The sequence below is a fragment of the Pristiophorus japonicus genome, chromosome 4, assembly GCF_044704955.1.
Source record: "Pristiophorus japonicus isolate sPriJap1 chromosome 4, sPriJap1.hap1, whole genome shotgun sequence".
NCBI lineage: Eukaryota > Metazoa > Chordata > Chondrichthyes > Pristiophoridae > Pristiophorus > Pristiophorus japonicus.
The window spans coordinates 82,470,737-82,531,684 of NC_091980.1; the positions used below are offsets into that span (position 1 = coordinate 82,470,737).

Here is a 60,948-nt window from a genome sequence, read left to right on the forward strand (position 1 = left end):
ACAACTGGCTGTTCACCCTCCCTTTTCAGAATGTCCTGCACCCGCTCCGAGACATCCTTGACCCTTGCACCAGGGAGGCAACATACCATCCTGGAGTCTCGGTTGCGGCCGCAGAAACGCCTATCTATTCCCCTTACAATTGAATCCCCTATAACTATCGCTCTCCCACTCTTTTTTCTGCCCTCCTGTGCAGCAGAACCAGCCACGGTGCCATGTACTTGGCTGCTGCTGCCTTCCCCTGATGAGTCATCCCCCTCAACAGTACTCAAAGCGGTGTATCTGTTTTGTAGGGGGATGACTGCAGGGGACCCCAGCACTACCTTCCTTGCATTGCTCTTTCTGTTGGTCTTCCATTCCATATCTGGCTGTGGACCCTTTTCCTACGGTAAGACCAACTCGCTACACGTGCTAATCACGTCATTCTCAGCATCGTGGATGCTCCAAAGTGAATCCACCTTCAGCTCCAATTCTGCAACGCTGGAGGTGAATACACTTCCCGCAGATGTAGTCGTCAGGGACACCGGAAGTGTCCCTGAGTTCCCGCATAGTACAGGAGGAGCATATCACGTAACCGAGCTCTCCTGCCATGACTTAACCCTTAGTTACACTTAATTTGACGACAACAATGTTAACAGGTTACTTACTGATATAAAAAGAAAAAGAAAAGCTACTCACCAATCACCAGCCAATCACTTACCCCTTTGGCTGTGACATCACCTTTTGATTTCTTTCTACTTCTTTTGTGTGGCTGTACAAGCTGGGCCTATTGTAGGCCTGGGACACTGCCGCTCCGCCTCTCGACCTCCCGCTGGGCCTCCCCGACTCACGCTGGCCTATTGTAGGCCTGGGACACTGCCGCTCATTATTCAACTATTAATTAACTTTACAGAAACTCTGATATATCTAATTCAAGTTATTAATATAATATAGTCTTAACAATTACTAATTTAATATAGGGGCCGGAATTGCCCCTTTTTTTAAGAGCAGTTACCGCTTCAAAGAGACAGTAACAGGGCACAAATGAGTTTCCGCACCGTTGGGATAGACTCTTTGATGATCGGGACATTGCCCTTTTGATTTTTTGAGGCAGACAAAGTATCCAACCCGCTCCTGTGCAAACGACGTTAGTGACGTCATTACAGCGCGCACCGCCTGGTCGTCACCCGGAAGAGAGATTGCCCTAATCGATTGACCGCTTGTCGGTGCCCCCAACAGCTTCACACGACGTGAAGTTGCCAGAGGCTGGGCGGTGTTTCCACCCTTAAAAGGGAGGGCGCACCGCCACAGCCGCCATTTTATTTTAATTGTCGGCCAACTCTGCAATCGACGCGACAATGGTGGCCACAGGTTCGACTCCACCCCTCTGCCGCCCCAAACACCACCTCAAGAAAGGAAAGATAGATTACGAAAGTAAACTTGCGCAAAACATAAAAACAGATAGGAAAAGCTTTTACCGATATATAAAATGGAAAAGAGTGACTAAAGTAAATGTTGGTCCCTTAGAAGATGAGAAGGGGGATTTAAAAATGGGAAATGTGGAAATGGCTGAGACCTTAAACAATTATTTTGCTTCGGTCTTCACAGTGGAAGACACAAAAACCATGCCACAAATTGCTGATCACGGGAATGTGGGAAGGGAGGACCTTGAGACAATCACTATCACTAGGCAGGTAGTGCTGGACAGGCTAATGGGACTCAAGGTAGACAAGTCCTCTGGTCCTGATGAAATGCATCCCAGGGTATTAAAAGAGATGGCGGAAGTTATAGCAGATGCATTCGTTATAATCGACCAAAATTCTCTGGACTCTGGGGAGGTACCATCGGATTGGAAAGCAGCTAATGTAACACCTCTGTTTAAAAAAGGGGGCAGACAAAAGGCAGGTAACTAAATGCCGGTGAGTTTAACATCTGTAGTGGGGAAAATGCTTGAAGCTATCATTAAGGAAGAAATAGCGGGACATCTAGATAGGAATAGTGCAATCAAGCAGACGCAACATGGATTCATGAAGGGGAAATCATGTTTAACTAATTTACTGGGATTCTTTGAGGATATCACGCGCATGGTGGATGGAGGTGTACCGATGGATGTGGTGTATTTAGATTTCCAAAAGGCATTCGATAAGGTGCCACACAAAAGGTTACAGCAGAAGATAAAGGTACGCGGAGTCAGAGGAAATTTATTAGCATGGATAGAAAATTGGCTGGCTAACAGAAAGCAGAGAGTCGGGATAAATGGGTCCTTTTCGGTTTGGAAATCGGTGGTTAGTGGTGTGCCACAGGGATCGGTGCTGGGACCACAACTGTTTACAATATACATAGATGACCTGGAAGAGGGGACAGAGTGTAGTGTAACAAAATTTGCAGATGACACAAAGATTAGTAGGAAAGCGAGTTGTGTAGAGGACACAGAGAGGTTCCAAAGAGATTTAGATAGGTTTAGCGAATGGGCTAAGGTTTGGCAGATGGAATACAATGTTGGAAAATGTGAGGTCATCCACCTTGGAAAAAAAAACAGTAAAAGGAAATATTATTTGAATGGGGAGAAATTACAACATGCTGCAGTGCAGAGGGACCTGGGGGTCCTTGTGCATGAAACTCTTTTAGAGTCTACCTGCAAAAACATAAAACATTAAACCGTGCCACCCGACCTGGGTGACACACCAGACATTTACAAGGCCCTTTTTTCCTTTTTTTGTTTTTTTTTTTGTGTTTTTCATTTTTTTGGGGTTTTTTTTTGGGCGCTAAAATCACATTTTTCCAGTGCCCCCTATAAAAGGGAAGGGGACACTAAAAGCACCGGCAATTAAAACAAATTAAACTTTAAAACGTAAAATCAAATTAAAATTTGGTTGCCGGGCGTGATGATGCACTCCAGTCTCTCCGGTGCCCACCTCTCGCGGAAGGCCGCGAGCGTATCGGTGGACACCGCATGCTCCATCTCCAAGGACACCCTGGACCGGATGTAAGAGCGGAAGAGAGGCAGGCAGTCAGGTTGAACGATACCCTCGACCGCCCGCTGCCTGGACCGGCTGATGGCACCCTTGGCCGTGCCCAGGAGCAGTCCTACGAGGAGGCCCTCGGACCTACCCGCTCCCCTCCGCACAGGGTGCCCAAAGATCAGGAGAGTGGGACTGAAGTGCAGCCAGAATTTCAGGAGCAGCCCCTTCAAATAATGGAACAGGGGCTGCAACCTTGTGCACTCAATAAAAACATGGAACATGGACTCCTCCAGACCGCAGAAATTGCAGGCGGCCTGGGAGTCCGTGAACCGGCTTAAAAATTTGTTGCACGGCACTGCTCCGTGCACCACCCTCCAGGCTAAGTCCCCGATGAATAGTGTGAGGACCCCTGCGTAGAGTGCCCTCCATCGGGGACCCCCGCCTCCTCCGGACGGCAAGATGGTACGCCATGGCGTGTCCGGACGGCAGGCGAGGATGGCAAAGTTGAGAGTGTGCAGGAGCAGCCCGTACAGGAAACCCCTCCGCGCGGAACTGAAAGGCACGGAGGGGATTTCCCCGAGGCGGCTCAAGTTGTGAGGCGCCGGCCCCCGAGGGAGGTTCCGGGGTTTGGCGCCGATGAGGAATTCCGTCCGGACGGGGGTCAGTTTGGACGGGATCTCCCCACGTGCTTGAGCCTCCTCGATGCACCTAACGGAGTCAGGGCCCAGAGCTGTTTTTAGCGACTCGATGGCATCGGCCGCGTGGCAGACGTTGGCAGAATTTAGGCGCCACGCCAGCGTGTCTGGCGCCATCCAACCCACTCCTCCGCCATCGAGCAGGTCCCTGACCCTGGTCACCTCACCAGCCACAGCCCTCTCTTCCGACCGCCACATAAAACCTCGGTCGTGGAGGTACGGATTCCCGAGCAGCGGCTCCTGCAGGACAGCCGCCACTCCAGCCGGCGGAGAGCTGCGCTTGGTGGAGACTTTGTTCCAGACCCTGATGAGGTCCCTGTAAAAGACAGGCAGCTCCCGGAGGGCGGTCCTGACACCCCCTAAGTTCACAAACAGGAGCTGCGTGTCGTAGTTGAGGTCGCGCTGCTAGCGGAAGAAATATGTCGCCAGAGCGCACCACCTAGGAGGGGGCTCGATGTAAAGATATCTCTGCAGGGTCTGAAGACGGAAAGTCGCGAGCTGGGCGCTGACGCACACCAACGACTGACCGCCCTCCTCAAGCGGGAGACTCAAGACCGCGGCAGAGACCCAGTGCTTCCTGTTGTTCCAGAAGAAGTCCACCAGCTTCTTCTGTATCTTGGCGACAAACGCAGGGGGAGGGGTCAAAGTGACCAGCCGGTACCACAACATTGCGGCCACCAGCTGGTTTATGACTAGCGCTCGACCCCTGTAGGACAGCACTCGGAGCAGTCCTGTCCAGCGCCCTAGGCGAGCGGCGAACTTGGCCTCCAGCTCCTGCCAGTTCGCCGGCCAGGCTCCCTCGTCGGGGCTAAGGTAGACTCCCAGATAGAGGAGATGGGTCGTGCTCCAGGCAAAAGGCCTGAGCTCCTCCGGCAGGGAGTCCACCCGCCACTGACCCACCAGGAGTCCGGAACATTTCTCCCAGTTGATCCTGGCGGAGGACGCGGCCGAGTAAATCTCCTGGCACTCTCGCATCCTCCGCAGGTCAGTGGGATCCTCTACCGCGAGGAGCACGTCATCGGCGTAAGCCGAGAGGACGACCTCCATGCCCGGCCCTTGCAGAGCCAGTCCCGTCAACCTCGTCCGCAAGAGGCGCAGGAAAGGCTCCACGCAAACGGCGTATAACTGGCCGGACATGGGGCATCCCTGGCGCACCCCTCTCCTAAAGCGAAGGGGCGCCGTCAAGGACCCGTTAACCTTAATCAGACACTCCGCGGCGGCGTACAAAAGTCGGATCCGGGCGACGAAATGCGTCCCGAACCCGAAAGCGCGCAGAGTTCCGAGCAGATAGTCGTGGTCCACCCTGTCGAACGCCTTCTCTTGGTCGAGGGATAGGAAGGCGACTGACAGACCAGTCTCCTGGGAACAATGGATGAGGTCCCGGACCAGATGGATGTTATCGTGGATTGTCCGGCCCGGGACCGTTTAGGACTGGTCGGGGTGGATCATGTGGTCCAGCACGGCACCAAGGCGAGCAGACATCGCCCTGGCGAAGATTTTGTAGTCCGTGCTGAGGAGGGAGACCGGGCGCCAGTTCTTAAGGAGGCGGAGATCGCCCTTCTTAGGCAGCAGGACGATGACTGCCCTGCACCAAGAGAGGGGCATCTCCCCGGTCACCAGACTTTCCCCCAGGACCCGCACGTAGTCGCTCCCCAGGACATCCCAGAACGCCCTGTGGAACTCCACGGTCAGCCCGTCCAGCCCCGGGGATTTTCCCCTCGAGAGCCGGTCGAGGGCACCGGTCAGCTCCGCCAGGCTTAGCGGAGCTTCCAGATTTTCGGCGCCCTCCGGGCTGACCTTCGGCAGGTCCTCCCACAAAACTCTACGCGCTTCCTCGCTGGACGGATCCGGAGAGAACAGAGCCCCGTAACATTCACGGGCCCTGTTGTTGACGCTCTCCGGATCCGAGACGAGAGAGCCGTCGTCGGCCAGCAGCGTCAAGAGCTGCTTACGGACACTCTGCCTTTTTTCCAGCGAGTAGAAGAAGGGGGAGCCGCGGTCCAGATCCCGCAGGAACCGGATCCGCGACCTCACGAACGCGCCTCGGGACCCGATGAGCTGCAGGTCCTTCAGTGCGGCCTTCTTCGCTTCGTACACCGTCCGCAGGGCCGGGTCCTGGACGACTTGACCGAGACGGGCTTCCAGGTCGAGCACCTCTTTTTCTCGGCGCCCGACTCTGGCCGCCCGCCTCTTGGTCGACCCCCTCGCGTACTCTTGACAGAAGACGCGGACGTGAGCCTTGCCCACGTCCCACCATAGCCTCAAGGAGGGGAAGCCCCCCTGCTTCCTTCTCCAGTCGGACCAGAATCGACGGAACGAGTCCTGGAACCGCACGTCCTCCAGCAGCCGGTTGTTAAAGTGCCAGTACGCGGACCCCGTCCTCGCGCGGAGCGAAGCGAGCTCCGCCCACACCAGGTGGTGGTCCGAACACGGCACTGGCCGCATGGAGGCCGCCGGGACGCAGGAAACGTACGCCCGAGACACGTAAAGGCGGTCGACTCTGGACCATCCAACTCCAGGCCTCACCCAAGTAAAGGCGCTGGAGTCGGGGTGGAGATTTCGCCAGACGTCCACCAAGTCGAAGGACCCAACCAGGTCCCTCAACTTCTCCATCGCCGTCATGCACTGCGGGGCACCGGAGCGGTCCCTCGCCTCGAGGGTGCAGTTAAAATCCCCCCCGAGGACAATGCAGTCGCCGACGTCGACGGAGCCAAGAAGAGCGGACACCTCATCAAAGAAGCGCGTTTGCTGCGGGCCGGGCTGAGGGGCGTACACGTTCACGAGATGGAGCGGCACGTCCCCCAGGCGAACCGTTACGTGTAGCAAGCGGCCTGGCACGGGCTCCTCGACCCCCAAGATCTCCGGCTGAAAATGCGGGCCCAGCAAGATGGCCACCCCACTAGAAATGGCGGTGAGGTGGCTCATGTGGAGCTCTCCTTGCCATTCCAGGAGCCACGTGGCTTCGTCTCCCGGAACGGTGTGGGTTTCTTGCAGGAAGCACACAGAATATTTCCCCTCCCGCAGGAGCGAAAAATTGTCAAATCTACGGCGTGCCCCTCTGCCGCCGTTGATGTTGAGGCTGGCTATGGTTATCTTCATGGCAAAAGCATAGTGCAACCTCTACCTTAACCTATTGTGGGGGAGGGAGCGGAGTCTTTTGTTGAACTCAGCTCCCGCCGCAGCCCAGCGAGGAGTCCCTCGAGCTCGCGCAGCTCAAGGTGTTGCTCCTTTGTCAAGGGCCCGCCCGCGGCCAAGGTTTTAGCGGCGGCGCGGACGGACCCCTTGATCAGCTCTGGCTCGGACCATTTTTCCAGGGCCAGTCGGGCTTGGTCGCAGCGACCCCGGCTCTGGGCCAAAAAGTCCCGGAGTTCCTTTGCAGGAATGAGGAGGGCCTCAGCGGCGGCCGCGAGCAGATCCACCGCCTCCCTGGCGGTGGTCTCTAGTTCTTCTCCCGCGTCCCCCACCGAGTCCCCGTCCTCCTCCAGGAGGTGGCCGCCAGCAGCCGGCCAATCGACCGCACAAGGTACGGCAAATGACCCGGCTGCTCCAACCGGCCCTGGCTCTGCCCCGATCCCACCCCCAGGATCGTCGGCAGAGGAGTCCCCACTGGGCTCTTTTAAAAATGGTGCTGGGTCGGGAAACGACAGCGGAAGGGGTTCCCCCTCCGCCCCAGGAACCGGGGAACAAGGAGAGACCCGGCCATAGGAAATCCCCAGGCTCCCCAAGTGCTCCAGCTCCAAAGTAAGGGGCGAGGGTGGGTGTTCCTCCCCCTCCCCGCTGCCACCTCCCGGCCCAGCATTAAATTTCTTAATAGTTTGTGTTTCTGCCGGGTCGAGCAAATCCCGGGGGAAGTTGGATAATAGCTGGGCGGGCTCAGGTTCGGGCTTTTCGGCCCCGCCCGCCTCAGTCCCCGGGACGCCCGGCCCGGCGGCAATGCATTCCTCCGCGGTCCCCACGCCCCCCACGACAGGCAAATCTTCCACGCCATCCCCGGGAGGCAGAGGCTGGGCAGCCTCGACTGTCTCACCCTCCCCGGGGACAGACTCCTCCCGCCTACGGCGCTGCTTGGGGGCGCTGTTGGGGGACGCGGGACACGCGGCGGGCACCGACTCCTCCGCGGAGGGATGTTGCTCCCCCTCCGCCTCGACGGAGCGGCGCCTCCTTTTGTTGCTGGAGGTGCGCTGAGGCAGGGAGACCTCCATGTCTGCCGAGACCTCCCGCTCCGCCCCCCCCTTTTCCTTTTCTTGCCCGCGCCCGGGCCCCTCTGCGGTGTTGTTCAAGGGCTCGGGCACGGGCTCAGGGCACCCCGCGCTCGCCGGTGACTGGGTTGGGCCGAGCGCGGTGGTCAAACTTTCCGGCGCACTGAGGGGACCCGCCTCTAGATGTCTCGTCTTCTTCCGCGCCTTCTTTTCGATCGGACGCTCTCCCTCCCCCCCGCCGGAGGCCGTGAAAAAAAGGCCCCCGACGATGCCCGCGCACCTACGGCTCCCGGCACGCGAACGCAACTAGGGGGAGGGGTGGCGGCGGCGCCAGCCTTGGCCGCCCTCGGTGGTTTGACGGCCTTGGAGGCGGGGCAGTTCTTACGAACATGCCCCACCTCCCTACAGGCATGGCACCGCACGCCGTCCGACGTCCAGAAGACGCGGTAGGCAGTCCCCTCGTGCACCACATTGAAATTTCCCTCCGTCGTCTCCTCCCGCGCCAGCCGGACAAAGAGCTGGCGGCGGAAGGAGAACACGTGGCGCAGGCTGTTCTCCCTGAGGCCGAGCGGTATGGGGTTGATCCCCGACCTTACCTCACCCAGTTGTTGTAGGTGAGGGAGGAGGAGCCCAGCGGGAACAAAGGGCGGGACGTTTGAAACGATGACCCTCTGCACGGTGGCCTCGAGAGGGTCCACCGGCAGGAACGTCCCGCCCACCGTGAGTCCCTTTTCGAGGGCCAGGGACACCGCCCGCTCCGACCCCAGGAAGAACACGGCCTTTCCAGACATCTTGGAGGCTGCGACAATGGCCGAGGGGCCGACTACCCCAGCCATCGCCCGCACGCACTCCTCGATGGTCATTGTGGGGTGAGTGTAGCTCTTGACCCCGTGTTTTTTTTGTAATAAGTCGAAAAGGTGGCAGGGCAGCGGGTGGCGCAGGAGGTGCCGTGGAAGCGGTTGCCACCTGCGCATATGTCCTTGCTGGCCCTGCCACCGGCGTGGATGGGGTCGCCATCACGGGGTCCCTTTAAGGGCTACACCCACCCCAAAGTCACAGGCCTTAATGGTTTTAATTGGCCTCTTGTCTAAAGACTGAGCAGAGGAGCCCTTAACGAGGCACACCTCTCCCCTAGTTGGCAATTGGGGAGGGGCCTTGCTCCCTCTGCTCAGTTGTCTCAATTGTTTTTTTTTTAAATTAATTTGGGAGAAAGGGGTCTCAGAGAGGGGAGAAACAGAGTAACAGAGAAAGAGAGAGGGGGTGGGAAGGGGGGGGAACTGCGAGGGCAGGTCTCCCCTTGCAGCTGTGGGTGGGTGCAATCCCCAGATGGCAAAACACAAATAGTCTTTGGGGTGGTCTTCAGGTGAGGGGAGAAGATGTCTTCACCTGGGGCAGCTAGAGCCAACCAGGCATACACTCCCAACGATGTTCAATGGGTGATTAAAGAAATCTTCAGCCTGGTAGCTCCAGCTATCCCAGGCTAGGCAATTCGGGGGGGGGGGGGGTTCAGTTGTGTGTGGGGCCTAGTTGTAAGCAAGGCCCCCACACACACTTTCCACACACACACACCCCCCGCGATGTTCCGGCCCTCAGTGGTCTTCTTTCCTCCCCCCACCGATATAACAAAGTCTTTTTGGGAAATGCACCCACACCCACCTGTAGAAATGGTAGAGTCTCCCTCCTTCCACACTGGATGTTTGTTGTTGGTCTTTCCCCCTCTCTCCAACTCCTTGTAGAATGGTGGTAAAGTGTTCAAAGTTTTCTGCCTTTTCCTCCTCTCCCTTTGGGTGAAAGTTGGTGGTGAAGCCCCTTCCTTCCTTCTCTTCCTGGGCTGGTCTCTGGGCTCACTCCAGGCCTTCCAGGCAGGAGCAAAAGTTGGTAGCTCCTCTCCTCACTGCAGCTCAGCTCCTACTGTGCAGGACACGCCTCCACTGCTCCACAAATCCCAAAATGTTAGTTTGCAGGTGCAGCAGGTAATCAGGAAGGCGAATGGAATGTTGGCCTTCATTGCGAGAGGGATGGAGTACAAAAGCAGGGAGGTCCTGCTGCAACTGTACAGGGTATTGGTGAGACTGCACCTGGAGTACTGCATGCAGTTTTGGTCACCTTACTTAAGGAAGGATATTCTAGCCTTGGAGGGGGTACAGAGACGATTCACTAGGCTGATTCCGGAGATGAGGGGGTTACCTTATGATGATAGATTGAGTAGACTGGGTCTTTACTCGTTGGAGTTCAGAAGGATGAGGGGTGATCTTATAGAAACATTTAAAATAATGAAAGGGATAGATAGGGTAGAGGCAGAGAGGTTGTTTTCACTGGTCAGGGAGACTAGAACTAGGGGACACAGCCTCAAAATACGGTGCAGCCAATTTAAAACCGAGTTGAGAAGGAATTTCTTCTCCCAGAGGGTTGTGAATTTGTGGAATTTTCTGCCCAAGGAAGCAGTTGAGGGTAGCTCATTGAATGTATTCAAATCACAGATAGATAGATTTTTAACCAATAAGGGAATTAAGGGTTATGGGGAGTGGGCGGGTAAGTGGAGCTGAGTCCACGGCCAGATCAGCCATGATCTATTTGAATGGAGGAGCAGGCTCGAGGGGCTAGATGGCCTACTCTTGTTCCTAATTATTATGTTCTTATGTTCAATGATTTTTCAGAAGAAGAGGGCAATTTCCCTCGATATCCGCCCATCGATTGGGGCGTTAATTCACCAGATAATTCTCATTATCCGTCCCAAACCGGGCGGAGGGCAATTCTGGCCACATAGTCTTAACAGTTACTGATCTCGAAGCTACTGCTTTATTACTAAACAGCTATTTAACCCCGGCCCCTAACTTGAAGAGAATAAAAAGCGTTGTGACCTTTACTAACCAATCAGTTGTCAGCTATCCTGTGACATCATTGTTTGTGGGTTTTTTTCAAATCGCTGCTCATCTTCCTTTTTGCTGTTGCCGCTGCTTCTGCTACCAGTGCTCCTGCTCAGGTCCACGCTCTGTCCTGGGCCTTCTCTGCCTCTCCCTTTATGCTGCTCCGACCTCCGCTGCTGGTGCTCCCACTCAGGTCCGCACTTGTTTGGAATCTATCTAAAGCTGTGTTATTTTCTGTTCTGCATGGTCCATACAGTTGTGCTCGGCTATTTGTCCAATGGAGACAAAGGAGTGTAACTCAGTTTTTTTTTCAGCTTAGATTAGCTGTGGAACTGGGAGGTTGGCCAGGTGATCTTGTAACACATATATGGTACTGCCATGGTAACCAGTTCTTTAGCAAAGCAGATAATACTGATGTCGTATAATCCAAGTAGAAATGTAATGTCAGTAAGTAATCCCAAAATAACAGAAGTTATTTTTCTCCTACCAATAGGTTCAGTCCTTTGTATTTTGTGGATTTCTTATGTTAATGAATTTACTTCCACGCTAGGTGTAGTAGAGCCAATTGCACAGGAAAGCTCACTCCATCTTGTCCCAACAATGGGGGCAAATTGCGGTCGGAGGCTTCCTTCGGATGAATGCCTCCGACCCGAATGTTGTGACAATACCTGGTGGTCGGCAGCCTTCATTCGATGCGCAGCGTACGAGGAGATCACTTCACTGTATGTAGGGAATGCTGGAGTCACGTGGGCCTGGACCACCAATCACGGTACAATATTCTCATTGATAAAAATGGGATCTCCATTTGTGCGAGATCCCATTACTATCAATGAGAAAACCCTCCTAAAACCAGAAACACAGCATAACAAATTAAAAAAAAACACCTCACCTATTTAAAATTAATTGAAATTAAATGCAATTAAATGTTTTAGAAAAAATATATATTTTTTGGAATTTTTTTAATGTGTTTTAATAGGGTTAAAATAAACTTACCTTAATGAACAGGGTTTTTAACATAAAAATGTATGATTAAATTTAATTTTTATATGTTTCAAAACTCTTAAGCGGACAAAAGAAAGCTATACACCTGCTTTTACCTGGCATAACAGTTGGAAAGACATTTGCTGGGCATGAGTTGGGTAAATAACCCAATCTCTCCCGCGCGGATGTCCTTCTCCCAGGGATGGGAGAATCTGTCAAGAGAAAGCTGAGAGATTGGAGAAGCTGGTTTTCGGCGCATGCGCATCTCTCCCCGAAAATCGGCTTTTGCGAGACCTCGCTGGGTCCGTGCGTCTGTTGTACAGACTCGGCGAGGCTGGAATTTTTGCACAATGTGTCTTAACCCTGACCTCAGCAGAACCAACCCTCCTGCACTGGTGCAGAATTTTGTACTTCCTGCGCCAATTATTCAAATGAGTTTTCTAATTTAGTGCAAAGTTGCGGGTAGATTCTGTGCTGTGGAAAGTGAGGAGAGACTGTCCAAACACATTCCATGTAGGACTCTACTGCTGGCAGAAAGAGGTTCAGTGTAATTGCTGTTAGAATGGCTATTGGTAGATTTTAGATACACTGAAATAGAAGTGTTTACACCCAATTTTCCTCTCTCAGCTGATGAGCATAACGTTAAGTGCAAGTTTGGATGGATCGAAAAAGCAGACAAGGGGATGAAAAGCATTATCGCATGCATGTCCAATCTGAAGAGATGGGAACAATTAAGAGTCACAATTCAGAAAGACTTTGGAGAGTCTCAGAAGACATCTTAACCCCAATAGCAGTCTTTGCCAAGGCAGAAGGCAAAGGAGACTAACAAGAAACAAACAAAAATGGAAAAAGGGAATCCTCAATGCAGGCATGAGTCTGCAGATGAGTGATGGAGCAACCCAACACCCCCAGTCCCCTGTTTGATGATTGTTCAAGTAATGAATTGTTCTGCATAAGCTACTCGAGAAAAGTGTTACCTTCTGTGCCAGCCTCATGCAGAGGATGCAGCCAAGTTTCAAACCATAGCTGACCAATTCTCTCACTACATATGCCAGCCCTATGCTACCTAATGTCCTTGCAGCAGAGTGCACAACTCTGCACAGCCTCTCAGACACTGAGAAGACAGGTCCCCAAATCATTGCCAGGTAAGTGTGTCAGAGCCTGCAGAAATGGTTGCTGGCATCTTGGTAGGTGAGACCAAACAGGCAATATGAACTGTTGAATGCCCTGGCATGCCTTCTATCATGTCTTGAATAAAGAGTTAGACCAGATACTGTAAGCTCAAAGTAAGGTGTGCCAGTAGTACTTTATTACAGATCTCAGAGGCCTCCTTATATATAGGTGCTCCCAAGGGATTGTGGGATCCCTTGGGACTCCAAGGGATCAGCCCTCTGGTGGTTAGAGATGGTATTTACAGGTTTACATAACAACACTACCCCGCCCCCCTCAATGTCAATATTTACAATGTGGGTCGATCTGGGGCCTTCCTTTCCCTGGTTGATCGTCTGGTTGCAAATGCTGGTTTTGGTGAGTCATTTGTTGGGCCTTCACTGGGCTGCTGTGCAGCTGGCCTTGCTGGGCTGCTGGGGGTGGTGAGTCCTGCTGGGCTGCTGCGGGTGATGGGTTCTGCTTCGTGGTCAACCGTTGGGTTGGTTGCCACTTGTGTGATTGTAGGAGGGTCGAAAAAGGTGGAGTCTATTGTGGGTTGTTCTGGATAGTCCGTAAATCTGAGTTTGGTTTGGTCCAAGTGTTTCCTGCAGGTGAGTCTATTTGAGAGTTTGACCACAAACACCCTACTCCCCTCTTTGGCCAAAACAGAAGCAGGTAGCCACTTGGGACCTTGTCCATAGTTCAACACAATACAGGATCATTTATCTCAATTTCGCATGACACATTTGCACAATCGTGATATGTATTCTGTTGAAGCCGCCTGCTCTCTACCTGTTTGTGTAGATCAGGATGTACTAACGAGAGCCTTGTCTTAAGTGCCCTTCTCATGAGCAGTTCAGTGGGAGGGACCTTAGTGAGTGAGTGGGGTCTTGTGTGGTAACTATGGAGGACTCAGGATAAGCGAGTCTGCAGTGAGCCTTCAGTTACCCATTTCAAGCTCTGCTTGATTGTTTGAACTGCTTGTTCTGCCTGACCATTGGACGCTGGTTTAAACGGGGTGGATGTGACATGTTGAACTCCTTGAGCTTGGCACTGGTAAAGCACAGCCCATTGTCACTTACAAGGACATCAGGCAGGCCGTGCGTGGCAAACATGGCCCGTAGGCTTTCAATGGTGGCAGCGGACGTGCTTGCCAACATTATCACACATTCAATCCATTGGGAGTACGCATCTGCAACCACTAAGAACATTTTTCCCAAGAATGGGCCTGCACGGTTTGGAAGGTCAGGACCATAAACTTAGTGGTGCCTCCCTGGGTGCAGTGCTTAACTGTGAACATGTATTACATTTGTGCACACAGGACTCTAAGTCTGCATTGATACCGGGCCACCACACGTGGGATCTGGCTATCGCTTTCATCATTTCAATGCCTGGGTGGGTGCTATGGAGATCACTGATGAAAGTGTCCCTGCCCTTTTTTGGCAGCACTACCCGATTACCCTGTATAGACATTTCATCTTTGCGCCGCTGGTACGACTTTATTTCCTCCTGTATCTCGAATGGAACACGAGACCAACTCCCATGGAGCACACAGTTTTTTTATTAAGGACAGTAAGAGGTCTTGGCTCGTCCAGGTTCTAATCTGTTGGGTGGTAACAGGTGATTGCTCACTCTTGAATGCTTCCATTACTATGACTAAATCTGCGGGCTGTGTCATCTCCACCCTTGTGGTGGGCAATGGCAGCCTACTGAGAGCATCGGCACAGTTTTCTGTGCCTGGCCTGTGGCGGATGGCGTAGTTGTATGCAGACAACGTGAGCGCCCATCTCTGATTGCGGGCCGATGCATTCGTATTTATCCGCTTGCTTTCAGAAAAGCGGGATATAAGCGGCTTATGGTCGGTTTCCAATTCAAATTTGAGACTGAACAGATATTAATGCATTTTCTTTATCCCATAAACACATGCTAACGGTTCTTTTCCAATCATATGTAGGCCGTCTTGGCCTTAGACAGACTTCTGGATGCATAAGCAACCAGTTGCATTTTCCCAAATTCATTAGCTTGTTGCAATACACACCCGACCCCATATGACAACGCATCACATGCTAGTACCAAACGTTTACATGGATCGTACAACACAATAATTTGTTTGAACATAACAGCTTCCTAGCTTTCTCATAGGCATTTTCTTGGCTTTTACCCCATACCAATTCATCTTTATGCAGTAAAGAGTGCAGGGGTTCTAACAATGTGCTAAGACCCAGTAAGAAGTTACCAAAATAGTTCAGGAATCCTAGAAAAGACCACAGCTCCGTCACGTTCTGTGGTCTCGGTGCGTTCTTGATTGCCTTCATCTTCGAATCGGTGGTCCTGATGCCATCCGCCATGATTCTTCTCCCCAGGAACTCCATTTCAGGCATCAGGAAAACGTACTTCGAGCATTTTAGCCTGAGCCCCACATGATTAAGCCGACTAAGAACCTCCTCCAGGTTCTGCAGGTGCTCGACGGTGTCCCAACCTGTAACCAAGATGTCGTCCTGGAAGACCACGGTGCACGGGACTGATTTCAGCAAGCTTTCCATGTTCCTCTGGAATATCGCCGCAGCTGATCAAATCCCATTCAGGCATCTGTTGTAAATGAAGAGACCTTTGTGCGTGTTGATACAGTTGAGGCTTTCGATGATTCCTCCAGCTCCTACGTCATGCAAGCCGAGGTCAAGTCCTGCTTCATGAAGGTTTTCACTCCCGCCAGCGTCGCACATAAGTCGTCTGCCTTCGGTAGCTGGTATTGATCCTGCAGTGAGAAACGATTGATAGTTATTTTATAATCACCACAGATTCTGACGGTGCCGTCTCCCTTAAGGACTGGAACAATTGGACTGGCCTGCTCATTGAATTCGATTGGTGAAATTATGCCCTTTCGTTGCAGCCTGCTCAGTTCGATCTCCACCCTCTCTCTCATCATGTAAGGTACTGCTCTCGCCTTGTGATGGATGGGTCGCAATCTGGAATCAAATAGATCTGCACTTTTGCTCCTTGGAACTTCTCGATGCATGGTTCGAACAGCGAGGGGAACTTGTTTAGGACCTGGGCACATGAGGTGTCGTCGACGGACGTCGTCCCAGTTCCAGCGTATTTTTCCTAGCCAGCTCCTGCTGAACAGCGTGGGGCCATTGCCCGGTACCACCCAGAGTGGTAACTCGTGCACCGCTCCATCGTCGGAGACCTTTACGGCAGCATTGCTGATTATGGGAATCAGTTCCTTTGTGTATGTTCTCAGTTTAGTATGAATGGGAGTCAGGACTGGCCTTGAGGCTTTGCTGCACCACAATTTATCGAAAGTCTTTTTGCTCATTATGCACTGGCTTACGCCCGTGTCCAGCTCCATGGACACTGGGAGACCATTTAATTCAACCTTCAGCATTATCGGGGTAAACTTTGTGGTAAATGTGTGCACCCAATATACCGCTGCCTTCTCTGTCTGAGGCTCTGGTTCATCGTGATCCAGCGTGGGTCTGTCCTCTGCAATATGGTGGTTTGCAGGGTTTGCAGCTCGCCTGCACATACGATGGCGGTGTCCCATTGTTCCACAGCCGTTGCAAACGTATCCTTTGAAGCGGCATGAATGGAAACAATGATCACCCCCGCAACGCCAACAAGGTATTAAAGGCCTTGTATTCATCACCCTTGATGGTGGACTCTGAGTCATCTGCGGACGTGCAGCTGCAGGCGTGTAAGTCCTGCCCTGTACATTTCGATTTGAAAACAACATTAATTTGTTCACAGTATGTGCAGCAGCAATTGTGTGCTGAGAAATTTGTTTGGCATTGTCACTGGTGGTGATAAACGCCTGGGCTATTGCTATGGCTTTACTCAAGGTTGGGGTCTCTACAGTCAAAAATTTGCAAAGTATTACTTCATGGCCAATGCCAAGTACAAAGAAGTCTCTGAGCATATGCTCCAAGTGTCCTTCAAATTCACAATGTCCTGCAAGGTGCCTTAGCTCGGTTTTTCAGCTCGCCACTTCCTGGCCTTCGGACTTCTTGTACGTGTAGAACCGATACCTCGCCATCAGAACGTTTTCCTTTGGGTTTAGATGCTACCGAACCAGTGTGCACAACTCATCGTATGATTTGTCTGTGGGTTTCGCTGGAGCGAGCAGATTTTTCATGAGGCCATATGTTGGTGCTCCGTAAACGGTGAGGAGGATCGCCCTTCATTTGACAGCGTTCACTTCTCCTTCCAGCTCGTTGGCCACGAAGTATTGGTTGAGTCGCTCCACGAAGGTTTCCCAATCATCTCTCTCCGAAAATTTCTCCAGGTGCCCATGGTTCTCTGCATTGTTGCGGTGGGGTTCGTCATTTGTATCTCGTCGCCAGTTGTTATGTCTTGAATAAAGAGTTAGACCAGATTCTGCAAGCTCAAAGTAAGGTGTGACGATAGTCCTTTTATTACAGATCTCAGAGTGCTCCCAAGGGATTGTGGGATCCCTTGGGACTCCAGGGGATAAGCCCTCTGGTAGTTAGACATGGTATTTACAGGTTTACATACATAACATCTTCTCTCATGCAATGCCACTGAGAGCATGGCATGCTGTGACTGGGAGGCTTCCTGGAAGCCGTCAATATTACAGTTCGTCAGGCATTTTTTTTTAAGTGATGCTATCTTCTTCATCTTCTTAAGCAGTCCCCCGGAGTTGAGGATGACTTGCTTCCATACTAAAATGAGTTTTAAGGTGACCGGTGAGACCAATGCGGGATCTACAGTCTGTCACAGGTGGGGCAGATGGTGGTTGCAGGGACGGGTGCGTGGGGTGCTTGATTTGTTGTACACTCCTTCCGCTGTTTGTACTTGGCTTCCACGTGCTCCCGGTGAAGAGACTCAAAGTGCTCAGCGCCATCTCGGATGCTTCTCCATTTTGAGCGGTCTTGGGCCAGGGATTTCCAAGAGTCGGTGAAGAAGTTACATTTTTTCAAGGAGGCTTTGAGGGTGTCCTTGAAGCATTTTCTCTGCCTTCCTGGGGCTCGCCTGCCATGACGTAGTTTGGAATAGAGTGCTTGTTTCAGGAGTCTAGTATCAGGTATGAGGACAATGTGATCCATCCATTGAAGCTGATTGAGCGTGGTCAATGCCTCGATGCTGGGGATGTTGGCCTGCGAGAGAATACTATTCTGCCAATGAATTTGCAGTACTTTGCAGAGGCAGCTGTTATATATGTGGACTTGTATTTACTCTGTATAGCCACCAGAGGATTCATCCCGTGGAGTCCCAAGGGGTCCCATAATCCCTTGGGAGCACAGGTATTTAAGGAGGCTTCACAGGTTGAGAGGCACTCTGGAGACCTGCAATAAAAGACTACGGTCGCACTTTACTTTGAGCTCACAGCGTTCAGTCTGACTCTTTCTCCATACATTACAGCAGCATTGCTAGTACTTCTCCAGTGCTTTGAGGTGCCTACTGTACATAGTCATTTCTCTGAAGCATATAAGAGGCTGGGTATCACTACTGCTATGTAGACTATGAGCTTGATGCCGGGTTTGAGATCCTGGTCTTCAAAAACTCTTTCCCTCAGGCGGACAAATCCAGAGGTCTGCTGGCACATCTCCCTTGGAAAAGTAGCCTCCACCAACACTACATTTGCCAAAACAACAACAACTTGCATTTATATAGCATCTTTAATGTAGCAAAATGTCCCAAGGCACAAAGTCATTTCAACTGTCTCTGCAGGTCCAGGATTGGCAACACAGACAGCATAGAGCATCTCGCATACAGCTTGACATGTCAGGCAAGGAAGTCCCCATTGAGAAACAAGTAGCAATACTCATGAAAAGTCTAAAACATTTACATCAATTGATACAAAGGCACATGAGAACTTAAACATCAAGAATGAAAATAAAGTTAATAAAATTGATTAAGCAATGCTAAAATTACATTTACTTTTACGTTGCTGTTTTTTCCATGACCTCCTAATTGTGCACTGCCATTTTACAATCATAAATGCCTATTTGCAGTGAGCAGTCTTTACATGCCAGAATTGCAGAGACTGATGTGTAGGCCGGACATCTCCCCAAATTATTAAAATGAAGCGATATCCGATTGAGTCGGGAGCTTCTAACGCTGCTGGTCCAACCTATTGGAAAATTGATTGGGGCGCTAACCAGGAGCGGGGGAATTTGGCGAGTTTCCTGCATCCGGCCATACCAATACTACCTGAAGATTAGGATGGTAACAGAGAAAAATCTTCCACCTAAATCCCAGATGTGAAGAGACTTGTGTGCAAATTCATTACATGCAGAGCAGGCAGATTATGACGTCAATCAGTGTGCAGTGCTGATTTGATGCCAGCGCAGCCTTTTTCAAATGTCACGCTCCAGCCTACGGCCTGTTTTAACCTCGCCCAAGGTTATTACGTTAAATGGCATGAAGGACCCCCCCCCCCCCCCGGACCACCAGCAATATTCAAAGGGATCATGAATTACTTACAAGTTAGTTGTTGGATTATTTCTTCTGGCTGCTGGTGCAATTGTTTATATTTTTGGAGCTTTCCTATACTTGTTTAAAGTGTCAATTGTCTACAGGGAGTGGTGTGGCTGATGCTGAAATACTTTTTTGTTGATTTAAAAACTTGAACTGAAATAAGTTGCTTCCTGACATTGCCTGGTAGGCCTTCCTCTTGGAATTGAGTATGATTGAGAGAATGAAGAGAGTCCTCGCAGAGCAGGACAAGCTGCTGGAAGAGGGAAGAGGAGGAGGGGAGAGGGCTCTCAGCAGGAGACCATACCCACCGAGGGTTTTTAGGGAGCAATTCTCTTGCCTTAACTTCAGCGAGGGCCAAGGTCTGAGACGACTTTGCTTCATTAAAGATGTCTTAGCTGAAATCTGCTAACTACTGCGACCACAACTGCAACGTCAAAGCAGGGGACGGACCCCATTGTCTGTGGCTGTCAAGGTGACTCCCTCCAGGCTGCTGCTGGAGATATAAGCAAAAACTCGCATCTGCATAAGGGAGGTCTCTGAGGCTCTCTATATGCTTAGAGACATCTTCATCTCATTATCTCTTGCCAGAGACAAGCAGGCGAGTGAGCACGAGAGTTTGCACGGATTTCAGGCTTCCCCATGGTGCCATTGACTGCATGCACATTGCTTTGCATGCACCTCATGTCAATTCTACCATTTTCCTGAACTGAAAGGGATTCTACTCCCTCACTGTGTAGTTGGTTTCCAACCACTGGCAGCTCATCATGCAGGTGAATGCTCGTTATCCTGGCAGTAGTCACGATTCCTTCATTCAGCGGCAGTCCTCTGTGCCACCTGTATCTGAACCACCATGGCAAGTCAAAGGCTGGCTACTGGGCAACAAGGCTTATCCACATGACATGGCTCATGACTCCAGTCTGGAACTCACACACACATACACAGCAGGCATACAATGAGAGTTATGCTGCCACTAGAAACATTATAGAGCACCCCATTGGCGTCCTCAAGCACTGTTTCTGTTGTCTGGAGCTCTGAGAGGAGCCCTGCAGTACTCAGTTGAGCAGGTATCAAGATTTGTGGTAGAATGCTGCATGCTGCACAACCTGGCCTTTGTGAGGGAACAGGCCGTGCCACCACCTATCAGCCGAGAAACTGAAGAGGAAAAGGAAGAGGAAAAGTAGGAGGAAGAGAAGGAGGAAAAGTGAGATGGGGAGGAGGAAGAGGAAGAGGAGGAGGAGGAAGAACAGGAAAATGAAGAGAAGAGGAAAAGGAGGAGGAGGAGGAGGAAGAGGAGGAGTAAGAGGAAAAGGGAGAAGAGGAGGAGGAGTAAGAGTAAGACGACGATGACAATGACGGAGACCCCTTCGTGCCCGGGCTCTACATGATGAAATAATTAATGAGTGATACCAGCAACTTCAACTACACCTCCCCATTCACCAACAGTCCTACGCTCCTTCCTCTTCCTCCATCATTGACTGTCATATCTTCTGCTTTCTGACAACAAAAAATAAAAACCAGCAGAAAATGCACATTGTAATTCAATTTATAAATTGAATTATGATATAATGCCTGTGATCTTGTAATGTTTGTAGTTCGACACTGTGGCTGTGGACGTATTGTGTACTGCAACTAGTTAATAATTAAACAGAACCAGGCATGTTCTGGAGGTTTCCGACATGTTAGAAAGCTGTGTGCTGTCCACAGCCACAGTGTCGAACTACAAACATTACAAGATCACAGGCATTATATCATCATTCAATTTATAAATTGAATTACAATTTGCATTTTCTGCTGGTTTTTATTTTTTGTTGTCAGAAAGCAGAAGATATGACAGTCAATGATGGAGGAAGAGGAAGGAGCGTAGGACTGTTGGTGAATGGGGAGGTGTAGTTGAAGTTGCTGGTATCACTCATTAATTATTTCATCATGTGAATATATCACATTTGGCGATGAGATGGGATTTTTCAGATGATTTAAAGCTGAAATTTTGTTGATGAGGGATTCAGCCAGCCGACAGAGACTTTAGAAGCTTCTGTCTTTGGAAAAAGCTACAAAATCCGAGGTAAAATACAGCACACTGTGTGAACAGCTAGAAATTAAAATGGCAGCACCCGCAGGTGTAATGGGACACTTGGGTGAATATAGACACGACCGGGAACGTTTTAAAGCATATGTGGATTGGCTAGAAGTGTATTTCACTGCAAATAACATAATCGAAGTTCCAGACAATGCAGTCCAGAATCAGGTGATATTGGAACGTAAGAGAGCAATCTTCTTATCAGAGGTAGGTCCGGCATTGTATGAAACGCTGATAAATCTGCTTGTGCCTGACGAGCCAAAGGACACAACACTTAAAGAGATTTTAATGAAGCTGGAGCAGCACGATAACCCCAAGCCATTAGAAATTGCTGAAAGCTATCGTTTCGGTATATGAAATCAAAAGACTGATTAAAGTATTAGTGATTACAGTATCAGTGATTACATTGTAGCATTAAAAAAAAAGCTATCTGTTCACTGCAATTTCAGAAACTTTGAAAACAGAGCATTGCGGGATCGTTTTGTCTGTGGGTGAAAAATGTTGCGATCAAAAGGAAGTTATTGACGACGGATGACTTGACTTTTGAGCTTGCTTGTCAGACAACGAGGTCAATGGGCATGGCCGAACAATATTCCTGAGAATTTCATAATAATTATGGTCGTCAATCAACCGAGGTAAATCACTTCAGGTTCAAAGTAAAAGGCGGTGGGGGCCGAAAGTCTCAGAAACTGGAAATTCTAACAGAGCGTCGAAGTCATGCTATTGGTGCCTGGGACAACACATTGTTCAAGTTGTCCATATGTGAAAGCAGAGTGTTTCTTCTGCAGAAAGACTGGGCATTTTGCGAAGGCATGCGAAATGAAGGGTAAACCAGCTTTCAAAACTGTGAGTCCAGCGTTCAAAGCTATGAGTAGAAATCCCCAGAGACGACATAGCATGGAAGGACAACAACAGGTTGAGGAGATGTTAGAGTTAGATGTAATCAGGAGCACTAGGTTAACGGACGGCGATTCAGAGAGTATCAAAATCCCCATAGATGTTGCGGGATTCAAGATACCAATGGAAATCGACAGGGGTGCATCCACGAGTGTAGTACCGGAGTCGCTATACCTTGACAAATTGCATGATTTCCAATTAGAGAAATCCACGATGGAGCTGCGAGGATACTCACGAGAGAAAATTCCTGTGGTAGATCGTATCACCGTACAGGTGAAATATAAGGATCAATTTCAGAACTTGCCTCTAATCGTAGTGAAAGGAGACAAGCCTGCTTTACTAGGAAGAAATTGGTTGAGATCACTGAAGCTGGATTGGAGTGAGATTTTCCTTGTGGAAGCGAGATTTGCATCAACGGATGATACCAAAAAGTATCCGAAGGCGTTCTGCGAAACGAGCAGTCCGATCCAAGGCTTCGAGGCGAGTGTCAGGGAACAGAAGGAAGCTAGATCAGTTTAATACAAGCCACGTTCCGTACCATATGCACTGAAGGAGAAAGTTGAGCAAGCACTCAAAAGACTCGAGACTGAGAACATTATTTGTAAGATAGATCGATGTATTTGGGCTACACCCATTGTTGTTGGACCTAAGTCTGATGGTAAGGTAAGATTGTGTGGTGATTATAAAGTAACCGTAAACCAGGTTCTAGAGGATAATGTCTCCAATATATTGCCGAATATAGAAGATTTGTTCACAACACTGACAGGTGGTCAGATTTTCTCAAAACTGGATCTTACGAATGCCTACTTACAGCTTGAACTAGATGAGGAGTCCAAGTCATGTTTGACTATAAATACTCATCTAGGCCTATATCAATTTAATAGGCTACCGTTTGGAGAGTCTTCTGCCCCGGCCATATTCCAAGGGGTGATGAACCAGATTTTGCAAGGTATTGAAGGGATAGTATATTATTTAGATGACATACTAATTTCAGCACCAAATAAGCAAATTCATAATAACATATTGAATGAAGTCCTCAAACGGCTAGAGAAGCACAGAGTATGAGTATCTGCTCGTAAGTGTGAGTTATTTAAAACTCAGTGGAGTACTTAGGGTACAGAGTAGACAAAGATGGTTTACATCCAACCATGGGAAAGCTGGATGCAATCAAAAATGCGCCCACTCCCAGGAATGTCACTGAACTTCATTCATTCTTGGGTCTTTTGAACTATTATGGGAAGTTCCTATCAAATTTGGCTACAGTATTACATCCACTGAATGAACTTTTGAAAAAACAGATCCATTGGAAGTGGTCAAAAGAATGCGATACAGCATTCAAGGAGTGTAAAAGCAAATTGGTAGAGAGCACCATGTTAGTTCACTATGACTTATCTAAGGAGATTAAGCTAGCATGTGATGCCTCTGCATATGAAGTTGGGGCAGTGATCTCTCATGTATCACGTAGTGGGGAGGAGCGACCAATTGCTTTTGCTTCACGCATTCTCAGTGCCAGTGAAAGTAATTGTGCGCAAATTGACAGAGAAGCTTTGGCATTGATTTTTGGGGTCAAGAAGTTCCATAAATACTTGTATGGTCGTAAGTTTACCATCGTTACGGACCATAAGCCCTTAAAAGCAATCCTCGATCCAAAGTCCCCAGTTCCAACATTAGCTGCAGCCCGAATGCAGAGATGGGCTTTGATTTTGTCAGCAAATACATATGATATAGAATACAGACGATCAGCTGATCAGAGTAATGCTGATGCAATGTCTAGATTGCCTTCCTCATCACAAGTTACACCCGATAGGGAAGAAGTGTTTTTTTTTCATACATTGATGAACTGCCAGTCACAGCTGAAGAGATTGGTAGAGCAATCAAACATGACCCAGTGATGCCAAAGGTGTATGATTATATTGCAAATGGATGGCCAAACCAGGTATCAGACAAACATATTCATCCATTCCTCATTCGTAGGAATGAATTATCAGTTGATAAAGATTGTATCATGTGGGGTGCAAGAGTGGTTATACCAAATAAATTCAGGTTCAAATTATTAGGAGGCCTCCATGACCAGCACCTGGGAATGTGTTTGACCAAGAGTTTTGCATGAAGTTAGTTATGGTGGCCAGGTCTTGATAAAGATATAGAGTACATCGTGAGTCAATGTACGACGTGTCATTCGGTAAGCAAGCAACCACCACCAGTACCATTACAGCCATGGAAATGGCCTCCCAGGGTGTGGCAAAGGCTACATATTGATTTTGCTGAGTTAGAAGGACAACAATTGCTCATTGTGATTGATAGCCATTCGAAATGGGTTGAGGTGTTTCCAATGTGGAAAATAACAAGTAAAAATTGGACATTTTGCAAAGTTTATTTTCGTCATTTGGCCTCCCAGAAGAAATTGTTTTGGATAATGGACCACAATTTTGTTCCGAAGAATTTGCACAATTCACGAGCAAAAATGGTGTGGAACACACCAAGGTTTTACCATACCATCCTGCTTCAAATGGTGCAGCAGAGTGCAATGTAGAAATTGTAAAACGTGCCCTCATAAAACAAATGTTAGATCCAAATCCAAGGAAACGACAGCTGTCATTGGATCACAAATTGGCTAATTTTTTTGATTACATATCGTAATACTCCTCACACAACTACTGGTAAAACACCAGCAGAATTGTTTCTCAAACGACAGCCACGAACCAGATTCTCGTTGTTCAAACCAAATTTGGCACAGTCCGTAGAAGAGACACAATTATGACAGAAAGAGAATCATGATAGAGGTAGAGTAAAAGAGAGAAGTGTGAAATTAAACCAGAAGGTGAGAGTGAAGAACCATCACCATAAATGGGTAAAGTGGTTACTAGGAAGAGTGGTGAAGATATGTGGTCCTCGCACATATTTGATCAAGGTGTTTGATAATGGACAGGTTAGGTTTGTTCATATTGATCATATTTTACCTACAGACATGGAAGGAGTTGAAGGTGAGAATGATTCAATTATGTCTGACTCATCAGATAGTTTTGATACACCAGTAGCATATCCTACATCTAATGTACTGGAAACAAATTCAAGAAAAAATCAGAATGTAAGTCTGAGTCCAAGTCAGGAAAACAAACAGCCTGAAGTTAGAGTGAGTTCAAATGAAAATCAAGGAAATTCCATGCAGGAAAACGTTCCTCAGGATGAGCTTCGAATGAGTTTAGATTCAATGCAATGTTTGGAAGGTTCTGTTCAAAAGCGAAGGTATCCTCTTTGAAACAGAAAACAAGTGGTTAAGTTAAATTTGTAAATATGGAAAAAAAAATAAGTCTATATCCTGTGTTATGTATAAACATGCAAGTTATGTATGATATAATAACTTCTTCATTAAGGAGGGAGAAGTGTAATGTCTGTGAGCTTGTAATGTCTGTAGCTCCACACTGTGGATGTGGACGTATTGTGTACTGCAACTACAGAGTTAATAATTAAACAGAACCAGGCATGTTCTGGAGGCTTCCGACAAAGCTGCCTGCCATGTTAGAAAGCTGTGTGTGCTGTGCTCTGTGAATGTATCACACATGACAATGCATACAAAAATAAACTAATCACCCTTGTGCCTTTCCTAGTGCTCCTGTGGCTGGAGCATGAGTTGTGGAGGGCTGCTGACAATGAATCGAGGAGACTGGAATGTCTTGGAGGGTGACCTCGAACAGCTCTGGGCCTAGAAGGCTCAGCTCCAGACTGCACCATTTTGGCCTGGGCTGCAGCAGTCTGGGGTGGCTGACTGACAGACAACAGCAAGGGCACTGGTGGAGCAGCAGGAATACTGTCATCCTGAGAGAGTACAGCAGGTTCCTGTATGATGGAGTCACTGCCACTCTCCCAGGGCAGCACCTCAGCAATCCTACTGATCTGCTGGATAGATGGCCTGCTGTAATGCCCTGGAAGCCTCTTTGAACAGGGGTATCCAGAGCTATGGTGGCAGCAGTCTGAGCTTCCACTGCAGCACTCACCCTGATGGAAGCTGTCTGTGCTACAATGCAAGCTGTGATATCGGCCATCAGACGATGCATCATGGCAGATTCCTGACCTGTGGTTCAGTTCTTGCATACCTGAAATGAAAAAGGGACAAGGGCTGGGTTGCAGTGAGGGGAGAAAGTAAGAAGTGCGTGCTTAAACCAGCTGCAGCTTCTAAATCAGAAGAGAGTGAAGGATGAGGTAGAAGTGGGATGAGAGAAGGAGAATTAGGTATGCAGATACCTTCATCATCGATCCCTCCAGTCCCACCAGTGGCCATGGCCTCAGTGATGCCCCTTCCCATGATGCCTAGCACAGTCTCCTTCATGGGGATTAAAACATTCAGGCGCGCTGGTCCTCCTCCAGTTCTTTGTTGCTGCTTGCTGTTAGGTGGATGATAGGGGTGGAGTGAATTGAGCAGTGGATGAAGATAGTGGTGAAGTTGGTAGGATATGCCATTTGAAGATGAAGTCACTGACCTTGACAACTCTGGTCAGATCATTAAACCTCTTCCTGTACTGCATCCATGTTCTTGGAGCAACACACTAGCATTAATCTCCACCGTTACTTCTTCCCACTGCCTCCTGAGCATCTGTGTGGAGGGCCTCCTGCCAACAAGATAAAGGAAGTCTCTCCTTCTCTCCTGCTGCGCCACCATCTCCTGCAAGAAACAGGGCAATGTGTAAGTGACTGTTCTGCAATATGTTTGAGTGGTGTGGCTGTCGTGGTTGAATCACTGCCAGTGTGTGTGAGCTGTGAGTTGTGGGTGTGAGGCTTGCAGCATTGCTAAGTGTGTGACATTGAAATAAAGCATATGAATTAAAGGGTTGAATACTGATTAATGGAGATTGTTGAGAGGTGGGTGATGGGAGTGTAGTGAATTGAGCAGTGGTACAATTGGTAGGATATGCCATTTAAAGATTAACTCACTGACCTTGAAAAATCGTGTCAGATCATGAAACCTTTACCTATACTGCATCCATGTTTTTGGAGCAACACTCCAAACATCCACCGCTACTTCTCCCCACTGCCTCCTGAGCATTTGTCTGGAGGGCATTCTGCCTACTCTGCAGATAAAGGAAGTCTCTCCTTCTCTCCATGTCTTCCACCAAGATCACCAGAGCAGTGACAAAGAACTTTGGTGCATGCTCTCTCATATGTTCAGCCATTGCTCAAAGTATCAGAGCAAACATTCAGTTTTCAAATGACTTCCACCACTTATTGCAGCCATAATGCACCTCCCCTTTAAGAGGTGCCGGTTGCTTTTAAGTAGTGCTAGCCACTCGCGGTACCCCTCCTGATGCATACAGCCAATGATCAGTCTGGGGCGCGCTGGCTGCACACAGCAATCATGTAATGCAGGAGGGAGCGCAATTTACCGCGCTGCCTGCAATGCAATGAACAGGCGCGGGTTATCGGCACTGCGAGCCCCGCCTGTTTTCGGAGGTTCACCAATTTCTCCTCCAGTAATTCTGAGGTACTCTAGGATTTAAGTAAACATGGTTTATTGGTACTTCTGCACTGTGTGTTTCTATGAGCTGGCTACTCGTAGAAATCAGCTTGTTATAATTCATTTGAAGCTGATCTCATTAATGCTGAGAGATTCTTCAGTGAAAATATGCTGCCAGATGAATTATGGAATGAAGACTGTGTTATTAACAATTTTCTCTCACTGCATAAGTACTGCATTAGTGATACAAAAAAGACAGACCTGCTTGAACTGAATCTACATTCTCACTAATTAAGACTGTAAGTCTCAGGGGTTGAAATTGCCCCCCTTCTTAAACTCAATTATCGCCTTTGAGAGGGCCGGGAGTGACGGGAACGGGTTTCCGCGCCATCAGTGCTGCTGCCAATTGGGCAAGCAGTGACCCCACACCGACTAGCGGCAACCCCCTTTTCCGACCACCACGGGAAATTGACTGGCAGGAGCTGTGCCACTGTCAGAGGGTGCCACTGACAGCTTTCCCAGGCAGGAATCTCTGTGTGCCTGGACGGCGCACTCGCCCTTAAAGGGGAGGGCGTGCTGCCGGCGCCTCCATTTAATTTTAATGGTCGGCCGACTCTGAAGTCAGCTTGACAATCACAGCCACAAATTCGGCTCGGTTCTTGGTTTATAACTTTGTAGGTTATGGCATTTCAAGTGTATATCCAAGTACTTTTTAAAATGTGATGAGCGTTTGGGCCTCTACCACCCATTCAGGCAGTGCAGTCCAGACCCTGATCACCATCTGGGTTAAAAAATGTCTCCTCCACTCCCGTCTAATCCTTCTATCAAGTACTTAAAATCTATGCCACCTGGTTATTAACTTCTCTGCTAAGGGCAATAGATCTTTCCTATCCACTCTAACTCGGCCCCTCATAATTTTATACACCTCAATTAAATCTCCCTTCAGCCCCCTCTGTTTCAAAGAAAACAAAATATTCAGGTCTTGTATTTCATATTTTATCTACGGATGTGGAAGGAGTGGAAAGTTGGAATGATTCGATGATTTCCGATGAGTCAGAGAGTCTTGTTACAAGTACAATACCAGTAGCAAATCCTACATCAGATGTACTAGAAACAAGTCCAAGAGAAAGTCAAAATTTAAGTCTGCGTCCAAGTCAGGCAGACAAACAGTCTGAAGTTGTAGAGAGTTCAAATGTAGATCAAGGGTTGCCCTTGAAGAAAACTTTCCTTCGGCTCAGCCTAGAATAAATCTAATTCGACACCATGTTTGGGAAGTTCTGTTCAAGAGCGAAGGCATCCTCTTTGAAACAGAAAGCAAGTGGTTAAGTTTGATATGTAAATTTTGCAAAATAAGTCCATGGTCTAGAGTTTCCTCCTTTTTTTGCATGCTTAATGCCCACTTAATGTCCATTTTCCATATATCATCCATTTAGCCACAAAATGGAAACCGACAGGCATTTTTAGGAAACTTAGCGCTGAGCGTTACTTTCCCTATGGACGTAACGCCGGGAAAAAATAATACCACCCGCCCACTTTTTTTGGGCGGAATCATCAGAATGGGTGAAATCAACACCCACAATATCGGCCAGCGTTACTTTCCGCACGGCATTAACGCCAAGATTCAATAAAACCGCCTGCCTTTTTTTTGTCATAAAGAGCACATTTGGCGAAACTAACGTCCAGGAGATCGCCCACTGTCACTTTCACCACCTCGCACACATATTGCCCACAATATCGCTCGCCCAGAGATTATTACCTTTGTAGGTCTGCTTTTTAATTTGGCCTCTAGCTGCTTATATTCCCTCAGCAGAACCTCTATATTTGGCCTACCTATGTCGTTGGTACCCACGGGGACCATGACAATTAGATCTTGCCCCTCCCACTCCAAGTTCCTCTCCAGCCCAGAGAAGATGTCCTTAACCCTGGCACCAGGCAGGCAACACAGTCTTCGGAACTCACGCTCTCGGCTGCAGAGAACAGTATCTATCCCCCTCATGATACTGTCCCCTACCACGACAACATTTCTTTTTACTCCCCCCACTTGAATGGCCCCCTATACCACGGTGCTGTGGTCAGTTTGCTCATCCGCCGTGAGGTTCCTGCTCTCGTCCATTCAAGAAGTAAGAGCCTCATGTCTGTTGGACAAGAGCAAGGGCCGAGGCTCCTCCATCACTCCATCACTCCATCCCTGAGTCCCCATACCTTCCTCACTCGTAGTTACACCCTCCTTTCCCTGACCACGGATCAACTTTTGAATTAATTGGTGTGACTAGCTCCTGGATCGTGGCATCCAGGTAACTCTCCCCCTCCCTGATGTATCATAGTGTCTGCAGCTCGGATTCCAGCTTATCAACATGGAGCCGAAGTTCCTCGAGGTGCAGATGTGGTCGCCGTGGACCTCAATGGTGTCCACCAGCTTTCACATGTTGCAGCAGTGACACATTGCCGGCCCTAACATCTATATTTAATTAATTAGATTTTGTTTTTAATTTTTAATCCCAAACCCTAATCTAAGGCGCTTAATTTAAAGCAAGAAAAGAGAGAGAAAAACTCACCAGCCAATCACTTCCCTGCTTTCCTGTGACGTCGAATATAGTCACCCTGTTTGCCTTTGCCGCTCTCTCTGTGCTGGGTGGTACGTCAATGTCCTGGGCTATCTGTGGGGCCAGCATACACGATGAGTTATAACAGTTTTCTGCTGAGCTTGAGATTGTATGCAACAGTATCTTCACAGGTCAGAAGGCTGACCTACATGCCTATCAGGTCCTGGATCAGGTCACTTGTGTTTATGATAATAAAATGATTGGAAGAGTTTATGAGAGAAATATAACCAAGGTAATAGAATTATGAGAACAGATTGAGAAGAGTTACGTGCATGCTTGTTGAGTCCATCTTGTTATTTTGTTGTTACTTGCATGTATCTTTGATGTACTATGATTTATTGGAATGTGGAGATCAAAAGGTAATATTGGTATAAAAGTGTTAATGAGTCTCTGTATAGCTCGCTCATACTGAAATTGTGAACTATGCTGTTTCATCGACCTGAACTCTCTCATGCTGGATTTGTGTATCATGATGTCTCAATTAAGACCTGCATTGATACAACTGAATGTATGTGTACTCTGGTGTTTAAAGTAACAAGAAAAAAGGAACAAGAAAGCAGTTCAACAATCACAATCCAGCAACCTCTGCTGGAAATCCAAGCTAGGCCTTCCAGTTAGGACACATCTCCACTGGTGCATGCTGTCCGTCTGCCATAGAGATGCCACCTGACCCCGGCTGATCTTCCAGGCCCAGGGTCATTTCTATAGTGGAGGCTGGCTTCTGCAATGGAATTGCACCAAACTGGGTCTGGAGACATGCTGCTGCAGGCCTTGGTCACGATCGGTGGAAGAAGGCAACCTCCACGCTACCTGAAAAATCCACAAACATTTTCTGAAAATTTTTTAATGCAACTTTTGAGGCCTATGCATGACAAAGCTTTGTGAGCAACAGCACAGATCCCTCTTTAAAACATATCTGAAGCTTAACAACTTTTAAACATGACAAACCAGGGAGTAATAGTGTTCAAACAGGGCAAATGGCAGGAAAATCAGCAGAGGTTTCAAGAGAAAATAAAATCAGCTGGGGTATAAAACCATAGTTGCATCCAATCTAGTCAGTATCTTGACAGGTGGATTAGGTTAAAATTGCCCCTAAGGCTCATGAAAGTAGTAACAAATTAACTAGCTGAGTTGAAAATAAAAGAGCAGGTGATAATAATTGGAAAGGGTATTTTCAGGGGTGGGGAGCAGTGATAATGGAGAGCTCTTTTCAGGGGTCTGAGCTTAGCGTCCTGCTGTTTACATAACTGACCTGAAGGAGGATAGTTCTAATAATTCTATTGCTAATGACACTGTTATGTATACAACACCTTATAACCAGCATTCTACCACCACCAGAGGGCGCATCTATTGGAATCCCAAGAGATCCCAGCATCCCTTGGGAGCACTGCATATAAGCAGCCCGTCCATGCTGTGCTAGCACTTGGAGTGAGAATAAAGAGACTAAGGTCACACTTACTCAAGTCTACAGTACTCAGTCATGTTGCTTTATTTGAGACATAACAACTGGCGACGAATAATAGATAACGAACCATCACGCAAAAATGCAGAAAACTGTTGGTATCCTGGAGAAATTCTCAGAAGGTGATGATTGGGGCGCCTTCGTAGAGTGACTCGGCCAATACTTCATGGCCAATGAGCTGGAAGGGAATGAGAACGCTGCCGAACGAAGGGCGAACCTTCTCACCGGCTGTGGGGCAACAACCTATGGCCTCATGAAGAATCTTCTTGCTCCAGGGAAACCAACAACCAAATCATATGAAGACCTGCGTATGCTGGTTTGGGAGCACCTAAATCCGAAGGAGAGCGTTCTGATGACAAGGTATCTATTTTAAAAATATCAACGGTCTGAAGGCCAGGAAGTGGCGAGTTACATCGCTGAACTAAGGTGCCTTGCAGGACATTGTGAATTCGTTGGATTCCTGGAGCAAATGTTAAGAGACTTTTTTGTGTTTGGCCTTGGCCATGAGGTTATCCTTCGCAAACTATTGACTGTTGAAACTCCGAACCTGAGCAAAGCCATAACGATAGCCCAGGCATGTATGGTCCACCAGCGATAACAGCAAACAAATTTCGTAGCATAAAGATGCATTGGCAAGTACTGTACACAAAGTAACATCGTTTTCAAGCAGGAATGCATATTGCAGAACGTACACGCCTGCAGCTGCATGACCTCAGATGACTCAGAATCCACCATCAAGTGTGAATGCGAGGCAATTAACACATTGTTGGCACTGTGGTGGTGATCATCGAGCCCATCAATGCTGCTTCAAACACTATGCGTGCAAAGGCTGTGAAACAATGGGACACCTTCAGTGAATGTGCAGATGAGCTGCAAACCCTGCAAACTACCACGTTGCAGAGGAAGACCGATCCATGGCAGATCAACCTGAACTAGAGACTCGAACCGAGGAGGCAGAAGTGTACAAGGTACACACCTTCACCACAAAATGTCCACCGATCATGTTAAAAGTTGAACTGAACGGAATTCCAGAATCCATGGAATTGGACATGGGTGCGAGTCAGTCTATCATGAGCAAAAAGGCCTTCGAGAGGCTGAGGTGCAACAAGGCACAAAGGCCCAAGCTGAGCCCTATTCATACCAAGCTGAGAACTTGCACTAAAGAGTTGATCCCTGTAATTGGCAGTGCAGCAGTAAAAGTCTCCTATGATAGAGCGGTGCACGAACTACCACTATGGATTGTACCAGGAGATGGCCCCACATTGTTCGGCAGAAGCTGGCTGGGAAAAATCCGCTGGAACTAGGACAACATCCGAGTGCTTTCGTCGTCGACGATGCCTCATGTGCACAGGTTTTGAGCAAGTTCCCGTCGTTGTTTGAGCCAGGCATCGGAAATTTCTCTGGGGTGAAGATGCAGATCCACTTGGTTCCCGGTACACAACCCATCCACCACAAGGCACGTGCGGTGCCACACATGATGTGAGAGAAAGTGGAGATCAAGATGGAAAGGCTGCAATGAGAGGGCATCATCGCGCCAGTTGAGTTCGATGAGTGGGCCAGTCGATTGTTCCGTTTCTCAAGGGCGATGGCACGGTCAGAATTTGTGGGGACTATAAAGTAACGATTAACCGTTTTTCGCTGCAGGACCAGTACTCGCTACCGAAAGCTGATGACCTATTTGCAATGCTGGCAGGAAGGAAGACATTCACCAAGTTGGACCTGACCTCAGCCTGCATGACACAGGAGCTGGCGGAATCTTCGAAAGGCCTCACCTGCATCAACACTCACAAAGGTCTGTTCATCTATAATAGATCGGCCGCAGCTATTTTTCAAAAGAACATGGAAAGTCAGCTAAAGTCAGTTCCGCGCACTGTGTTTTTCCAGGATGACGTATTGATCACAGGTTGGGACACCATTGAACACTTGCAGAACCTGGAAGAGGTTCTATGTCAGCTAGATCGTGTGGGACTCGGGTTGAAACGCTCGAAGTGTGTTTTCCTAACACCAGAGGTCGAGTTCTTAGGGAGAAAAATTGCAGCAGATGGCATCACCTATGCCAAGACGGAGGCCATCAAGAATGCACTGAGAGCACAAAATGTGACGGAGCTGTGGTCGTTCCTAGGACTCCTCAATTATTTTGGTAATTTCCTACCCGGGTTAAGCACCTTGCTAGAACCTCTACATGTGTTGCTATGCAAGGGAGATGACTGGGTATGGGGGAGATCACAAGAGACTGCTTTTGAGAAAGCCAGAAATCTGTTACATTCCAACAAACTGCTTGTTCTGTATGACCCACGTTAACGTTTAGTGCTAGCTTGCGATGTGTCTTCGTACGGGGTCGGGTGTGTGTTACAACAAGCAAACGAATCGGGAACATTGCAACCGGTCACTTATGCGTCCAGGAGTTTGTCCAAGGCCGAAAGAGCCTACAGCATGATTGAAAAAGAAGCTCTGGCATGCGTTTACGGGGCGAAAAAAATGCACCAGTATCTGTTTGGGCTTAAGTTCGAGTTAGAAACTGACCATAAGCCGCTCATATCGCTATTCTCAGAGAGCAAAGGTATTAATACCAATGCCTCTGCTCGCATCCAAAGATGGGCGCTCACGCTATCTGCATATAACAATGTCATTCACCACAGGCCAGGCACAGAGAACTGCACTGATGCTCTCAGTCGGCTACCATTGCCCACCACCGGGGTGGAAATGGCACAGCCTGCAAACTTGCTCTTGGTGATGGATGCATTTAAAAATGAAAAGACTAGCCAGGATCATTTATTGTGTCCTCCATGGGAGCTAATCCAGCATCCCAGCAGAGATGCATGAAGAGATCAAGCCGTTCCAGCGGCGCAAAGACGAAATGTCCATACAGGCAGACTGTCTTTTGTGGGGTAATTGCGTGGTTTTGCCTAAGAAAGGCAGGGAAACATTCATACGTGACCTACACAGTACCCACCCAGACATAGTAATGATGAAAACAATAGCCAGATCCCATGTATGGTGGCCCGGCATTGACTCAGATTTGGAGTCTTGCATGCGCCAATGCAAAACTTGCTCTCAACTGAGCAATGCACCCAGGGAGGCACCGCTAAGTTTGTGGTCATGGCCCTCCAAACCGTGGTCTAGGATCCACGTTGACTTCGCTGGCCCATTTCTAGGCAAAATGTTTTTGGTTGTTGTGGATGCTTATTCAAAATGGATTGAGTGTGTAATAATGTCTGTAAGCACGTCCACTGCCACCATCGAAAGCCTATGAGCCATGTTTGCTATGCACGGCCTGACTGATGCCCTTGTCAGAGACAATGGGCCGTGCTTCACCAGCACTGAATTCAAGGAATTCATGACCCGCAATGGGATCAAGCATGTCACATCTGCCCCATTCAAGCCCGCATCTAATGGCCAGGTAGAATGGGCAGTCCAAATCATCAAGCAAAGCTTGAAACGCGGATCAGAAGGCTCCCTGCCAACCCACCTCTCCCGAGCCCTGCTCAGCTACCGCACAAGACCCTACTCGCTCACTGGGGTTCCTCCTGCTGAACTGCTCATGAAAAGGGCACTCAAAACAAGGCTCTCTCTAGTCAACCCTGATCTCCATGATCATGTCGAGGGCACGCAGCATCAACAAAGCATGTAACATTATCGCGCAAGTTTGTCACGCTATATTGAAGTCAATGACCCTGTATTTGTACTCCGCTATGGACATGGTCCCAAATGGCTTGCTGGCACTGTCCTAGCCAAAGAAGGGAGTAGAGTGTTTGAGGTCATACTTACAAATGGACTAACTTTCAGAAAGCATTTGGACCATACCAAACTGCGATTCACAGACAGCCACGAGCAACCTGAAGAGGACACCACCAACTTCAACCCTCCAATACACACACAAGTGGCAACCGACATCACGGTTGACCACAAAGCTGAACTCATCATCCCCAGCAGCCCAGCAAGGCCAGCTGCGCAGCAGCCCAGTGAAGGCCCAACCAACTCACCTGCACCTGTGTTTGTATCGAGACAATCGACTAGGGAGCGGAAAGCCCCAGATCGCCTCACTCTGTAAATAAGTGTACTAATGACCTTCGGGGAGAGTGATGTTATGTATGCAACACCTTGTAACCAGCATTCTACCGCCACCAGAGGGTGCATCTGTTGGAGTCCCAAGGGATCCCAGCATCCGTTGGGAGCACTGCATATAAGCAGGCCTCCCATGTCAGCATTCTGGAGTCAGAATAAAGAGACTAAGGTCACACTCAAGTCTAGTGCTCAGTCACATTGCTTTATTTGAGACATAACAGACACAAAGCTGTGCTGCAGGAAATTCACCAATGAAGTAGACATGCTTGGTGTTGTGGATTGTGTTTATGTGGATATAAACGTAAGAGTATATATTTTGGAACAGAAAATATCTACAAAATGAATGGGTCCTATTTTTTAATCCCACAGGGAATCTATGATTCAAATACTAACCCAACTCAATCCTATGAGCTTCTGAGATTTGACAAGAGCAGATGTATTCAGACTGGTAGGCTATACCAAAGGTGCAGAAAAAAAAACATTTGGGGCTAGATTTTCCATTATTTTTGCATGCATACCGCCCACTTATCATCCATTTTAATGTTGAAATGAGGTGTAACACCCATATATCGGCCATTTAGCCACAAAATGGAAAGTAACGCCTATTTCACGGTCACTTATCGGCGAGTGTTACTTTCGGCATGTACATAACGCCGATAAAAAATAATACCGCCTGCCCACTTTTTTGGGGCGGAAAGATCAGAATGGGCGAAACCAACACCCATAATATCGGTCAGCGTTACTTTCGGCACGCAATTAACACTGAGATTTAATGATACCGCCCGGCCACTGTTTTTTGTCATAAAGATTACATTTGCCGAAACTAATGCCCAGAAAATCGGCCAGCGTTACTTTCGGCACCTTGGTGCCGACAAGGTCACTCACCGAAAAAAACGCCGTGAAAAAGTTGAACTGACCTAATCACAGCAGTATGAACTCCATTTTCTAAATCGCAGGTCGCATCATTTAAAAGGCTGCTCTGCTTCAACTTCGGGGGAGGTTGGATATACTCTGGAGGTCTTTTAAGGTGATGTGAACATCTGAACAAACATCTTTTCATACTGTGGATGATTGGAATTAACTTTAAGTGTATTAGTGGGGACATTTATTGTTTGTGAACAATTGCTGTAATACTGATAGCTATTGGAATGGGGCCTGTCATTTTTTGGCCTGTGTTGATGACCACGCACATGCTGCAGACTCAAGATGGCAGAAGATGCATTCAGCATTATGTTCCCAATGTAAGACGTGCCAGACTGATGAGGAGGACCAGACATTACACCCCCCGCACTTACAGGGAGAAGCAGTCTTACCTCAACTTGTCCGACACCACCTGCCTTAGGAGACTGCGCTTCCAAAAGGAGGTTATCAGTGAGATATGCCAGCTCATCACGGAAGATCTGCAGCCTGCCAGCACCATCAGGACCGCACTGTCCGTCAAGGTCACCACGGCACTTTCGTTCTACGCGTCGAGTTCCTTTCAGGCCTCAGCTGGCGACATTTGTGCTATATCTCAGCATGCCACACATTGCTGCATTAGACAGGTCACTGAAGCCCTTTACACATGCAGGATGGACTTTATCAGCTTCCCTATGACCAGGGAGGCTCAGACTGAGAACGCTTTAGGATTATACTGAATTGCTTACTTCCCCAAGGTGCAGGAAATAATAGACTTTGCACATCGCGATGCGGGCACCTTTTCAGGATGCAGAGGTTTTTAGGAACCGCAAGGGATTCCACTCCCTGAATGTGCAACTTGTTGTTGACCACCAGCAAATTATTATGGCAGTGAATGCTAAATTTCCGGGCAGCATCCATGATGCTCACATGCTGCGTGAGACACTGTATCTGACTTGTTTACCAGTCATAGAAACATAGAAACATAGAAAATAGGTGCAGGAGTAGGCCATTCGGCCCTTCTAGCCTGCACCGCCATTCAATGAGTTCATGGCTGAACATGCAACTTCAGTACCCCATTCCTGCTTTCTCACCATACCCCTTGATTCCCCTAGTAGTAAGGACTTCATCTAACTCCTTTTTGAATATATTCAGTGAACTGGCCTCAACAACTTTCTGTGGTAGAGAATTCCACAGGTTCGCCACTCTCTGGGTGAAGAAATTCCTCCTCATCTCGGTCCTAAATGGCTTACCCCTTATCCTTAGACTGTGTCCCCTGGTTCTGGACTTCCCCAACATTGGGAACATTCTTCCTGCATCTAACCTGTCTAACCCCATCAGAATTTTAAACGTTTCTATGAGGTCCCCTCTCATTCTTCTGAACTCCAGTGAATACAAGCCCAGTAGATCCAGTCTTTCTTGATAGGTCAGTCCCGCCATCCCGGGAATCAGTCTGGTGAACCTTCGCTGCACTCCCTCAATAGCAAGAATGTCCTTCCTCAGGTTAGGAGACCAAAACTGTACACAATACTCCAGGTGTGGCCTCACCAAGGCCCTGTACAACTGTAGCAACACCTCCCTGCCCCTGTACTCAAATCCCCTTGCTATGCAGGCCAACATGCCATTTGCTTTCTTAACCGCCTGCTGTACCTGCATGCCAACCTTCAATGACTGATGTACCATGACACCCAGGTCTCTTTGCACCTCCCCTTTTCCTAATCTGTCACCATTCAGATAATAGTCTGTTTCTCTGTTTTTACCACCAAAGTGGATAACCTCACATTTATCCACATTATACTTCATCTGCCATGCATTTGCCCACTCACCTAACCTATCCAAGTCGCTCTGCAGCCTCATAGCATCCTCCTCGCAGCTCACACTGCCACCCAACTTAGTGTCATCCGCAAATTTGGAGATACTACATTTAATCCCCTCGTCTAAATCATTAATGTACAGTGTAAACAGCTGGGGCCCCAGCACAGAACCTTGCGGTACCCCACTAGTCACTGCCTGCCATTCTGAAAAGTCCCCATTTACTCCTACTCTTTGCTTCCTGTCTGACAACCAGTTCTCAATCCATGTCAGCACACTACCCCCAATCCCATGTGCTTTAACTTTCCAGATTAATCTCTTGTGTGGGACCTTGTCGAAAGCCTTCTGAAAGTCCAAATATACCACATCAACTGGTTCTCCCTTGTCCACTCTACTGGAAACATCCTCAAAAAATTCCAGAAGATTTGTCAAGCATGATTTCCCTTTCACAAATCCATGCTGACTTGGACCTATCATATCACCTCTTTCCAAATGCACTGCTATGACATCCTTAATAATTGATTCCATCATTTTACCCACTACCGATGTCAGGCTGACCGGTCTATAATTCCCTGTTTTCTCTCTCCCTCCTTTTTTAAAAAGTGGGGTTACATTGGCTACCCTCCACTCCATAGGAACTGATCCAGAGTCAATGGAATGTTGGAAAATGACTGTCAATGCATCCACTATTTCCAAGGCCACTTCCTTAAGTACTCTGGGATGCAGTCCATCAGGCCCTGGGGATTTATCGGCCTTCAATCCCATCAGTTTCCCCAACACAATTTCCCGACTAATAAGGATTTCCCTCAGTTCCTCCTCCTTACTAGACCTTCCGACCCCTTTTACATCCGTAAGGTTGTTTGTGTCCTCCTCAGTGAATACCGAACCAAAGTACTTGTTCAATTGGTCCGCCATTTCTTTGTTCCCCGTTATGACTTCCCCTGATTCTGACTGCAGGGGACCTACGTTTGTCATTACTAACCTTTTTCTCTTTACATATCCATAGAAACTTTTGCAATCCGTCTTAATGTTCCCTGCAAGCTTCTTCTCGTACTCCATTTTCCCTGCCCTAATCAAACCCTTTGTCCTCCTCTGCTGAGTTCTAAATTTCTCCCAGTCCCCGGGTTCACTGCTATTTCTGGCCAATTTGTATGCCACTTCCTTGGCTTTAATACTATCCCTGATTTCCCTTGATAGCCATGGTTGAGCCACCTTCCCTTTTTTATTTTTACGCCAGACAGGAATGTACAATTGTTGTAGTTCATCCATGCGGTCTCTAAATGTCTGCCATTGCCCATCCACAGTCAACCCCTTCAGTATCATTCGCCAATCTATCCTAGCCAATTCACACCTCATACCTTCAAAGTTACCCTTCTTTAAGTTCTGGACCATGGTCTCTGAATTAACTGTTTCATTCTCCATCCTAATGTAGAATTCCACCATATTATGGTCACTCTTCCCCAAGGGACCTCGCACAACGAGATTGCTAATTAATCCTCTCTCATTACACAACACCCAGTCTAAGATGGCCTCCCCCCTAGTTGGTTCCTCGACATATTGGTCTAAAAAACCATCCCTTATGCACTCCAGGAAATCCTCCTCCACCGTATTGCTTCCAGTTTGGTTAACCCAATCTATGTGCATATTAAAGTCACCCATTATAACTGCTGCACCTTTATTGCACGCACCCCTAATTTCATGTTTGATGCCCTCCCCAACATCACTACTACTGTTTGGAGGTCTGTACACAACTCCCACTAACGTTTTTTGCCCTTTGGTATTCTGCAGCTCTACCCATATAGATTCCACATCGTCCAAGCTAATGTCCTTCCGAACTATTGCCTTAATTTCCTCCTTAACCAGCAATGCTACCCCACCTCCTTTTCCTTTTATTCTATCTTTCCTGAATGTTGAATACCCCTGGATGTTGAGTTACCAGCCCTGATCATCCTGGAACCACGTCTCCGTAATCCCAATCACATCATATTTGTTAACATCTATTTGCACAGTTAATTCATCCACCTTATTGCGGATACTCCTTGCATTAAGACACAAAGCCTTCAGGCTTGTTTTTTTAACACCCTTTGTCCTTTTAGAATTTTGCTGTACAATGGCCCTTTTTGTTCTTTGCCTTGGTTTTCTCTGCCCTCCACTTTTCCTCATCTCCTTTCTGTCTTTTGCTTTTGCCTCCTTTTTGTTTCCCTCTGTCTCCCTGCATTGGTACCCATCCCCCTGCCATATTAGTTTAAATCCTCCCCAACAGCACTAGCAAACACTCCCCCTAGGACATTGGTTCCGGTCCTGTCCAGGTGCAGACCGTCCGTTTTTTACTGGTCCCACCTCCCCCAGAACCGGTCCCAATGCCCCAGGAATTTGAATCCCTCCCTGCTGCACCACTGCTCAAGCCACGTATTCACCTGCGCTATCCTGCGATTCCTACTCTGACTATCACGTGGCACTGGTAGCAATCCCGAGATTACTACATTTGAGGTCCTACTTTTTAATTTAGCTCTTAGCTCCTTAAATTCGTTTCGTAGGACCTAATCCCTTTTTTTACCTATGTCGTTGGTACCAATGTGCACCACGACAACTGGCTGATCTCACTCCCTTTTTAGAATGTCCTGCACCCGCTCCGAGACATCCTTGATCCTTGCACCAGGGAGGCAACATACCATCCTGGAGTCTCGGTTGCGGCCGCAGAAACGCCTATCTATTCCCTTTACAATTGAATCTCCTATCACTACCGCTCTCCCACTCTTTTTTTCTGTCCTCCTGTGCAACAGAGCCAGCCACGGTGCCATGAACTTGGCTGTTGCTGCCCTCCCCTGATGAGTCATCCCCCTCAACAGTACCCAAAGCAGTGTATCTGTTTTGCAGGGGAATGACCATAGGGTACTCCTGCACTACCTTCCTTGCACTGCTCTTCCTGTTGGTCTTCCATTCCCTATCTGGCTGTGGACCCTTTCCCTGCGGTACGACCAACTCGCTGCACGTGATACTCACATCATTCTCAGCATCGTGGATGCTCCAGAGTGAATCCACCCTCACCTGCAACCATGCAACGCGGACCGTCAGGAGCTGGAGGTGGATACACTTCCTGCACACATAGTCGACAGGGACACTGGGGTCATTCCTGAGTTCCCACATGGTACAGGAGGAGCATAACACCCGACCGAGCTCTCCTGCCATGACTTAACCCTTAGATACACTTAAATTGGCCACAAGGTCAATGCTGGATGCTTGGTGACAAATGAAGTGGCCTTGCCACCTGACTGATGACCCCCCTGCGTGACACCCACACCGAAGCCAAGAAGCGATACAATGAGAGCCACAGATCCACTTGCAATATCGTCGAGAAAACCATTAGAGTGCTTAAGCAACGCTTTAGATGCCTGGACCAGTCAGGAGGTGAGCTCCAATACCACCCTGAGCAGGTAGCTCAATTCATGGTGGTGTGCTGCATGTTGCACAACTTGGCTATCAGGAGGGGACAAGAATTGCCAGAAGGGACTGACGGTCCACATCAGGAGAGAGAGGAAGAGGAGGACGAGGAGGTGGACGCTGACCTCAGGCCAGACAACCATGCCACCGCCCTCCTCTACACCGCAGGAAAGGGCCCATGGTGGCTACATAGCTGCAAGACTCATAAATGAGCACTTTACTTGAAAGAACATTGTTGTTATTTACAAAGCTGCAACACTGCTGTGTGTGCAGGTCATACATCAATGGTGTGCATCACCTTGGTGACAGTTAAAGTTTAAGTTGATTGAAGTTAAGTGCAATTGTACCCTTTCATGTTAAGAAATCACCAGTGTGTAACGGTGCAGCTATCTGAGACAATGCGCAACAAGGTTATGTTAAATAAAAAACATTTAAGCCGACCATTTGTCTGAAATCATAAGTATAACTGTAAAAAACACTCCACCCACAATAAATTTATCACATTTACATCATTACAATGGTCCCCATTTCCAGCAAAACAGAACACAAATGCAAACCAATAAGGTAGCCCCCTCGCCCCTTGCCCCGTCCCTCCCACCAAAATAGCAGCAGCAACCTAAAAATATGCCCAGACAACACCTGCAGCCATGCATCTCACTTTCCTTGCGCCCCCCCCCCCCACCCCCGCTTCTTCTCCCCACCTCTACCCCTTCCCCTGCCCATCCTGACTCCAAACTGCCTGGCCGAGGAGCTCCTCAGGTGCTGCTTCATTGGGGGGGCTGACAGCAGAATCGCTGCTTGGACGGATACAGGAGAGGACGGTCCCGAGGTGGGAACATGCTCCGAGCCAGAAGCAAGATCATCCTCCTGGCTCCCATGTGCCGTTGGCAATGGGGGTGCGGCACCTTGGGATGCAATGCCGCGCTCCGGGACCACTGGGAGCCCTCTGCCACCAGTGTTCCTGGCTAACAGCTCCAGGGCCTCCTCCATCCCTTCCATGTTATATATTATTTGTTGGATTAAAAACTCGGTGTCAACTACCTTCTTGGTGCTTAGTAAGCTTTTTACGGCTGGTGAATCTCCCTCCTGCCTCCTACAACAGCCAAACAAGCACACATCACACCCACACACGCTTTCAGTCCCTCTCTCTCTGTCTCCTCTTCTGCGCATGTAATGATGACCCCTGACCTCCTGAAGCATGGGAAACGAGCGTTGCGATGTCATTGCTATGGTCGGCGACACTTTACGGCAAAAGATTAAACATTTTTAATGCTGACGCCCATTTCAGATCGCTCGCAGTAACGCCCATTTAAAAAAATGGAAAGTTAGGGTTTTGGAAATGGACGATAATCCGGCGATCTCAAAATCCATATTTACCGTCCACGCTGGAAATAACGCCCATTTTTGGCCGATTTACACAAAAGTGGAAAGTCTAGCCCTTGGTCTTGACTACTGACCATTCACTCGACCGGCCTTGTCAATGAGAAGCAATTATCAACTGAGCTAATCCAGTATTATAGAATTATTGAATCCTACAGCACAGAAGGAAGCCATTTGGCCCATCGTGCCCGTGCTGGCTCTTTGACACAGCTATCCAATTAGTCCTGCTCTTTCCCCATAGCCCTATATTTTTTTCCTTTTCAAGTATTGATCCAATTCTCCTTTTGAAAGTTACTACAGAATTTGCTTCCACCACCCTTTCAGGCAGAGTATTCCAGATCACAACAATTTGCTGCATTAAAAAACATTCTCCTCAGCCTCAAAATTCATCACGTGCGGTGGTGCAAAATAGACGGTGTCAGATACTGCCCGTTTTGCGCCACCGCCTGTGACAAATTTCTAAGCTATCATCATTTTTCAGTCACCTTAAATCTCTGTCCTCTGGTTACTGCCAGTGGAAACAGTTTCTCCCTATCTGCTCCATCAAAACTTTTCATAATTAGGATGCATCCCCACACACATTTAATTAAAAGTCAACATACATTGGCCCGGATTTTGTAGTCAGCAGCAAATGATTACACTTACACTTGCTCACAGACATTCTGTGGACTTCTACATTGCGATTCATGGCTATTGAAGCCGCATGGATTCAGGTCAAGCATGGGCAAGAAAACCTCCTGCTGATTACCACCTACCAACCTCCCTTAGCTGATGAATCAGTACTCCTCCATGTTAAACACCACTTGGAAGAAGCACTGAGGGTAGCAAGGGCACAGAATATATTCTAGGTGGGGGACTTCAACATCCATCATCAGGATTGGCTCGGTTGCACCACTACGGACTGAGCTAACCATGTCCTGAAGGATATAGCTGCCAGGCTAGGCCTGCGATAGGTGGTGAGAGAATCAACATGAGGGAAAAACCTACTTGACCTCATCCTCATCAATCTACCTGTCGCAGATGCATGTGTCCATGACAGCATTGGTAGCAGTGACCACCGCACAGTCATTGTGGAGATGAAGTCCCATCTTCACACTGAGGACACCATCCATCGAACTGTGTGGCACTACCACCGTGCTAAATGGGATAGATTCAGAACAGATCTAGCAGCTCAAAACTGGGCATCCATGAGGTGCTGTGGGCCATCAGCAGCAGCAGAATTGTATTCCACCGCAATCTGTAACCTCATGGCTCGGCATATCCCTCACTCTACCATTACCATCAAATCAGGGGACCAACCCTGGTTCAATGAAAAGTGCAGAAGAACATGCCAGGAGCAGCACCAGGTGTACCTAAAAATGAGGTGCCAACCTGGGGAAGCTGCAACATAGGACTACATGCATGCTAAACAGCAGAAGCAGCATGCTATAGACAGGGCTAAGCGATTCCATAATCAACGGATCCAATCAAAGCTCTGCTATTCTGCCACATCAATCGTGAATGGTGGTGGACCATTTATAACTAAGGGGAATATGCCCATCTTCAATAATAGCAGGGCCCAGCACGTGAGTGCAGAAGACAAGGCTGAAGCATTTGCAACCATCTTCAGCCAGAAGTGCCGAGTGGATGATCCATATCGGTCTCCTCCTGAGGTCACCACCATCACAGAAGCCAGTTTTCAGCCAGTTCAATTCATTCCACATGATATCAAGAAACAGCTGAGTGCACTGGATACAGCAAAGGAAATGGGCCCCGACAACATCCCGCTGTCGTGCTGAAGACCTGTGCTCCAGAATTAGCTGCGCCTCTAACCAAGCTGTTCCAGTACAGCTACAACACTGGCATCTGTCCAACAACGTGGAAAACTGCCCAGGTATGTTCTGTTCACAAAAAGCAGGTACAATCCGATACAGCCAATTACCGCCACATCAGTCTACCCTCAATCATCAGCAAAGTGATGGAAGGGGTCATCGACAGTGCTATCAAGCGGCATTTACTCACCAATAACCTGCTCACCGATGCCCAGTTTGGGTTCCTCCAGGACCACTCAGCTCCAGACCTCATTGCAGCCTTGGTTCAAACATGGACAAAAGAGCTGAATTCCAGAGGTAAACTGAAAGTGACTGCCCTTGACATCAAGGCAGCATTTGACTGAATGTGGCATCAAGGAGCCCTAATAAAATTGAAGTCAATGGGAATCAGGGGGAACTCTCCACTGGTTGGATTCATATCTAGCACAAAGGAAGATGGTTGGAGGTCAATCATCACAGCCCCAGGACATTGCTGCAGGAGTTCCTCAGGGCAGTGCCCTAGGCCCAACCATCTTCAGCTGATTCATCAATGACCTTCCCTCCATCATAAAGTCAGAAGTGGGGATGTTTGCTGATGATCGCATAGTGTTCAATGCCATTCCCAACTCCTCAGATAATGAAGCAGTCCATGCCTGCATGCAGCAAGACCTGGTCAGCATTCAGACTTGGGCTGATAAGTCACAAGTAACATTCGCACCATACAAATGCCAGGCAATGAATCTCTCCAAGAAGCAAGAGTCTAAACACTGGCGCTTGACATTCAACGGCATTACCATCACCAAATCCCCCAACATCAACATCCTGAGGGTCACCATGGATCAGAAACTTAACTGGACTAGCCACTTAAATACTGTGGCAACAGATCAGAGGCTGGGTATTCTGCAGTGAGTGTCTTTCCACCATCTATGGGGCACAAGTCAAGAGTGTGATGGAATACTCTCCAATTGCCTGGATGAGTGCAGCAACACTCAACAACACCATCCAGGACAAAGCAGCCCGCTTGATTGGCACCCCATCCATCACCTTAAGCATTCATTTACTCCACCACCGGTGTACCATGGCTGCAGTGTGTACCATCTACAAGATGCACTGCAGTAACTCACCAAGACTTCTTCAACAGCACTTCTCAAATCCGCGACCTCTACTATCTAGAAGGACAAGGGCACGAGATGCATAGGAACACCACCACTTTCAGGTTCCCCTCCAAATCACAGATTAATTCTGACTTGGGATGTTTTACTCTGGCCAGCTGGGTTTCCCGGGCCTCGGTAATCCCAGCAGGTGCAGCGAGATGCGAGCAGCTTCAGGGAGCGCTCCTTGTGGGCCGGGAGGAGCAGAAGTCTTTCCCTACTGCTATCAAGCTCCCCCAACATCAGTTCCCCCCACACAAACCATTCCTCCCCTCCCCGTTTGCCGGGATTGGACCTCCCTTGGGATGGGACACCCCACCCCCCCGGAGTCGGGGATCAAAGTCCGCCTTGGGATCGGACCCCTTCTGGTGTCGGGGACCAGACCCATCTTGGGATTCGATCCCACCCCTGGGTTCGAGGATTAGACCTATCTGATCCTGCGACCTCCTCTAGCGTGCTCCCGCCCGACTTGAAGCTAAGCCTGTTAAACAGTGTGTGGGGAAACCCAGATTTCCAGGTTTCCTATGTGCTACTGGATCCATCCCTCCAACTCGCCCCGCTCCCAACTGGTCTCAAGGTAAATACTCCAGCTGCAGCAAGTGTAAGTTAGAATATTTAATTCAACTTAAAATCATGTACAGAAAGCAAATTAAAGAGAGGGAAAGAAAGATGGGATTAAGAGAGAGATAAAAGAGATGAAAAGAAAATGCTTAAAATTTTTTATTTTTTTAAATCTCCAACAATAATTAAAATCTGACGGAATGAGACACCACACTTGTAAAATTAAAATGTTATTACCTGAGAGGTTGTTTGACAGTAATCAAGACTTACCACATTGTTAAAAATAAACTTACACTGGAATGGCCAAGTCCTAACTTTCTGTGTCACGTTTAACCCTTATCGAGTGGATAAGTACCGCAACTTCACACCCTTCATGAATTTGAATGTGGAGTATCTCAACGAGATACTGTTAGAGTGAAGCTTCTAGAGATTCGGGCAACTCGGTCAGCAACTTACTGATTTCCGCGTTTAACTGCGCATGTGCAGGTGCCGGAATTCCTCTCTGATTTACTCCTTAATAATGGTTAGCGCTGATAGCCTCATCGTTATTCTTACCGTAAAATAGGGCCCATTACTTTTCAGTATATGCAACTCACTGGCAAGGCCATAGCTTTAAAAATACTGTCAGTAATGTTAAAATAAATGTGTTAATGCCTCAGTTAAAACAGCAAACATCGAAACATTTCCAACAGTAATGTCTAGCTGTGAACATCATGGTGAATTTAGGGAAAATCAGAATTCCAGGACTGTAAGATAAAAGCTATGACACACGGGAGCTGATATTGTTTTTCCATTGGGATGGGGGGGAAATGATTAAAATGAGGCATACAATAAGAAGCATGAATAATATAGATTTAATCAAGTTATTTAATTTAGATTGATCGTAAAAATTTAAAATTAATAAGCCTCAAGAGAGAATGGAAATTGGAAAAATATTTTTTTATGGAGCAGTGGATAGCTAGAATAAATTTCCATCGGCAATAGTTATGTTTCGAATACGTCTACTAAGTATTAATTAGATTCAATGGGGGTGAAATTAGTCTTGGTCAAAGCACAAAATGGGAGATAGCGAATCAACAGCCCATTTAACACCTCACAAGGTTTTCTCTGCTATTGAAGTCAATGCGGATTTTCTATCACCCATTCTGTGCCACCACCCAACACCAAGTATACCCCCAATATCTGCTTAAGGATGGATAATGCTAGAAATAGGTGAATAAACTCTCAATAGTACTTGTGTTGCTGAGGGTATGGTGCATCTGTCTAATACAATTGGCCAGAGTAGAATAGTTTTGCTTGTAGGACTCATTAGTATCTAAGCATTACACTTGATTAGTTTTGATGTTTGGGAGAAATTCCAGGGTAATATTCTGTCAGTGATTTTGTCTGCAATTAATTTGAATCTGTTAACAGAATGAATGAGTTAGACGCAGTGGGGCTTATTTGCATTATTGTGGAAAGGATTGGTTTTGATGGCCATACAACCTTTTCTTCTTCTATACTTTTATAAATTCTGACAATCTTATACTAGGGGATGATAAATATTTCACTTTTTTTTTCAGTGTCAACATCAAGCAATTCTAAGTCAGGTATAGCATGGGTTTGGTGTAGGAGGATAGTCATTCTTACCTGTCCTCATAATTTGTTTTAATCTCAACCACTACTGCATCAGAAAGAGATTTCCAGCTTTTATACAGAATGCAGTTGTTGTTTTGCCCCAAGAAGAATTGAACAAAAAATTGGAGATGCTGGAAATTTGAAACAAAAGCAGAAAATGCTGGAAACACTCAGTTGGTAAGTCAGCATCTGTGGAGAGAACATATGAGTTATGTTTCAGCTCTCGACCTTCCATCACAACTGTGTTCTGATCAAAGATCCACATCTGTAACTTGAACCCTCCAGTTCTCCCACAGATGCTGAATGGCCGGCTGAGTGTATTTAGCATTTTCAGAAATTGAATTGAGATTACTCCATTCAATTCATTTGGGACCTTTATAGAAATGATAATGAAGGTATTATGAGTTGAATTTGGATCCCTGACGCAGAGGGGAAGCAACAAAGGGAAGTGACCAAACAACCCTCAAAACACCCTGTCATTTTTCTCCATATAAAGACAGATTCTAACCCACTGCACTGATGAGTTCATTTATGCTTTTCAAAGAAAATATTAAGGGATGGTTTTTGTGGATTGTATATTCAGACAACTTTTTCAATGCACCAGTGAAATTAGATAATTAAAATAATTCTAATTGCCGATAAGTATTAAGGCCTACATTAATAGTATATTTATTATTAATAATTCATTATTCATTGTGCGTACAATACAAATTAATCCAGGTACTCTTAATTTCAGTTCGGAAATATTGGGCTGTAATTTGCGGCCACTACGGGTGAGTACCAGATGCGCACACACCCGTAGGGGCCCCACAAATTCCGTGTTTAGGCAAGCGCCGTGCAGGCACTAAAACCAGTAAATTGCAATCTGTCAAAAATTCTCTTGACAGATCCAACACATCCTCGGGAAAAGGGCTTCCGCGGGCAGAGAGTTGGGCTACTTGCACAACTTCTGCCCAGTGAATGCCCGTGAAATTCTTATGCATGGTAAGGCCTGATTTTATCAGCGTAAGAGTTTAAAAAAACATAAAAATAAAATGTTTTCAATTATTTATTCATTAAAAACCCTGTACAATAAGAAAGAAAGAAAGACTTAGGGCTAGAACCTCCACTTTTTTTGCATGCTTAACGCCCACTTAACGGCCATTTTACCGCTGAAATGACGTATAACGCCCATATATCGCCCATTTTGGCATAAGTCTCCATTTAAGAGACTTACTGCCGAGCATTATTTTCCTAATGGGCTTAATGCTGAGAAAAAATATTGCTGCCCGCCCACTTTTTGGGGACGGAATGAACAGAATGGGCGATTTCAACATCCATATTATCGTCCAGCATTATTTTCCTCACGGACTTAATGCCGAGATTCAATAATAACACCCGGTGACTTTTTTTTCGTAAAGAGCATATTTACCCAAACTAGCGGCCATGGAGATCGCCCACTGTCAATTTCACCACCTCGCACACATCACCCAGAATATCGCCCGTTCAAAAAAGCGCCCACAAAAAGTGGAACTAACCGGAATGGACGCCAGCGGTGTGGCTGGCATTTGTTAAATCCCACTCTTACATGAGGAGCTGATATCGGAACAATTTGCCTGAAAGAGCACTGATGTGAGTGACAGCGTGACACACTGCTATGTGCAGCTCAGACATCAATGGTGCCCATCACGTTGGTGCCAGTTAAAGTTAATGTTGATTGATGTAAAGTTGTATTTAACCCTTTCACGGTAAGGAATCACCAGCTATCTGAGACAATGCGCAACAAGATTATGTTCGATAATAAAAGTTTAATACCAACATTGGCCTGAAATCATAAGTATCACAGCCAATAATGCCCAACCCCTGCCCACATCCCACTTATTCCACCATTGACATAAATCACATGTTCAACATATCCAGTAACACAGAATACAAAGGCAAAGCAGGAGCGTGGTCCCCAGCCCCCATACATTGCAACAAATTGCATACACCTAGATGGAGATATAACACAGCCATCACCTGCACAAATGCACCTCACTTTCCTTCCCCCCTCCCCTTCTTCTCCCCATCTATATCCCTTCCCCTCCTCACTCCATGGTGCCTGGCCGAGGAGCTCCTCAGGCGATGCCCCATTGGCGGGGATGAAGGCAGATGCATTGGTTGGACAGGAATAGGAGTGGGGGTGCACCGAGGGGGCAACATTCTCTGATGCAGAAACAGGATTTTGGTCCTTGCTCTCAGCTGACATTCGCAGTGGTGGTGTGGAACCTAGGGGTGCAGTGTAGCACTCTGGGACCACTGGGAGGACTGTGGCAGCAGTGTTCCTGGCTATCGCATCCAGGGACTCCGCCACGCGTGTGGAATGTACTTGGTCATGGTGGCCAGGTGTCGGGACATGCGCCCCAAAGCTTCGACGAGCTGGTCACCAATGTCTACAGTCCTCCTGGACATCTGAACCATCTCTCCGCTGTCATGTCGTGCTCGTGGAACAGACCTGCCGCGTCCACCAGGCCTTCACGGGGTCGGCGCCATCCTGGGGACAAATGGGGTGCCCTGTGGAGAGGTGCTTGGAGGCGGGAATGACCGAAGGACCAATAGATGGCCTTGGGGTGGAATGGGTTCTGCAGCATGGTGATGCAGGTTCTTCGAAGTCTGCGCTCTCATCCGTCAAGAACAGACCCAGCGGATTGACGAGCGACAATCGGAGCTCCTCAGCACCAGATGTAGGAGGATCGTCCGCCGACTCCTGTAGGGGGTGGTGGGTTTGTCAGCCTTTTCTGACCTTGACAGTTCGAATCATCCCACTCCCTGGTTCTAGGGCTTGGAATTATTTAGGGGATGTGATCGATGTAGATAGACAACTGTTTGGTGCAAGAACAAATATTTTATTTAGAAAGTAGCACACCACACTAATTAACTTAATAGCATATAACAAAATGTACAAAAAAAGGGGGAGAATGTATACGCAACGGGTATAGAGGTTATGCAGTGAAAAAAATGTCCCACCACTACACTAACTAAGTTAGGCTCTGAAGTTGCAGGGACTATGCTCACCAAAGGATTTCTCCACAGTTTAGACCAGTTGCACACTGCTTTCTCTCTCCTCAATCTTGTGGATTCTTTGGCTGGTTGCGGTGTCTTCGGTATTAGCACTGGTCGACGTTTTGATGGTAAATAATTTTTTTCCTTGAGTCAGCGCTGCATGATTGTTGGTTTTTCAGTGACTCCGAGGCTTCTTGTTAGGTTCTTCTTGTTGCGTTGCTGTAACTTCGTGTGGCAAGTTGGATGTTTCAAAGCCAGAGACAAAGAGCCCAGAGTCCAAGTGCTTTTCCAGAGTGTTCTCTGGTATGTTTCTTCAGAAGTGTTTCCTCAGCCCAAAGGTTACCTCTCAAGCTATCAGCAAGGCCAAGTTATACCTGAGAGGCTGCTTAAACTTTCGCGCCAAAACTCGGGCGCACAATTGATTTTTGATGACTGCTTTTGTGCGATTTTGGCAGGCTGATCAACTGTAATGTGATCCCTTGTGAGAATTTTGGTGGGCTGATTGAGCATTAGCAAGATACAAGATTCCCAAAGGTGTTGATGGGGTTTTTGAATGGTGCTGGTAGAATGTAATCAGATCTTGATACTGTCCATTGTGTGTTTTGCTGATGCCAGGGTTTTTCTGTATAGCCGTTTTAAGAACTATTAAAATATGTATATATCTGGGTCCCTGGTAAGTGGGCTTTTGTTAAACTGCTAATGTCTCCCTGGGGCCTGCCTCCTAGGTGGGTTAGCAGCCCTAAACAGACCCAGCATACAATTTAAAATGTCCAAACTCAATCTAAAAGGCCCTAGTTTAGTCCAAAGGTGCCTAATAGTGAGAGATTTCTGTCCACATTTCTCCTCCAAAAGTCCAACACAGTTCCCTTTTAAATTCCAGACACATGTCCATTGAGTAGGGTGTCCCAGAATTTTGTGAATCCTACAGTCCCGCCTTTGACACTATTCCCTTGTAGTGTCACCGTTGGTGAACAAAATTCCTAACATCCCAGAGCCAAACCTTCCCTCAATTACCGAGTTGAAAAAAAAACCTCGAAACATTACATTTCCCTCACTAATACAATAGATCAAGTATGCCTTTCATGTTACAAGTTCCATTGGCAGAGGGGATCCAACCGCACCCCACCCCCCCCACCCACCTCCCACCTCCACTCTTACATGTCATACTTCAATACATTTCAAACTTTCAGAGTAGACTCAAACATTACAAAATTTTAAAGTACACTCTCCTAGGCGATTCTTACAGCCGGGAGGTCAGTTACACATTAACCAAACATTCATGTTACACACCACTTCTATACAAAATAAAATACTGCACTTTATACAGAAAAAACAAAATAATACATAAACGCCCAATATTTCCCTTTTAACCCAAACCCCTGCGCTTGTACAGTAGGTGGTCTGGGACTTTAAATTTAAATAGAAATCCCTGTGATTATCTCTGTTTCATGTTTTACTCCTTCCCTCCACACACACACGTCTCGCAGCCTATTCAGGGCTCATTGAATACCCTCTGGTGTGGGGATCGGCGGTCTTTTTCCCTTTTCCTGCAACTAGTAAACAATAAATAGACTACAATGACAAGCTGACACAAAACAAGAGTATGAGAGGCAATCCAAATCAATGGAGGGACTTCTATGTTCTCCATCAAATCCCACCAGGATGGAACTTTTATCTCTGTGATTTCCCTCCCAACTTGCACTGTTTTCTGTTTAAGCGTGTAGAAATGTTTCTGGGACACTTCCACTGCCTTGAGCAGAGCGGTGAGATGTTCGGGCAGAGGGGGGATTGTACACCCGAAATGTGCAACGTAATTTTGCCGGTTTGTTACATTGCTCCTGACAGTGAGGTGAATGGTAGAGGGTTCAGGAATGAGTAATATTCATTTAAAACAGGGTTTAAAACAGAAACTGCTTTCTCTCACCAGGCACCAGATGTAAAGTCCTTACTCTACAGTATGAAACCACACGAGGCACATTCTGGGGACAAGGTCACTCTGTGACCGTAACTCTTTATTCACAGGACTCCAAAGACGATGACCCTGCGTGGGACCTCCCTCTTTACCTGTGTGATCAGGTAAGGAGTGTCTCCCACAAGTTCACCCCTTGTGGTCAAGGTGTGCATCTAGGTTGAGTGTATACAGTAATACAGTGGTGTTACATTGTGGTTAAATACATGGCATCTCCTCCCCCCTCAAAGTCTTATTGGGATCATAGGTTTAGTCTTTCAGGTGGTCTACGTTCCCTCGTGGAGTGCCACAGTTGGGGCTCTGGTTGTTGGACACTGACGTGAGTGTCTGTCACCTGTGGTGATTCCGGCCTGTCCGGGCTGACCGCAAGGACTGTGCATTCTTCTGATTGCTCTTGTTGCTCGTTCACTGGCGGTGTTGTAAGCTCCATCTCATGGTCTTCTTCAGGTTCCTCCGTGTCGATGCTGAACATTTTTTTTCCTTGGTCCAGATGCTTACGGCATATCTGACCATTGTTGAGTTTTACCACGATGACCCTATTCCCCTCTTTGTCAATTACAGTGCCCTCAAGCCATTTGGGCCCCATGGCGTGATTGAGGACGAATACAGGATCTTTATTTCTATACATCTCCCCCTCGCATTACGGTCATGGTACTCATTTTGTGACTTGCACTTGCCCTCAACTATGTCGGTCAGGACTGGGTGAGTGAGGAACAACCGAGTTTTGAGTGTCCGTTTCATTAGTAGCTCTGCGGGCGGGACCCCCGTGAGCGAGTGTGGTCAGAAACTATAGGTCAGCAAGAGACGTGATAGGCGACATTGTAGGGAGGGTCCTTGAATCCTGAGCATACCTTGCTTAATGATTTGGACCGCAAGTTCCGCCTGGCCATTGGAGGCCAGCTTGAATGATGCAGTCCTGACGTGGTTGATGCCATTGCCTGACATAAACTCTCGGAATTCGTAGCTTGTGAAACATGGACCATTATCACTAACCAGGATGTCCGGCAAGCCATGGTTTGCAAAGATCGCACGTAGGCTTTCCACGGTGGTGGATGACGTGCATGAATTCAGAATGATGCACTCGATCCATTTCGAGTACGCATCTATCACAATAAGGAACATCATACCCATGAACGGGCCCGTGTAGTCAACATGAATGCGTGACCATGGCCTGGTGGGCCAGGGCCACGGGCTGAGCGGGGCCTCCCTGGGGGCATTACCCAGCTGCGCACACGTTGTGCACCTGCAAACACAGTGTTCCAGGTCTGAATCAATTCCAGGCCCCAAACATGTGACCGGGCAATGGCCTTCATCAGCACAATGCCTGGGTGCTCGCTGTGGAGCTCCCTGATGAATGCCTCCCTGCCGTTCTGGGGCATAACTACCTAGCTGCCCCATAGTAGGCAGTTGGCTTGGATGGAGAGCTCATCCATCCGTCTGTGGAACAGTCTGACCTCCTCAGGGCATGCTCCGTGTGCGGGTGCCCAATCCCCAGTCAGGACACATTTCTTAATCAGGGATAGGAGGGGATCTCTGTTTGTCCAGATTTTGATCTGGCGGGCTGTGATGGGGGAGCCTGCGCTGTCAAAGGCATCGACAGCCATGACCATCTCGGCGCTTTGCTCCACTGCCCCCTCAGTGGTGGCCAGTGGAAGCCTGCTGAGCGCGTCAGCGCAATTTTCAGTGCCGGGCCGGTGCCGGATGGAGTAGTCATAAGCAGCCAGCGTGAGAGCCCATCGCTGTATGCGAGCTGTCTGACAACAGGGATGTTAATGGCTTGTGGTCCGTCTCTAATTCAAACTTCCTACCAAAGAGGTACTGATGCATTATTTTACACCATAAACATATGCAAGCGCTTCCTTCTCGACCATCCCATTTCTCGACCATCCCATATTCCCGTTCTGCTTGAGAGAGCGACCTGGAGGCATAAGTCACAGGTAGTAGTTGACCCTCATCATTGCCCTGCTGCAACACGCACCCAACCCCATAGAACGATGCATCAAATGTCAGAACCAATTTTTTACAGGGGTCGTACAGGGTCAACAACTTGTTTGAACAAAGTAGGTTTCATGCCCGATCAAAAGCCCGTTCCTGACAGTCCCCCCGAAACCAATCGCAACCGTTACGCAGGAGCATTTGTAGTGACTCCAACAACGTGCTCAAGTTCGGCAGAAAGTTCCCGAAATAGTTCAGCAGTCCCAGGAATGAACGCAACTCCGATGTGTTGCAGGGCCTGGGTGCTCGTCGAATCGCCTCTGTTTTGGATTCGGTGGGCCGAATCCCATCTACAGCAACCCTCCTGCCCAGAAACTCAACCTCAGGAGCTAAGAACACACATTTAGACTTCTTGAGTCGCAGGCCTACCCGGTCCAGTCAGCGTAGCACCTCCTCCAGATTGTGGAGGTGTTCCTCGGTGTCTCAACCCGTGATGAGGATGTCGTCCTGGAATACGATCGTTCCAGGAATGGATTTAAGCAGGCTTTCCATGTTTCGTTGAAAAATCGCGGCCGCTGATCGAATGCCAAACGGGCACCTGTTATCAACGAACAGTCCCTTGTGCGTGGTGATGGTGGTCAGTAGTTTAGATTCGTCGGCCAGTTCCTGGGTCATATAGGCTTAAGTGAGGTCCAACTTGGTGAACAGCTTGCCACCTGTCAGCATGGTGAAGAGGTCCTCCGCTCTTGGGAGCGGGTATTGGTCTTGTAGGGACACCCGATTGATGGTGGCCTTGTAGTCGCCACAGATCCTGACAGAGCCATCCGCTTTTAGGACGGGAACGATGGGGCTCGCCCAGCCGCTGAATTCAACAGGCGAGATGATGCCCTCTCTCAACAGCCGGTCTAATTCGCTCTCGATCTTTTCCCGCATCACATACGGCACCGCTCTGGCTTTGTGGTGCACTAGCCTGGCGTCCGGGGTGATGTGTATCACTACTTTAGTGCCTTTGAAAGTCCCGACGCCAGGTTGGAATAGTAAATCCAATTGTTGTAGGACTTGTGAGCACGAACTTCATTCCACAGATGACATTGCGTGAACATCACCCCATTTCCAGTTCATCTCGGCTAACTACCTCCTCCCCAACAGTGTAGGACCATTGCCCGGGACAATCCAGAGCGGCAGCCGCTTCACTTACCCATTGTGTGTGACAGCCAACATTGCACTGCCTAGCACCGGAATGATTTCTTTAATGTAAGTCCGTAATTGTGTCTCAATACGTGCTAATGTGGGTCTACTGGCTTTAAGTGGCCATAGCTTCTCAAATTGCTGATCGCCCATGAGTGACTGGCTGGCCCAAGTGTCCAGCTCCATGCGTACTGGGATACCGTTCAATAAAACCCTCATCATCATTGGTGGCGTTTTGGTGTATGAACTGTGAATATTCGCCACATGGACCGACTGAACCTCGGCATCCATCGATTTGCCCCAAAAGTCATCCTGCCTCAAAGAACCCTCTTCTGGTCCATCCGCCTCATATATTAGTCTGGTTGCAGACTTCCTGCACATTCGAGCTAAGTGGCCACTGAGATTGCCGTTCCTGCGGACAAACTGTTGAAACCTGCAAGATCTAGCTGAGTATTTTCTCACACACCTCCAGCATGAGTTAAAGTTTCCATTGTTGGGAACAAAGGGACATTGGCCAGGCATTCCATGCTGACTGTCCCTTTGACTTCTCTTAAGTACCCTATTCATGGGTGTCAATGGCCCCATCCCGGGCCGTATTGACCACTGTGATGGCGTGAATGTCTGTTCAGCCTGCCATTGTCTCTGTTGAAGTCCTACTTTGGGGTCTATTGCTGCCTGGGGAGTGTCGGACTGCCCCTGCCTGCCTGCAGGGCCCTGAGTCGCATTGATGATGTTGACTCGCTGATCCATCGCCGCGTTAGAGGCAGAATTGCGCGTGTATATTATTTTCGTCTCTTCTTCCACCGCCATGAAAGTTTGAGCCATCAATGCCGCCGCTTCCAAGGTCAAATCTTTGGTCTCAATTAATTTGCAGAAAATTCCCGCATGACCGATGCCCTCGATAAAGAAGTCCCTTAACATCTGCCCCCTGCAGGCGTCTGTGAACTTAGAGGCTGGCCAAATGCAGGAGGTCCACTACGAAGTCCGGTATGCTCTGTCCTTCACAATGTCGGTGGGTGTAGAATCTGTGTCGGGCCATATGTATGCTACTCACCCGTTTGAGGTGCTCCCCGATTAATTTGCTAAGTTCTTCAAAGGTTTTGTCCGCCGGCTTTTCGGGTGCTAGTAATTCCTTTATGAGCGCGTAAGTCTTTGGTCCGCAGCTGGTCAAAAGATGAGCCCTTCGCTTGTCGGCCGCTGCATCCCCCAGCCATTCTTTCGCAACGAAGCTTTGCTGAAGCCTCTCGACAAAATTGTCCCAGTCTTCCCCAACACAGTACCGTTCCTCTGTGCTACCGGTGGCCATTCTCGTGGGTCGTGAATTCCCGTTTCGCATCGCCAATGTAAAATCCTTACTCTACAGTAGAAACCACATGAGGCACATTCTGGGGACAAGGTCACTCTGTGACCTTAACTCTTTATTCACAGGACTCCAAAGATGATGACCCTGTGTGGGACCTCCCTCTTTATACCTGTGTGATCAGGTAAGGAGTGTCTCCCACAAGTTCATCCCTTGTGGTCAAGGTGTGCATCTAGGTTGAGTGTATACAGTAATACAGTGGTGTTACGTTGTGGTTACATACATGACACCAGATGTAGGGTACATGTTGATAGTGGGGCGCACTGGTGGTGACACATTATGTCCCAACCCCTATGTATACCACTTGTGGAGGAACGAGGTCTTGGCCATCATCTCCATAGTGCAGTTGATAGGCCATGCGCCAGCAGCTTTAAACTCACATTGTGATCTTGCATAGGCATTCAAGTGCTGGGGGCACAGTATTACATGTGCACCCTGGCTCTGGCACCCGGAGAGGTCAGTACCTGTCATTGCGTGCTCCCACTTTACGACATAAGGTGGGACAGCTGTGAAACGAATGTGTGCTCCTCCCTGAATGACCCCTACATTCTCCACTCTGTAAACGGGTGCTGGTCAGGATGTCTCACTCATGACTGGCATCCTGACCACTACCCCCATAAGTGTATGGTTGGACCGTCCGCAGTCTATTGGTACAGGGTAGGCTTCAGAGGCTAGACGGAGCTGATACGGACTAAGTGAATGACTATACGGGTGGAGTGCTGCGAGGTGCTTGTTACTGATCCAGGATGGGACTTGACCTTGGCTCAAGTCCTCTAGGTTGCTGCGGCCCTCGTCCAGCAACCATGCCCCGTACAGCATGCACACCTCATTCTGTGCTGCCTGATCCGAAGCATTCCGATCCTCCCGTATCAGTGCTTTCACAGTCTTTGCATGTCTTTCCAGCTCTTCAATAATATCTTTTAAATGGACCATCATAGCTTGGTCCTCGTGTAGCTCTGAGCCTACCACTGTATTCTCATCCCCCAATATTTTGCGTAACTGATCCTTATGTTAAGTCCATTAATTTGAATCTGGAGTTCCACATCGTCTATGCTGTTAATGACTGAGGACCCAGTGTTATAAGCCGTAAAAATGTCGTTCCACGTCCCCCTTCTCTGCCTCCATGTACCACTATTTTGCTCTGTGGAGAAACTGTACAAATGTTCTTTATCCACCTCTCCAAAGTCTAACTCGTAGAAATGTCGAAACATATCCCGAAGTAGAGCTTGATACAATCGCTCTGTCTCCTTGGGGCACCATGCCGGTAAGTGGACTTCTGTCAGATTTATTATTACTGATGCCACTGCATAGTGTACCCCTGGTATAGGATTTTTCCTGTAGGTATTAAAACTAGCCCATTCCCTGGTCCCTTGGTAGTTGTGGGACACCTCTCTAGTATGGTCTTAGCTGGAGGGGTGGTCGGTGGGGGCCCTCTAGGGTGTGTGACTAATTCCGTGGCATTTATTGGGGTCGGGGGACATGGGATCACACAGGCATATAGGCTTTGGTCCCACACCATCCCCTTCCCTGAATCCTGCCACTGTCTAATGAACACTATAGAGATGCCTGCTGGACAGACCTTCTCTGATCCCCACATATATTCCTTGTTCTGACTCCCACCATTTATCCCAACATACTCTCACTCCATCTGGGGCACTTGTAATGGTCCAGTAAATATCATTGTTAAGTCGTTCCCATCCAACTTCCTGGGCCCCCACGTCCTTGCTCAGCTTTCTGAGCCACCAGCACCTACCCAAGGAATCTATCCTCTACAACTCAAACATACTCTCTTTCCTTCTGTCACCCTAATCCGGGAAGCAACAATCTGTACCCTTAAGCATGGGAGGGACACCTCCCCGTAAGTAAACCCGGCCTGGCTGGGGTATTTGGTCGAATTGGACTCCAGCCATCCTGGCCACCTTCGCTCATAGTAATAGATGGCGACCTCACTCGCGCCTCGAGTAACATCCCCGGTAGTAACGATGGCCGCTCTTCCACCCGAGCACCAAAAGATCCAGGACTCCTCGACATCATCTCACTTGCTGGTGCTTGCCCCCAGTAGGGCGAGTAGGAACGGGATTCCTTCCATCATTTCTGGCTTTCCTGGAGGGGTCATACAACAGTCAGCCTTGCCTTTGAGAAAATGTTCTCTGGCTTGGTGATAAGGTAATCTTATTCAAATTTAAACTTGAAAGCTTAAAATCCAAAACCAAACCGCTAACTTAAAACTCAAAACCCCTTTTAAATTAGATACTAACTTAAACCAAAGCTATATACAGTGCCACCCGTCTCCGGGTGGCCCGGTTACATCCTGGATGTCCTGTGCCTTCTGATGTATCTGGACAGCATTTGTACCGGGGACCATGGCGTCCTAGGCCGTGAGACTCGGTTACTCCTTCTCACGGGATCGGTACTCGGGGGGGTTTTTCCGAGTCCCATACAATAGGTGGGATGGCCTTTCCCTCTATGCAGTGAACAGCGCCTAACCCTAAAGCTAGTGGGACTACTATCTCCCCTGTTGGTTCCCCATAGTCGGAACCTATGTCTGGTGGGGCTGCTACTTCCCCCATAGGCTTCCCATAATCGGGTTCAGTGCCTGGTGGGGCTGTTACCTCTGTTGTGGGCTCATTCCTTTCAGAGACTACAACCGGTGGCGCTGCTGCCTCCACTGCCGGTTCCCTACAGCCAGGCACTGCAGGCCTGGGACCTTTTGCCCGTAAGCAATCTCCCGCCTTCCACAGTCTTTGCTTCCTGGAGTCCCTCTCGGGATGGAGCAGTCTGTATCATAGCATAGGGGACTATGGGAACCTGGGCTGCGGGGTGCGGAAGGCCCTTCTAAGGCCTTCGAGTACCTGGAACTTGTACGAGTCCCAAACTATAGATGGGAAAGCCCCTCCAGTAATGCAGCTCACGACCCCTACTTGTACGGCCTGTGAGTCTGCCCCCACTACCCCTGCGGTTCCCCCACAGTTGGAGGCTACTGACTGGGGCCCTTGTCCTGAGGA

At 48.1% G+C, this 60,948-nt stretch overlaps 1 long non-coding RNA gene across 1 annotated transcript; it reads left to right on the forward strand.

Annotated features, from left to right (window-relative positions):
* The first annotated feature begins 10,772 nt into the window (after positions 1–10,772).
* On the forward strand, positions 10,773–59,206 carry LOC139262100 (uncharacterized). The gene is made up of 3 exons (XR_011592893.1): positions 10,773–10,893; positions 53,419–53,567; positions 59,129–59,206. It is a non-coding gene; the product is annotated as an uncharacterized lncRNA (long non-coding RNA).
* Positions 59,207–60,948: the final 1,742 nt, after the last annotated feature.